The 71424-nt window shown below is 52.0% G+C and overlaps 3 protein-coding genes across 3 annotated transcripts; 1 reads left to right on the top strand and 2 right to left on the bottom strand.

The window, feature by feature from the left end:
* The first annotated feature begins 26561 nt into the window (after positions 1-26561).
* LOC120641557 lies at positions 26562-27258 on the top strand. Its single transcript, XM_039917722.1, is given in 2 exon segments — positions 26562-26914; positions 26917-27258. Coding segments are annotated over 2 exon segments (324 nt in total). The 5' UTR covers positions 26562-26790; the 3' UTR covers positions 27117-27258.
* A 12607-nt stretch (positions 27259-39865) lies between these two features.
* On the bottom strand, positions 39866-40699 carry LOC120643092 (heavy metal-associated isoprenylated plant protein 28-like). Its single transcript, XM_039919617.1, has 2 exons — positions 40414-40699; positions 39866-40329 (listed from the first exon to the last, which is right to left on the bottom strand). Exons 1-2 carry the CDS (start codon positions 40535-40537, stop codon positions 40082-40084), a joined length of 372 nt encoding a protein of 123 aa, XP_039775551.1. The 5' UTR covers positions 40538-40699; the 3' UTR covers positions 39866-40081.
* A 25466-nt stretch (positions 40700-66165) lies between these two features.
* Positions 66166-66999, bottom strand: LOC120643093 (heavy metal-associated isoprenylated plant protein 28-like). The gene is made up of 2 exons (XM_039919618.1): positions 66714-66999; positions 66166-66629 (listed from the first exon to the last, which is right to left on the bottom strand). Exons 1-2 carry the CDS (start codon positions 66835-66837, stop codon positions 66382-66384), a joined length of 372 nt encoding a protein of 123 aa, XP_039775552.1. The 5' UTR covers positions 66838-66999; the 3' UTR covers positions 66166-66381.
* Between the last annotated feature and the right edge of the window lie 4425 nt (positions 67000-71424).

The raw sequence follows: 71424 nt of genomic DNA on the forward strand, positions 1-71424 counted from the left end.
GGGACTTGAGAGCGAGCATGCCTGCCTGTTCGCCATGGACACGACAGGACGGTAGAACGCGCGCGCGGGGGCGATGCGCATGTACGCCACGCGCGCCGGCCGGCGGCCTAGCTCCGGTTCTCCGTCTGGTGCTCTCGCTCGGCGAGCTCTTTCTCCCCTGGCCCGGCCGGAGGATCGAGCTAGGACCACCGTACGACCCACGCATGCGCCTTTGTATTTGCTCGAAGCCGAGTAAGACACACGCACATGACATGGCCCGGCTGGCCTCTTGCTGCTGCGAGGCAGCAGCTACCGAGATAGGCGTGCTCTAGCTCTTTCTATCTCTTCGATCGGTCTCTCCTCATCTCGCCACCAGCTGCTGCTGCTGCTACAGATAGGTAGGCTGGAGGAGCCTGCACTGTGTCTATCTATCTGTTGGTGTCCCGACCCGGGGCCCGGATCCCAACTAGTAAATGCCGCGTGTTTTCTCGTCCCAGATGATGATGTAAGAGACAACACAGTAACGCACGATTTATCCTGGTTCCGGCCGCGGGGCCGTACGTCCAGCAAAGGGGGTGTGCGAGGGCACTGTATTATCTTGCACCCGATGTGCTTGTAGTAGGGGTACAAGCGAGGCGAGAGAGGGAGGGAAGCTCCCAGGTCTCTGCTAGAAGAGGAGTCGGGTATGGCGATGATCGTGAACGTAGGTGACCGCAGTAGCTGAGGCCCAGAAGCGTCTGAGCGTCCTCAGAGAGAGAGACCAGAGAGTCTAAAGGAAGCCCGCCTCCTCCTTTTATAGTCACAAGGAGGGGCGGTGCACATGAGTGGGGGCGTGGAAGTCGTCGTTTCCCCCCGAATCGCGGGGTACAGAGGCTGAATACTGTAGGAAGTACACTGTGGGGCATGGCGTCAGGCGTGGCAGTCGTTCTGGATATCGTCCTCGGTCTTGCGAAGATCGCGCCGGCGTCCCGCCAGCCCCTGCAGGCGGCGTGGTCGTCACTATAGGGTGTACGGGCCTCCAGATGTGGCATTCCCTAGGCCCCGCAGGTTAGGGTCCTGCGTGCCCCAGCGGTGGCGAGGCACGCGGCGGTCCCTGATCCCTCTGGACAAAGTACCGGTGTGCGCACTAAGGAGGTCCGGGGGCTGCGTGGAGGTCCCGGACCCCTCGAGGGGGGAGGTCCGGGACTTCAGCTGCGTGTGCTGAGCATCCCTCGAGGAGGGGTACGTGGCATCGCCGGGTCCTTTCCCAAGCAGGAGGCGGGTCCGGGGCCATGCGTATGATGAGGTGGAGTCTGGTCAACCGGAGTTGGCAGAATAGTAATGAGGACTGTGCTGAGCGTGTCTTGTCCCGCGTCGTAGGTTCCACAGTGCCGCCACAGCGTCCGTGATGGCGGAGCAATGTCCGAAGTCGACGGATGGGACTCCGGTCGCAGCCATCATTAGGAATAGCGGTCTGACACCGTCTGTCCTGGGCGCCGTGGAGGAGTGGTCGGCTTTTAATTCCCCCGTACGGCAAGCGGTTGAGCGGCGGGGCCGTTTGCCCTTTATGCCGAGGGGTGGCCTCGAGCGAGGCGGAGGTGGGTCGCATGCTCGAGGGTAGGTTAGCTACCCTCGAGCGAGGCGGAGATGCGTTGCTTGCTCGAGGGTAGTTCCGCTACCCTCGAGTGAGGCGGAGATGCGGGGCGCAGTCGAGGGGTCTCGATGGGAGCCCTCGAACGAGGCGGAGATCGTCCTGTGGGCCCAAGAGGGGTACGAATGGGCCATAAGCAGGGCTTCTTTGAGTCCTTTGCTTTCTTCCATGTTGGAAGGAGGCCGCGGGCCTTCGTGGGCTCGGTTGCCTTGACATGTGTTTTGCGTTGTAAAGCGATCTTAGTACCCCGATTAGGGTGTCCCTAATCGTGGTACCCGACACTATCTATCTATCTGTCTCCGGCCAGTGGGTGCGAGCCCCCCGCCGACCTACCAGTGGGAGGATGACGAGGGGACGCCGGCGGCGGCGGAAGAGACAAGGGCCGTGGCAGAGTCATCGGCGCGCCCGTCCCTCGAGGGTGCGGAGCGGGAGTCGTCCCCTCCGGTAGCCGGTGAGGAGACGCCCACGCCCCAGGTGCTGATCCGTGGCGACGAGGCTGCGGCGGTCGCGGAGTCGTCCGTGCTGGCAGCCTCGAGTCACCAGGCCGACACGAGGGGGGCGCCCTCGGGGCAGTCTTCGAGGGGCGGCACGGTGCCTCGGGCCCGAAGAAGAGCCACGAGGAAGCGGAGCATGAGTGCTCGATTCAGGTAAGTAAACTTGGGTTTCGTTTCTGTTGCGGTGCAGCTTGCCCCAGCTAAGGCCCTCAAGACCGGGGCACGCAGCACACCGCACACGGCGCCGCAGCCCTTGCCTGCTGTGGACCTCGTGGCGGAGGCCGCGAAGCTGCGGGAGGCCGTGGCTCGAGGGCCCAGGCGGCCCAGCAAGCTCGAGCACAGGAGGAGGAGGGCGACGCCGCCAGAGCGGTGCTGAAGCAGCCGCTCAGGCTGACGACGCCGAGGAGACCGGCCGGGGCGATATGGACGGCGCCGTCCGGGTAGTCATTGAAGTTGAGGCCGGCCAGGGCAACGCGGTTAGTGCCGCCCGGCCAGATACAGGAGGAGAAACTGGTGGGGGCGCAGGAGCGCCCCGCCAACCATGTGGAGGAGGAGGCCCTCGTCCTCGAGCCCCTGAGGGCTGAGGTCGAGAGCGTCGCAGAGGAGACGGCGCTAGGGGCGCCGGGGGTGGAAGGAGCCCCCGTCTCGGAGTCCACCGAGGCCCGGGACGAGGGTATCGTCGCAGTGGTGCCAGTGCCAACAGCGCAAGGGAGTGCGGTGGCGGCGGTGGAGCTGCCGGACAACAGCGAGGAGTACGGGGACTCGATGGACATCGACCCCACTGCTGCGGCTAGCGCCACCGCGCATATTGCCGAGTTCGCGTCGGCCAGTGCGGACGTGCTCGAGGCGGGGACGTCCGAGAGGCGTCATCTCGGGGCGATCGTCCCGTCCAGGCTCCCCTCGGAGTTCCTCCGCAAGGAGCAAGAGGAGGAGGAAGCCTGGAACACGTAGCTTGGCGTCGGCCGCGAGATCCTACAAGCTCTCGACCGCGCGTTCCAGCTCCATCAGGGAGCGGATTACCAGGTCAGCCAGGTAAATGCTTTCCCCTGAAAATTGCTCGGATTCGATTCGTCCTTAACATGTTTTTACCCACGCCCTCCCACCTACAGCGGCTGAGGGACATCTCGCGCGAAAAGAGCACCGAGATGACCCGGATGTACTCCCAGATGAGCCAGCTCGGGCATCACAACGCCGAGCTGGTGCTCAAGAACATCGAAGCCAACACGAGAATGGCGGTTCTGGGAGCGCGTCAGCAAATGCTGGAGGAGGATCTGGCGTGGGTTACCGGTGAGCGGGATGTCCAGAGGGCCGCGGCAGAGCAGAAGGCTTGGGAGGCCGAGGCGCAAGCTGCCGAGCTGCAGCGCCTCCGGACGGTGCTCGAGGAGAAGGTTCAGGAAGCCGAGGTGCAGAGCGCCGAGCTATGGCGCCTCGGGACATCGCTCGAGCAGCAAAAGACCGAGCTCCTCCACAAGGAGGTGGCAATGGTCGTGCTCACCGGGACCCTCCGGGAATTGGGCGAGGCCCTCGAGGAGAAGGAGGTGGCCCTCCAGAATGTGGGGACCGCCCTCAAAGAGAAGGAAGACTCCTTGTCCTCACTCGCAGAGGCCGCCCGAGCCCAGAGGGAGGAGGCGCAGAAAAGTATCACTGGTAAGTACCTTCGAGTTTTCGTTGGTTTGTTTCTTTTCGTAGCTGACGTTGATTTCCTTTGCTCAGAGCTGAGGCTGAAGGTGGCGGACGAGACCGCGGCGAAGGAAGCAGTTCACACCGCGCTCACGGCGGCACAGGCGGAATTTGCTGAGCTGGAGCAAACCGCCATGAGCGTGTGTCAAGGGCTCGAGGGAGAGGGTGGCGTCTCGGGCAGTTCGGTGATCAGCCGCCTGCGCGCGCTAGGCGGTCAGATTGCCGAACACGCCAAGAGCACCTTCCGCCTCGGTGTCCTGCGGGCTCTCGCCGTGGCCTCGATGCATTACCTCATGGATCTCCAGAGGGTGTCGTCGGGGTACGTCATTCCTGATGATGCTGATGCGGACGCCGCGTCGGCCATCATGGATGAAGCCGACGCAGCCGCGGAGGAGTTCGCCACAATCCTTGCTGAGAAGCTCGAAGCCGACATCCCTCCCATTGCTGAATTCGACGCCACTGAAGACCCGCAAGGGGGGATGGTAGCCTGTAGGAAATCTGGGCCTCGAAGCCCATGTAAATAGATTAGTGTTTATCGTAATCGCACTTTGTAATTGTATCTTATGAATATAAGAAATTTATTTTCGTTGAATCGACTGTGTGGCCCATCGAGGCCTCGTGCGTTCGAGCCTATATTTTCTTTACTTTATTTCCGTGTTCTCGTATACGACTTAGATGAACGTCTACGAGGAATTTCGCGTTCATAAGCAACGTAGGCGTGGGGTGGTGAGGGGGGTGCCGTATCCCGGAGGTGTAGGCGGCCCCGCGACTCGGCCGGCCCCGTACCGTAGTTGCTTACGCCTTGCATCCGTTTTTTCCAAGTATACGAGAAGCTTAGGGTCGAGACGGAAATATTTCGAAAAAACGTTGGCGATTTTTTGGGGATGTTCGGGGGGTTCCCCCCGTAGTAGCCCCCGAGGGAGGCATGGCTTTGCCGAGGGTAAAGCCAGGCGTACCTTAGCGTTCGTGCGCATCCGAGCCTTCGAGGGTCCGGAAGGTTCCCAAAAATAAACAAGTAATGTGTACTTCTTTATTATTTCGGGAAATTGAAAATGCGAGTACAAACAATGTACAAATAGCTCGAAATTCTAAGGATAGAAGCGACGTAGCTGTTGTATGTTCCAAGTGTTGGTGAGGACTTCGCCTTTGTCATTTGCCAGCTTGTACGTACCGGGTTTGAGCACCTCGGCGATTATGTACGGTCCTTCCCATGGCAGTGAGAGCTTGTGGCGGCCCCTGCTGTCCTGTCGAAGCCTTAGCACCAAGTCCCCTTCGTTGAGGTCTCGGCGCTGGACCCTCTGCGCTTGATACCTTCGTAGGGACTGCTGGTAGCGCGCGGAGTGTAGGAGTGCCACGTCTCGAGCCTCGTCCACTTGATCCAGGGAGTTTTCACGAGCTCGCTGGTTTTGTTGCTCTTGGTATGCCTTGAGCCTTGGCGACCCATACTCCAGGTCAGTGGGGAGTATGGCCTTGGCGCCATAGACGAGGAGGAACGGGGTAAAGCCCGTGGCTCTGCTTGGGGTCGTCCTCAAGCTCCAGATGACCGAGGGTAGCTCCGTGAGCCACCTCTGGCCAAATTTGTTCAGCTTGTTGAAGATTCTCGACTTCAGTCCTTGGAGGATCATGCCATTGGCACGCTCCACTTGCCCGTTCGTCTGTGGGTGTGCCACAGCCGACCAGTCCACACGTATGTGGAAACTATTGCAGAACGCCTAGAACTTCTTGCCTGTGAACTGGGTGCCGTTGTCGGTAATGATCGAGTTCGGGACCCCGAACCTGAAGACGATATCGGTGAAGAATAGAACTGCTTGCTCGGATTTGATCTTGCCGATGGGTCGAGCCTCGATCCACTTGAAGAATTTGTCGACTGCCACCAGCAAGTGGGTGAAGCCCCCGGGCGCCTTCTGCAGCGGACTGACGAGGTCCAGTCCCCACACGGCAAATGACCACGTGATGGGGATAGTCTGCAGAGCATGGGCCGGGAGGTGTATTTTTCGAGCGTAAAACTGGCAACCCTCGCAGGTCCGCACGACATCAGTGGCATCGGCGACCGCGGTGGGCTGATAGAAACCTTGCCGGAACGCGTTATCCACGAGGGTGCGCGGCGCAGCGTGATGGCCGCAGATGCCGGCGTGGATGTCGCGGATCAGCTCCTTGCCCTCGGGGACGGGGATGCATCGCTGCATGACGCTCGAGGGACTGCGCTTGTATAGCACATTGTCGATTAGAACGAAGGACTTGGCCCGCCTAGCGAGGCACCGCGGCTGGGCGCGGTTCGAAGGTAGGAGCCCTCGAATCATCCAGTCAAGGTACTGGACGCGCCAATCTTGCGAAGTGGGGGCCTCGTCAACTTCCATTGCCTCGGCCTCGTCCGTAGAGGTGGTCTCGAAGTCAATGTTCATGGGCTCGACCTCGTCCGCCGAGGGGTTCCCGCCGGGGGACCCAGTGGACGAGGGGCCCGGCTCCGCCGGATCCTTGAATTCGGCGGAGGGCTTGGTGATGTCGCGAGCGAAGATGTTCGGGGGGACGGTGGTCCGCCCCGACGTGATCTTGTCTAATTCGTCGGCATCCTCGTTGTACTTGCACGAGACATGATTAAGCTCTAGGCCGTCGAACTTGTCTTCAAGGCGGCGCACTGCATTGCAGTACGCCTCCATCTTCGGGTTGTGACAGCTAGACTCCTTCATTACTTGATCGACGACGAGATGAGAGTCACCGCGCACATCGAGGTGCTTGACAATGAGCTCGATGGCGAAGCGGAGGCCACTGAGGAGGGCCTCGTACTCCGCCATGTTGTTAGACGCGGGGAAATGCAAGCGTATCACGTACCGCATCTGTTCTCCGAGGGGTGAGATGAAGAAGAGGCCGGCACCGGCGCCGGTTTTCATCACCGACTTGTCGAAGTACATAGTCCAGCATTCGCCCTGGATTTGTGATGGGGGCAGCTGAATGTCCGTCCATTCAGCCACGAAGTCGGCCAAGATTTGGGACTTGATCGCTTTGCGGGGAGCGTAGGTAAGAGTTTCTCCCATCAGCTCCAAGGACCATTTGGCAATCCTACCCTCGGCTTCCCGGTTGCGGACTATCTCTCCCAAAGGGAAAGACGAGACCATGGTGACGGGATGGGCCTCGAAGTAGTGGTGCAGCTTGCGCCGAGCCAAAACCACTGCGTAGAGTAGCTTCTGAATCTGCAGATAGCGTGTCTTAGTTTCAGACAACACCTCGCTGATGTAGTACACCGGCCGTTGGACGGGCAGAGCATGGCCCTCCTCTTGTCTTTCGACCACGATCACCGCGCTGACCACTTGGGTCATCGCAGCTACGTACAGATAGAGGGGCTCGCCGTCCGTGGGTGGTGTGAGAATGGGGGCGCGAGTGAGCGACGCCTTCAGCCTTTCGAGGGCTTCTTGGGCTTCGGGGGTCCACGTGAAGCGCTAGGTTTTCCTCAAGAGTCGATATAGGGGTAAGCCTTTCTCGCCGAGACGCGAGATGAACCGGCTGAGGGACGCTAGGCATCCCATCCGAGTGATGGCCGAGACTTTTTCAGGGTTGGGCTCGATGCCCCGTTGGGAGACAATGAAACCCAAGAGCATGCCTCGAGGCACCCCGAACACGAACTTCTCGGGGTTGAGTTTTACCCCTTTGGCCCGTACGCAATCGAATGCGATCCGGAGATCGGTAACCAGGTCGTTCGCCTTCCTGGATTTTACAACGATATCGTCGACTTATGCCTCTACGCTGTGCCCGAGATGGTCTCCGAAAACGTGGAGCATACACCGCTGGTATGTGGCTCCAGCATTTCTGAGGCCAAAGGGCATCGTAGCATAGCAGTACATGCCGAAAGGTGTGATAAAAGAAGTCGCAAGCTGGTCGGACTCTTTCATCTTGATTTGGTGGTAATCGGAGTAAGCATCAAGAAAGGATAGAAGTTCGCATCCCGCAGTAGAATTTACAATCTGATCAATTCGTGGCAAAGGAAAGGGAACCTTCGGACATGTCTTATTTAAACTAATATAATCTATGCACATCCTTAAGTTTCCATTCTTTTTCTTCACTAATACGGGATTAGCTAGCCATTTGGGATGGAATACCTACTTGATGAATCCGGCCGCCAGAAGTTTCTGCAACTCCTCGCCGATCGCCCGGCGCTTGAGCTCGTTGAAGCATCGCAGGCGCTGCTTCTCCGGCTTGGAGTTGGGTCGGACATCAAGGGAGTACTCGGCGACCTCCCTCGGTATGCCAGGCATATCCGAGGGGCTCCACGCGAAGATGTCAGCGTTGGCGCGGAGAAAATCGACGAGCACCACTTCCTATTTGACGTCGAGGGTGGCGCTGATCTGCAACGCCTTGTCGTCGGGGTGGCTCGCGTCAAGGGGCACCTTCTTGATACCCTCGGCGGGTTCGAAGCTCCCGGCGTGTCGGTGCGTGGAGTCCAAGGCCTCGCTTGCTATTTTGTCGAGGGTGGCTGCGAGGGCCTCGTCCTCCGCTTGAGCCTCCGCGCGCTCAACGCACTCAACGTCGCCCTCGTAGGCGTGCTCGAACGAAGAGCCGATGGTGATGACGCCCTTTGGACCCGGCATCTTCAGCTTGAGATAGGTGTAGTTGGGGATGGCCATGAACTTGGCGTAGCAAGGACGTCCAAGGATGGCATGATAGGATCCTCGAAACCCCACCACCTCAAAAGTGAGTACCTCCTTGCGGAAGTTGGCTGCCGTACCGAAGCATACAGGCAGATCGATCTGGCCGAGGGGTTGGACACGCTTCCCCGGTGCAACGCCATGGAATGGCCACTTGCTGGGGTGAAGCTTGTCCAGTCCGATCCCCATGAGCTCCATGGTGTGGGCGTACATGATGTTGAGGCTGCTGCCTCCGTCCATGAGCACCTTGGAGAAGCGGGTGTTGCCGATGATAGGATCGACAACGAGAGGATACCGTCCCGAATGCGGGACGTAGTCGGGGTGGTCCTCGCGGCCAAAGGAGATGGTATCCTTCGACCAATCGAGGTAGGATGGCATGGCCCTGGTGACGGAGAAGACCTCCCGGCGCTCACGCTTGCGTTGCCGAGAAGTCATGTTCGTCGTTGCTCCTCCAAAGATGAAGAAGGCATTCTCCACTGGGGGGGAACTCGTCATCTCCACCTTTGTCGCCAGCATCCTTCTTCTTGTCTTTGTCACGACGCGCGACGTGATTGTAGTGTTTCTTGATCATTTCGCACTGCTCGAGAGTATGATTGACCGGGCCCTTGTGGTAAGGGCACGGCTTCTTAAGCATGTCGTCGAACTGGCCACCACCGCCTTGAGGGGGGCCTCGAGGTCCTTGGCGGTCCGGGGCGGCAGCGAAGGCCTCCTCGGAGTCCTCTGCCTACCCCGACCCGCGCTGGTTCGGTGGGACCGGCTTCTTTCCCTTCCTCCCCCGCTTCTGTTTCTTGGCGGGGGCGTTGGGCTTGACGTTGCTGCCCTCCGCGGGCGCATCGTCTTTGCGCTTGCTCGACTTGTCGTCGAAGATGGCACCAACAGCTTCCTCGCCGGCGGCGTAGTTGGTTGCGGCGTCGAACAACTCATTAGTGTTGACGGGTCGACTTCTCGCAAGCTCGTGCACCAGGTTCCTGCACGTCGTACCCTCGTGGAAAGCGTTGATGACCTCGACGTGGGTGACGCTAGGGAGCTCGGTGCATTGCTTGGAGAAGCGCCGCACGTAGTCGTGCAGGGACTCGTTGGGCTTCTGACAACACCCTTTGAGGTCCCAAGAGTTCCCAGGGCGCACGTATGTGCCCTGGAAATTGCCCACGAAGATCTGGACCAAGTCGGCCCAGTTGTGGATCTGATCCGCGGGCAAATGCTCAAGCCACGTTCGTGTGGCGTCAGCAAGGTGAAGAGGAAGGTTGCGGATGATGACTGCGTCCTCCGTCGCGCCGCCTAGCTGGCACGCTAGGCGGTAGTCGTTGAGCCAGACTGCAGGGTCGGTCTCGCCCGAGTGCTTGACGAGGGTGTTGGGTTGTCGAAAGCGCGGGGGAAAAGATGCAGTTCGGATTTCCCGGGTGCCCGGAGGCTCCGGCGACTCACCCCTATCGTGCTCGGGGTCGAAGTGTCCACCCCGTCGAGGGGTGTACCTCCTGCCGTCGATGATGTAGTGGGCGTCGCCGTCGCCGGCATGCCCGCGCGTGTCACGGATTCGCTCCCTTACGGGAACTCTCCCGATGCACTAGTGCACTGAGGGTGCCTTCGTACCGGGCGCTACGGCTGCCTTGCCCTTCCCTGCTGGTGGTGTGTGCACAGAAACCTCGCGGTCCTGGTGCGCAGTCCCACCAGGCTGCTCCGGGGCTTTCGAGCGCATACGAGACGCAGAACTCTCGGCCTGCTGCACGGCAGCTTGCTCGATGAGCTCCTGTGCCTCACGGCGCAGGTTGTGGCCCGAAGGTGTCGATGGCTCGGGCATAGCTTGGAGTAGATAGGCTGCAGCGACGAGTTTTTCGTCGGCCGTCTTCAGTTCCGGAGGTTTGTCGACGTTGTCGTCGGCCAGGATGCACTCCCGGGCAACACGTCTCGCCGCCTAGGCATGTGCACCACGCGCAGTACGCTGCTGCTCGAGTGCGGTGTGCAGCTCCTCGGTCTGCCGACGCTGCTCGTCGAGCTTGGCTTGAAGCTCCTTGAGCTGTGCCAGCTGTGTTTGCCGCGCCGCCGAGCTTGACGAAGAAGAGGGGGCTGCAGGCGGCACCTCCGGTTGGATCACCTGCGCGTCTGCCCCGCCATTCCCGTCATCACCCGGAGCGTTGTCGTCTTGCCCGTCCGCGAGCTGGACCATGAAGCACTCCTGGGCAGGATCGTAATCCCCCTCGCTGGAGTCTTCGGAGCAGGTGAGGCAGTAAGCCGTCGCCAGCTGGAACGAGCGGAGAGCGTCGGGGTCGCGGACCCCGGAGTAGTTCTCGGCCTCCTCGGCCATGAAGTTTTTTCATGAAGAAGTTGAAGTCGTCGGCGATTGAGCTCGCCGTCTCGGGGTAGGATTCGTCAGGAGACGACGAGATGAGGCTGCGGATCGACCGGAGATGATGACCCGGCAGGTCCTCATACTTGGTGAAGTTAGCGCTGGTTGACGACGCGTGGGTGGCAGCGTTGCGCATCCCGAAGGGGAAGGGCGACGGCGAGGTCGAGCCCCCCCTGGGAGACACTGGTGCTGCAGTAGGTGACGGTGCCGGCGCAGATGACGCCGAGGCACGTGATGACGAAGTGGTGGCCCCGTCGGCCATGATGCTGAGTTGCGACATGCCAGCCTCTACCCACGTGGGGGAGCTGTCGCGTGCTGCATGACGCGCACTCCGCGCGTGCTTGTCGCGAACGCTGACCCGAGCGCCTGTTGCGCCGGGCTGGTGAAGTCGGGGTGACGGGGTTGCGTCCGGGCGAGAGGAGTTGCATGAGGTAACCGTTGCCGATTGCTCTAAACTCGAGACTCCCGAACCGGATCATGTGTCCCGCTGGGAGCGGATCCGAAACACCCATAGGGTATGGGTTGGATCTGCCCGCCATCCCTGGAAATCAAATGGGAACAAGAGAGAAAAATGTCACGCAGCGGACCCCTACCTGGCGCGCCAACTGTCGGTGTCCCGACCCGGGGCCCCGGATCCCAACTAGTAAATGCCGCGTGTTTCCTCGTCCCAGATGATGATGCAAGAGACAACACAGTAACGCACGGTTTATCCTGGTTCCGGCCGCGGGGCCGTACGTCCAGCAAAGGGGATGTGCGAGGGCACTGTATTATCTTGCACCCGATGTGCTTGTAGCAGGGGGTACAAGCGAGGCGAGAGAGGGAGGGAAGCTCCCAGGTCTCTGCTAGAAGAGGAGTCGGGTATGGCGATGATCGTGAACGTAGGTGACCGCAGTAGCTGAGGCCAAGAAGCGTCTGAGCGTCCTCAGAGAGAGAGAGCCAGAGAGTCTAAAGGAAGCCCGCCTCCTCCTTTTATAGTCACAAGGAGGGGCGGTGCACATGAGTGGGGGCGTGGAAGTCGTCGTTTTCCCCCGAATCGCAGGGTACAGAGGCTGAATACTATAGGAAGTACACTGTGGGGCATGGCGTCAGGCGTGGCAGTCGTCCTGGATATCGTCCTCGGTCTTGCGAAGATCGCGCCGGCGTCCCGCCAGCCCCTGCCGGCTGCGTGGTCGTCACTGTAGGGTGTACGGGCCTCCAGATGTGGCATTCCCTGGGCCCCGCAGGTTAGGGTCCTGCTTGCCCCAGCGGTGGCGAGGCACGCGGCGGCCCCTGACCCCTCTGGACAAAGTACCGGTGTGCGCACTAAGGAGGACCGGGGGCTGCGTGGAGGTCCCGGACTCCTCGAGGGGGGAGGTCCGGGACTTCAGCTGCGTGTGCTGAGCATCCCTCGAGGAGGGGTACGTGGCATCGCCGGGTCCTTTCCCAAGCAGGAGGCGGGTCCGGGGCCATGCGTATGATGAGGTGGAGTCCGGTCAACCGGAGTTGGTAGAATAGTAACGGGGACTGTGCTGAGCGCGTCTTGTCCCGCGTCGCAGGTTCCACAGTGCCGCCACAGCGTCGGAGATGGCGGAGCAGTGTCCGAAGTCGGCGGATGGGACTCCGGTCGCAGCCATCATGAGGAATGGCGGTCTGACACCGTCTGTCCTGGGCGCCGTGAAGGAGTTGTCGGCTTTTAATTCCCCTGTATGGCAAGCGGTTGAGCGGCGGGGCCGGTTGTCCTTTATGCCGAGGGGTGACCTCGAGCGAGGCGGAGGTGGGTCGCATGCTCGAGGGTAGGTACGCTACCCTCGAGCGAAGCGGAGATGCATTGCTTGCTCGAGGGTAGTTTCGCTACCCTTGAGCGAGGCGGAGATGTGGGGTGCAGTCAAGGGGTCTCGACGGGAGCCCTCGAACGAGGTGGAGATCGTCCCGTGGGCCCAAGAGGGGTGCGAATGGGCCGTAAGCTGGGCTTCTTTGAGTCCTTTGCTTTCTTCCAGGTTGGAAGGAGGCCGCGGGCCTTCGTGGGCTCGGTTGCCTTGACGTGTGTTTTGCGTTGTAAAGCGATCTTAGTACCCCGATTAGGGTGTCCCTAATCGTGGTACCCGATACTATCTATCTATCTATCTCCGGCCAGGCCGCAGACCGGCCAGGTCAGGCCTGGTTGGTGTACTGGATCATGGTTCCAACAACTAACATCACCCATGATGATGAGGGGATATTTGGGACCGGCCGGACCTCTCATCCAGCCCACTATGCAAGCGGTGGTCCAGCCGCCGGCGTGCAGCCGCTCCGGCAGGCCGGCCGGCGCGCGCGCGGCCTTCTCGGCACACCGTGCCCCGCGTAGCCTCTACCCTATAGCTACTCCATCTTAGCTTGCTGCTCTATATATAGTCTCACCTTTAACTTTTCGAGAGATGCATATGCGTATGTAACTTTCTTGTCTGATCGTCCAAAAACTGGTGCCTACCATTATTGCACGCGACTATATATACCTCCAATATACTGAGTGCGTTCCTGTATGCCCAACAGACTTTTTGGTTGCTGGATGTGCAGGAGTGTATATATCAGGGGTATCTCGGCTAGACTCAGAATGAACCATTAAACTAGAGATATATAGTATTATTATTTGTCCAATCAGAGACGTTGCAATATGTTAATTGTCGTTAATGGTGGCCTCAAGGGTAGTAAGGCTGTCCGCACTCGTCATACTCTAAGTTCATTCTCCAAAAAAATATTCTGTTTTGGTCATCGATATTCTCTCATTTATATTCGGTCGGTGCTCCAAGTCTCGTACCCTATAATCGTACTACCATGCCTCATATGTACTATGCAGTACTACCTTAGCTTATAGCATAGTGCATGGTATATGTGGTTTGTGTTTAGTAAGAGTAATGCCTGTTGGACCAGAAACTCAAAAGTTGTAGATATCAAGCAATAATGGACAAGAGGTTAAATGACACTATTGCCGGCCGGGCTCATCATCATCCATCAAATTAAAAGGGGTACTACAGGACCACTAAATATCCATCGTCATCCTTAAGGACTTGCAATTGTACTGGTACTAGTCGTACATCTGTAAGCGTTGGAAAGAACACTCTTCCTTCCGTAGTACTCCTATAATAAAGTCACATTTAATCGATCGATACTAGCTAGCTGCATTTCAATGTGAGGCGCGATCTAATCTGATGTGGTTTGCAAAGATATATGTTTGACATTTACTAATTCATCACAAGGATCGCATTATTGTTAGACCTAGGCGCATATCAAATAATAAATCTTCCCTTATCTTGAACCTACACCCTTGTATTAAGAATGGAGTTTTTGGCGCTCACTTATATATATGGCATTGCTTATGGCCTTATATATAATCAATATCTCATATTAATATATATGAAAGTATTTTATTTTAAATATAAATCCAATCCTACTGAATTCACATGCCACGATCTACAAATTCTACGGACTACCTTTATTTTGCCAAAATAATAAGGTTTGAATGAATTATGAATGTTGTGTGCAGTTTACAATGCCATAGCTATATATACAGACGAACACTAACATATAGTAGTACCTATCGGTGTTTTATCGGCAAGTCTACCTAGGGATACCATGAGATAGTAGATATTGAAAACTGCTAATGCGAATGAGTAAACTACTAAGCTCATCAATATATAAAACCGGCATGGGCATGCATATCGCCGCTCCGATGCTAGGATTATTGGCCAGCAGCAGCTAGCGGGGGGCGTACTCCTGGTAGCAAACAGTGCAGCCCATGCGGGTGCGACCATGCCCACCACCTCCACCCGTGCTGCCGGCCGGCCTGCGGATTAATTGGTGCATGTGGGGATGGAAGCATCCAAGCACGTCCCACCAAAGCCGCATTAAGGCCCTGCTCAGCTCAGGCACTAGCTCAACTCGCATCAGATGACGATCAGAGAGGGTAGAGTAGAGAGAGGGTAAAGCAAAAGCTAGCTAGTGTGCGTATGCATGTGTAGCGAGAAGAGAGAGAGGAGCAGGAGATGGATAGATAGATGTGGCTTGTTCTGGCACATCTGGCTGGCGGCCTGTGTGTGGCATGCATGGCATGGCATCCGAGAGAGGTGGTGGAATCAGAAGAGAGCTACAGGCAGCAGCAGAGGCAGGGTGGAGGAGAAGGACGAGGGAGGCCGGCCGGGGGCCCCAGAAACAACAAGGCTGGGCACCACTGGGCGGTGCATGCATGCAGATGCAGCTGCAGGCTGCAGCCCGGGCTGGGAAAACCCAAATAATTCCTGCCCATTTCGGACACCCCAAGCGGGCCCCGGAACTCCCTCTATCCATCCGACCCTGATGAAACCGTTGAGCTCGCCCCCCGTTACGTCGCTTTCACGCTCGCACGCCATGCCATGACGCCACGCCCTCCGCTCCGCCGTGCCGTGACGGTGGCACGGGCCGGGGGGACCGCGCGCGATCGAGCGATTGGGCCATGCGCCGCGCTGGGCCCCCGCACTCCGCGGAGGGTGGTCCAGGCGGGCGGATCCACGCCGGCCGAGTGAATTGCCGCGCGACGGTGCGACGCGAGAGATCGACCGGCGGTTCGGTCCATGACGGAGCGCATCTACGGCGCATCATCGGAGCGACGGAGACGCCCCGCCCAACAGAAGCACTGTTCGGATTTCTCTGCTGACCGCTGCGGCGGAGGGGCGATGCGCGAAAGGCAGGCAGGCCCCCCGGCCGCGCAGTGTCCGGCGGCCATTGGCGTGCGCGGCGGGAGCGGGAATATCCTGTGGTTAGGACTTAGGACACCCCCGTACGGACGCGCGGGGCTCCAATTATTGGCGTAATCAATTCAAACCACGCCTCTCAGGCCCCAACACGTAGCACAAGGAATTCCTGCTCCTTTTTCAATCCCCCCGCAGGACGCAGGCCGGTGATTAAACTACTCGTGCGGACGAGCCGTTTGATTTGATTACTGGGCCTTTTGGGGGGCGAGAATTGAGAGGAGACAGTGCAGGGCCTGCTCCGGCTGGATCGAGATCGCGCTGCTCATGTTTTGAGATAAATGTTAGGAGTTGCTCGGGCTACTGATAGTTAAATCATCGCATAAGATCTAATAACTATTTTTTATTTTGAAATAATTTTTTTTGTTTTTTCGAATAATTTTTTTTATTGCTAGAACAATTAAAAAAATATTTCGAAACAAAATAAATTTATTCTAGAATAAATTTTGGGCTAGTTTATATCCAACAACAGATGTAATGGGTGTGCGTGACCCCCAGCAGGTCCCTGTTTTCTACTATATGCCTGCGTGGGACTGTTGGGGTTTGTGAGACCGTTCTTGTTTCGGGTTGTTTATTTGCGATCGTTAGACTGACTTCAACAGACAGTGCAAACATATTTTTGCCTCACCTCGGAGTACTGTGCATCATGAAATCGGCGTCCAACAGAGAAGGAATCGGCGCGACGCATTTTGCCTTCGAGGAGAGAGGAGATGTAAAAATACATCCCCTCTCTCCTCGAATGCATCCGGCGTGTCCTGGGCGACGGATGCGGGGCGGGCAGCGCGGGGCTCCTCGGCCCAAGGATCCGGCGGCAGGGCTCGCGCGAAGATCTTCGCGGCGGCGGGCCTCGCGCAGAGGTTTGCGCGCGGCAGCGAAGACCATGGAGGGGCGGTCGGAGCGGGCGGAATGGCCACTGCGAGCAGGAGCCCGCGTGCCATGGCGAAGGCGCCGTCCCAGCCCCTGCCCCTGCCCCCGGCGGCGGGGTAGCTCGGCCCGGGGCCGCCGCGGCCTTGGGCGGGCAAGCGACGCTGCGGATCGCGGGCGGGGAGCTCCGCGCTGCGCGGCCTTGGGCTGGCGGCGTCGGCCTCGGCGGGCCGGACTTGGAGCTCGGGGACGCCGCCCACTGGAGATCGGCGGCGGGCGGCGCGGAGGAGCTTCAATCGGCGCGGAGGAGCTTCAATCGGCGTGGAGGGCGACGCGGAGGAGCTTCAATCGGCGCGGAGGACAGGAGCGAGAGGCCGCCGCTGTGGGAGGTGACGAGCGTGCCCCCGCAGGCGGCGAGCGCCGGGACGCGGCCGCAGCTGTCGTCGAGGTAGCCGCGGCTGAAGCAGCCGGGCGCGGCCCAGGCGCGGACCCGGCCGCTATCGGAGGCCGTGAAGAGGAGGCCCCGGGCGATGGCCAGCGCGTGCACGTCGCCGTCGAGGCAGTGGTAGATGGCGACGCGGCGGCGCGCGGCGGCCACGACAGCCCCTCCCCTGTGCGGCCGTGGCCATGGGGGCGGCAAGCGGCGCGGAGGAGCAGAGGACCCGAATGGCCGGCGGGGAGCAGAGGAGCACGAGGAGCAGAGGACCCGAATGGCCGGCGGAAGCGTCGACTGCATTTGCCTCTCCAACTGTTGGAGAGACTAAAAAAAATGCACAGTTTTAACTACTATTCACGGAAGGCAATTCCCATTTGCCTCTCCGATTTGCAATTTTGCTGTTGAAGTCAGTCTTGCAGCCTCGCTGCTGCGTCAAGGCGCGGCCTCAATCCTCATGATTTTTCAATTTCGGGGTCAGGACTCAGGAGATTACTTATTTAAAAAATTCAGATAGGTTAGTTTAGTTTGCTGTGTGCGATCAAGTAGCAAGTGGTCCCACTTGGCAGCCGTTAAGTGAGGGACCGAAGACGGCGAACAGAGGGGGGGGGGAATGGGAGCCGATCAAAATTTCTTCCGAAATTCAAACCGTCGGCCTATATCCCGAAAATCACCCAAACCCTCAAGCGTTCTGACCAAAGTTTGGAATAGCTATGGAAAAGCTAAACCAACACAAAAGGCCTCGAATGTGCGAGCGAAAACTACGAAGCAAATCGGAAGCGAATCGGGAAAACAGCAGACCTCTCTGCCTGGACCGGTCTGACCGGTGCACTGGACCGGTCTGACCGGTCTTGTCTGTCCAAAGGCGAGCAGACCGGTCTGACTGGTCTTGCCTACCGGTCTGACCGGTGGCACCCAGAAAACCCCGAAAACTTGGATCCAAATGGTGAATCTCGACGAAACGACCACGGAATTCGATGAAACTTGGGGGATAGCTTCGCTCCTACCCTGTGAACATATCTCCAAGAGATCTCGTCCTAAAGATCATCATAACACGAGAATTTCGGGATGAGATCAAAAGGGATGGGGATTTCTCAAGAACTCAAGAAATCCAATTCGAAAGAGTTCTCGATTCCAGAGGGTTTGGGTTAGAGCTAGAAGCAAGGGAATCACAACAAAGAGCTCGTAGAACCATCACAATCGTGTGCACCAAAAATGAAACCAAAATCCATCACAAAATGGCACAAAAACGACGGGATTGGATTGATTCAAAAGCCCAGAGGGCACAAGGAGGATGTGGCCTCCTTTCCCAATCGAATCCAATACAAAGTCTCACAAATCCATAATCAAATCTTACTCTAAAGAGAAGAACGGGGGAGAGAGACACAGGGGCGGCGGCCTGGAGGAACAAGCAGTCCACGAACAGAATACAAAAGCCGCAACTAACCTAATACAAGTGAAGGAGTATTTATACCCGCGGAGACCGGTCAGACCGGTTCCATGGACCGGTCAGACCGGTTGGTTAGACCGGTGAGACCGGTGCCAGGGACCGGTCAGACCGGTTGGTCTGCAGATTCCCCCTGTACACGATCTCATCTGACGGCTGAGGTTCTTTCTTCGCAACGAAGTCTTCTCCACGATGCCGCCATCTTGATGAAGATCTGGTCCACGGTTTTGTAAGGTCTGTGAAACCTGGGTAGATGGCCGGTTTTGAGAAAACCGCCAAAACTCCTCGCGCGGGAAGATTCCCGCCTCCACGCCGTGGCCCTAGACGCCGTTCCCGCCTCGGCCTTCTGACAGACCTACACGCCGCCCGACGCCCGTCACCTCCTCGCCCGCAGCGAGGCCCTAGACGCCGTCGACGCCCGTCGCCTCCGTCAGTCCCGAGACCGACGCACGTGCCTCCACAACTTGGCGTCTTCAACCGCCGTCCGCCTGCTTGGTTTTGATGGCGCAAACCAAGAAACCTGCCTTCTGTCGCCGCTTGCGCCCTCGATCCACGAGTGGACGCCACAGCTGTCGCCCGGTCCGAGCTCCAGTCCCGGCTGCCCTTCACCGCCGTCCACCGCACGGTCCATCGGCCACAGCACCTCCACGGCAGCTCTCCGTCGACACATGACGCCCGTGTGCCTGCAACCAAAGACCAAGCACACGGCGCAATCTCCACAGAGTTGCGACTACACCACGGTTAGTCCACTCCACGTGTTGACCACCCGTCAACACCTAACGCTCCACACGGGCACTGAAAAAGGAAACACAAGAACATAAACAAAACGCACACACAGCGGTTAGCCTGACACAAACACAAGCCAAAATCAAGCTAACACGCCAAAACCTCCAAGTCATCACGACAATCACTCATCACAATATATGAGGTCAAGGTATTTGTCAACTTGACCTCTCAATCTCCTCCTTGATGAGTGCATTGTCGAAAAGATGACATGAAAGCAAGAACAACCCAAGCGAGTGCCCAAAAGCCAGATAAAGCCAGATAAAAGCCAAGAACAGAGCCACTCAACATGAGCAAGGATCTAGAAGACTCCATAGAAAAACTGCTTGGCTCCCAAAGAAAATTATCATAGCTCAACGCCGCCAAGGAGTCAAAGGACATCTTCGTAAGACCCGAGAAGCAAGGCTCTCAAACCAATTTCGACAAGTGTTGTCAATCACTCATCACCAAGCAAACCAAGGTAGTTATTGACTTGGTTTGGAACATTTCTCCCCTTTGATGAGTGACTTGACTTGAATCAAGCACAAAGAAATGGTTTGAAGTGCAAGAACCCGAAAATCTCATCCACATGATCAAAAGCCAACGAAAAGTCAAGAAGGATCACACGGAATGAGACAAACCAAAGCAAAAAATTGGTCCCCAAAGACATGGGCAACGGCTCTACGCAACCGATCAACAAAGCATGACCCCTCAAGAAAGAGGCAGGGCTCAACACAGTCATGCAATGCAAAGCACCGGTTCCTCCAGAAAGAGGCAAAGGCTCAACACAACCGATGCAAGAGCATGCAAAAGCTCAAACTCCCCCAAAATGCTTAACCTCTCACAATATTTACAACTCCCCATGAGTGCAGCACTCAAACTGTCAACTCCCCCTGGATAAATGCTCAACCTGAATGCCTACTCCCCCTCAAAGCATGCTATGCAATGAATGCTGTGCAGAGGGTGTACGTGAAACATTCAGGCATACAAAGATATGATCATCGAGTGACAGGCATGTGTGCTTCATAAACAGGAACTGAATCTAGCTCAACATGATATATCAATCAAGTCTAGAGCTAGCAAGTCCAGTTCAGCAAAATATAAAAGCATCACCCATGATCTAGCAACAGCAAGTAGGAGAAAGAATGCAGTGCTAGTCGAACTCATACAAGGTGATCCAAAGCAGCCATTATATTTTATCATGAATTAATTCTGCTTATCAAAACTTATCAAGCAAGTGATTTTGCCAGGGGTTGAAAGCTTGTCATGCTTTACTTAGCAACGAGGCCAAGCCTATGCCAAAGGCAGTCAGAAGCTTAAGGCACTCGCTTCAGTCATGCACAGCCTTGCCCGGGTTCGCACTAGTGCTATGTGAGCCATCCCGAAAGCTCGATCAGTGTGACAAGCAATCCCACCTGGATCTTTTCATTCCATTTCAGACATATTTTAAACAAATTTAGCTCATGTCAAAGATTACAAGCCACACTAGCATGAATAAGATAGCAAAGCACATCAATACATCCTATCATGCTAGTAGCCAAGACAGGGTGACCATGTTTTCATATTTTCAAATCAAAATAGCTTAACTCAGATGATTTGACATATACTGTGGAGCAAGCTATACATGATCAAGTCTAAGAAACTACACTGGCAAGCACTAGAAGATCACAACAGTGTATACAAGAATGCCAGTGCAGTGAAGCAATGCAAAATGCAAACATGTACAATGCATATGCACAATACAACTAACCAAGCTAAAACTAAGAGAAGGACAAAGACAAGCCAAAAGCTAAGCAAATGAAGCACTCAACAAGTACATAGGCTCAAAGACACACAGTACTAGACCAAAATGGATCCAACTGAGTACCATGAGAAGGTAACAATCACAAAACCACAAGTCTACCCTGGGAAGAAATCATACAAGTCAAACACTTACATACCTCGATGAAGATCCCGCTGGACCTAGAGCATAGCAAGCTCGAGGTCACCTCCCCTGCGTCCTCAGCCGGTCCACCTTCTGCTCAAACAGGTTCTTGTAGAGGTGAACGATCGAAGTGGAAGTAGTGGTACTGGATCGTCCTCCTGAGCTGAGGTAGTCGAAGCATAAGGGGCCAGAGCCTGCAGCCGGCGCAGTAACTCCGGATCACGGTCATCAACTTGGGATAGAGCTCCCCCTCAACAGACTGGGACCTAGCACAAGACAAAGCTAGACACCAACAAGAAGAAGCCAAGTACCAAGAGAAAACAAGCTCAAGCATATGGTTAGGCGTTAGTCAGGCTATCCAAGCATAGAGATACCAATAGAAAATCTAGGTGGATACCAAGACAAAAGATACCCCTAGAACAATCCTAGAGGGACCACATATGATATCAAAACAAATAAAGCAGAGCACAAGTCTAGAAAAAAGGGGAGGGGACTAGACAGGGCACATGCAAAATAAAACACAAAGAACAAGGGAGTAAAAGCTCATGTATATACAAATGATACAAAGATCCATAGGGTCACCAGCCGGCATGGAGAACCATCTTGTCTTGATCTACCTTGCAAAGGATCAAGAACTGTGGAGCACATGTTCTCCATCCGCGTCCTCTCGCCTACAAAAGAGAGGAAGAAGAAGCCCGAGTCTTGGATCCCGAAGGGTTAGCAAGCATGTACTTGGGAACCCAAGACTTGACCACATGATCACGAGAAGCATGGATAATAATGCGAGGATTAGCATGATGCAAATGCGGGTTCAAAATAGTTTTTGAAACATCCTTGGAGTTATGTCTCACGGGAGAAACTCGAGGAAAACGAGAGTCACCACTGGAAAAGAGACAATGACCATCCAAGGTCTTTTGAAACTTACCCACACACGTACCCTGGCTTACCTCACTAGAGCTAGCACACTGCTTCTCAGAAGGCTCACAAGTGTTCATGCCATGAGAAGGGCAATGAACATCCAACGGCCTAGAAGCCCGAGCACGGCGGATGCATTTGGCACGCCTATAGCAAAAGCTATCTTGATGCCCATCTCTCTCACAAAAAGTGCAATGGTACAAAGGCCTAGAGGGAGGCACACCATTCTCAGACAAGTGAGAGATCCCTTGGGACTTAGCACAAGGAGCACTAGCCTGAAACTTAGTGCCTGCACTAGGAATGCTCGTGCCATGGGAAAGGCCACGAGACTTCCTAAAAGCCTTAGCTTGAACTCTTCGCTCATGTTTGACACGACGGAAGCAGAAATCGAATGTATGTCCATCATTCTTGCAAAAAGTGCACTTGAATTTTGGTTTGGGAATCTGAGTCCGAATATGGAAGTAGCACCATTGCCATGTGAATTCCCTTGGACATCACCCGACTCAACACACAGCTTAGGACTAGCTATGGAAGAGCTATCCTTAGCCACACCACAAGTGCTCTTGTCCATGGATTCACTCTCAACATGAGTATCTAACTCTGGTGGCAAAGGGGAAGAAAAGCCAGCAACAGAGTGGAGAGAAGTGTGAGAACCAAGGAACTTAGCACAAAGACCCTTGCATGTTGTGACCAAAACCTCATTTTGATATTTGAGCCAATCACAAGTACCACACGGAGCATTTCTCAAGTTCTCCATTTCCTTTTCGATGCACTCGGCATAAGTGGTATGCAAGAGGTCAACTTCCTTCTCAAGGTTGGCACTCATATCCTTGTGCGCAACCAACTCAGCGCTCATATCATCGCGCAAGATCTCCAAAGCCATAACCTCAACTTTCAAATCAAAACACGATGTGCAAAAAATAACACCAGAAGAGGCATCAACATCATGCAAAGAATCTGAAGCACAAGAGGTCTGGCAAGCAACATCAGCAAAAGAGCAACAGCTGGGCCTACATCTCATCTCATCAATCTCAGCCCTAGCATGCTCAAGATCAGCTACACAAGTGTTGTGGACAAACTTAAGCTCATCAAACTTAGCATTCAAAGAATTGCAACAAACACATGGTAGAGAGGCAATAGAATGCACCAAAGAAACCTCATGTCTAGTAGCATCATGATTATCATGCAAGACATCAAGCAAAGCCTTAGCATTTTCAATAGTATCAAGGCTAGACAAGAAATTATTGTGCAAATGATCATGCTCAAAGTCACATGCAAGCAACATATCCAAATCATTCTTATCAAGCATGGCATGATCATCAACATCATCTGGCAAGGAAGCTACGGAATGCAACAAAGCAATCTCATCTCTAGCAACATCAAGATCAACATGTGAGGCAACAATCAAAGCCTTAGCATGTTCTAATTGGTCTAAGCTAGAGGTAAGGTTCTTCTCTAAAAGCTCATGTTCAAATCTAGCACAAGCAAGCAAGGAGCACAGTTCATCATTTTTCCTATGCAAGGCTACACAATCAAGGCATGGAGCTAAAGCACGAGATTTCCAATAAACAAGCCCACATCTAAGCGTAGAGCAAGAATCTCTTAACTTCCCAACTTTTCTATGTAAAGCATCACAAAGCTCATGAGACTCAACAAGATCGTCATACAAACATTCACAAGAGTCACATGAAGAAGATGCAATAGAATCCTCAAGTCTATCGATCTTTCTTATGAGCTCATCACTATGCTCATCATGCGCACAAAGACGAGTGAACATGCTAAGTATACCTTGAGCAAGATGGCTTCGGCTCATCTTGAGAAGCTTGTCCTTGAGTTCTTTTGGTTCTTGTTGCTTCTCAAACAAGAGCGTCAGCAAGGCCATCTCTTGCTCCTTCGCACTCAACTCCTCCTCAGTCTTCAGCTCCATTTCAAGCTCACTCCTCATCTTTTGGTCATCTCCCGAAGCCATCACTTCACCACTCAAACCTGAAGAGAAGGATGCACAAAGAGAAGAGCTTGGTGCAAACGTAAAGGCATGGTTAGGGTTAGCGCAACCAAGGCTCAAAACAAAAAACCCAAAGACAAAACTCCCACAAATGTCGCCAAGTGGTTTTCGAATCGGTTAAGGTACTGAAAACCTCAACCAGGCTCTGATACCAATTGAGGGACCGAAGCCGGCGACCAGAGGGGGGGTGAATGGGAGCCGATCAAAATTTCTTTCGAAATTCAAACCGTCGGCCTATATCCCGAAAATCACCCAAGCCCTCAAGCGTTCTGACCAAAGTTTGGAATAGCTATGGAAAAGCTAAACCAACACAAAAGGCCTCGAACGTGCGAGCGAAAACCACGAAGCAAATTGGAAGCGAATCAGGAAAACAGCAGACCTCTCTGCCTGGACCGGTCTGACCGGTGCACTGGACCGGTCTGACCGGTCTTGTCTGTCCAAAGGCGAGCAGACCGGTCTGACCGGTCTTGCCTACCGGTCTGACCGGTGGCACCCAGAAAACCCCGAAAACTTGGATACAAATGGTGAATCTTGACCAAACGACCACGAAATTCGATGAAACTTGGGGGATAGCTTCGCCCCTACCCCGTGAACATATCTCCAAGAGATCTCGTCCTAAAGATCATCATAACACGAGAATTTCGGGATGAGATCAAAAGGGATGGGGATTTCTCAAGAACTCAAGAAATCCAATTCGAAAGAGTTCTCGATTCCAGAGGGTTTGGGTTAGAGCTAGAAGCAAGGGAATCACAACAAAGAGCTCGTAGAACCATCACAATTGTGTGCACCAAAAATGAAACCAAAATCCATCACAAAAGGGCACAAAAACGACGGGATTGGATTGATTCAAAAGCCCAGAGGGCACAAGGAGGATGGGGCCTCCTTTCCCAATCGAATCCAATACAAAGTCTCACAAATCCATAATCAAATCTTACTCTAAAGAGAAGAACGGGGGGAGAGAGACACAGGGGCGGCGGCCTGGAGGAACAAGCAGTCCACGAACAGAATACAAAAGCCGCAACTAACCTAATACAAGTGAAGGGGTATTTATACCCGCGGAGACCGGTCAGACCGGTTCCATGGACCGTTTAGACCGGTTGGTTAGACCGGTCAGACCGGTGCCAGGGACCGGTCAGACCGGTTGGTCTGCAGATTCCCCCTGTACATGATCTCATCTGACGGCTGAGGTTCTTTCTTCACAACGAAGTCTTCTCCACGATGCCGCTATCTTGATGAAGATCTGGTCCACAGTTTTTGGAAGGTCCGTGAAACCCGGGTAGATGACCGGTTTTGAGAAAACCGCCAAAACTCCTCGCGCGGGAAGATTCCCGCCTCCACGCCGTGGCCCTAGACGCCGTTCCCGCTTCGGCCTTCTGACGGCCCTAGACGCCGCCTGACGCCCGTCACCTTCTCGCCCGCAGCGAGGCCCTAGACGCCGTTGACGCCCGTCGCCTCCGTCAGTCCCGAGACCGACGCCCGTGCCTCCACGACTTGGCGTCTTCAACTGCCGTCCGCCTGCTTGGTTTTGTGGTGCAAACCAAGAAACCTGCCTTCCGTCGCCGCTTGCGCCCTCGATCTAGGAGTGGACGCCACAGCTGCCGCCCGGTCCGAGCTCCGGTCCCGGCTGCCCTTCACCGCCGTCCACCGCACGGTCCATCGGCCATAGCACCTCCACGGCAACTCTCCGTCGACACTTGACGCCCGTGTACCTGCAACCAAAGACCAAGCATACGGCGCAATCTCCACAGAGTCGCAACTACACCATGGTTAGTCCACTCCACGTATTGACCACCCGTCAACACCTAACGCTCCACACGGACACTGAAAAAGAAAACACAAGAACATAAACAAAACGCACACACAGCGGTTAGCCTGACACAAACACAAACCAAAATCAAGCTAACACGCCAAAACCTCCAAGTAATCACGACAATCACTCATCACAATATATGAGGTTAAGGTATTTGTCAACTTGACCTCTCATTAAGCTATGACATTTTCCGCGCAAGTAGTAGCGCAGGAGAGAGCACGCGGTGCCGAGATAAAGTAAGTGCGGCCCAACGCATGTGCCCCTGGGCCGTGGAGACAATTAGAGATGGAATGAATGGACATCGCAGCACGTAGCCCTGTTTGCTCCAAACGACCCATAAGCCCAATTTCCCTCATGGGCCAAACGTGAAGGCATAAAAGATGGGTTCCATTTTTTTATTTCTTTTTTTCTCTGTCTGACATTCAGAGGTCCGCATCGCTAACCAATCAATTCCATTAAAAAAACAGCGGTAATCCGTTCAGACCTCGCCCCTCTTAGCGCAATATCTCTTTCAAAAGGAACTTCAAGATGCGCCTCGCCCCCAAAGGCCCCAATCTGCAGGCAAAGATGACCGAGTGAACGAATGAGCTTCGCCAATAGTTCAGCTGAACAAGAACAAAAGCGAACATTGGGGCCCCGCTCGCGCGAGCGCGACCCCAGCCCGAGCCCGCCGAGCCGGTCGATCGGATAAGTTCGCGGTGACGCACGCGCGCCCACGCCGCAACAGCAACACCCGGGTTAACCAAACCACGGGCCGGCGCGCGAAGGCCAGCCCAACCGTTTCCTTTCTTCCCTCGGCGGCTTCCAGTTCCAGCGGATACCAGCAGCGCGCCGCAACCGCCGCCACCGGGTCACATCCAAAACCAGCGCGCGGCTGCCCACCGGACGCGACGCGACACGCGCGGCGAGTCCACGCCACCGCGGCCAGGCGGCTCCACCCGACCTATCTCCCCTCTCGTCCCCACTTCTCCAGAGAGCACGAAACCCCCGACCCCTTTTAAAGCCTCGGTGGTCGCCGGTCGGACGAGGCAAGTCCACATCCAGAGCTCCGATCGAGTCCAACAGCGTCCCATCCGATCCCCAGCAGGCGACAGTCAGTGGAAGCAGGCTCCCTCCCGTGTGCGGCCATGATCCTGGTGGCGATCGTGGCGGAGCTGCTCGAGGAGTACACGGCGCTCGTGGCCCGGGTGCTGGAGCAGCTGCTCGCCGACGCGCCCTTCCCGCGCCGGATGCGCTTCCTCATGCTGCGGAGCCTCCCCTTCGTGCCGCCGCCGCTGCTCCCGCCGCCGCCGCAGCACGCCCTCCGCGTCACCACCCGCGTGGCCTGACCAGCTTCGACCCTGGCCGGCTGCGCTTCCACCAGCTGCAGCTGCCAGCCAGCAGCAATCACTTCAGAGCAGGCTTCCGCCCCGCCCGCCATGGCCAATCGCATGCCCGTGCCGGAGGCGGCTGATCGTCACGTAGGTTGATCCACGGTGTATTTCGTCCGTTTCTCGCTTCGTTTTGTCGATTCGATGAGCTCGCTAGCTAGCTCTCTTGGAATTTGGATACTAGTACACACGGTTACTGTAAATAACACTGTCTTGGAGGATTCATTTGTTCCTGTAAATGTTCTTTTTCTTGGTAATATGAACTGTGACGGAACCGCCAAATTAAAACTCTAATTAAGCGTAATGGCCGTCACTTGAACACATCAGGCTCATTAGCTTAACGGTTTAATTTGGCGATCCTTTCGCAACCCACGTCCCGATCGAAACATCACCGATAGTCCCACGCGAAGGTGGGCGCAGATGGTACAAGCACGACACATATTTGAATATACAACAAATATACATAGAACTTGACTTTAAGTTTTACAAACCAAGTTTGAATAAATACATAATTCACAAACTTTTCAATACTGAAATCCTGGTTCGTCTAGAGGAACGGGGCCTACAGCTACCAAAAGTGAGCCATAGAGAGATCCATAACTAAACGTCCGGCTCCACGACCACCCATCCCTCTGCATCCCGGCGGATGAACTTGGCGCAGCAGGGACAGAAGTCTGTGTCTGTGTTTCCTGAAATAATGTTGGCAACAAACCCTGAGTATTCTAATACTCAGCAAGGCTTACCCGACCAGTGGGTATAACTTAGCCCACATAGCTAGACATGCAAGGCTTTTGGCTGGTGGTTCTTTTGCATAAAACAGGCAACTAAAGTAATTCCTTACTTTCATTATTTTAGCCTCAGATTCTATATAAACTAACTCTTATCTAATATTTGCAAAGACCTACTATAGAAATCATGGTGATGCAAGCAAAATAAAACAATGGCTCCATATTTTATATAAACATACCTAACTCACATTTTACATTTTTGCTACGGTGTGACAAAGAGACCAAGGCCCTCATAACCGCGAGACACGGCGAATCGATCTGATTTAACCTTGCAAGGTGGACCTAACCAACACGGCACGTATTTGCCCCGTCGGACTATACATACCAACCATTCCCCTCCCCGCCTCGAACTACAGGAACCAGCCCAACGACATATGGTCAGCCGAGCTCAACGTGAGACCACCAAAAGTAAACACATGCATCCCAATTCTCCGCGACTACTCGACTCGCCCCAGGAGTTGGGTGCGGGTTCCTGTACTTTCGAAGCAAGGCAGTACTCGGCTTACCGGTTTCGACTACCTCCTACTCCCGGCATGCGGTTAGTACAGTTCAATCCCCGATCAGCACTGCCACATCCACCGGTCCTTAATCGACACAGACGGGGCTAAGACACCCAGGAACCCTGTCCTGCTGCCATACCTATCCATCATCCCCGCCCGGTCTCACATTTCCATGTTCGTTTCGAAACCAATCTCACATACTGAATTATATAAAGATAATAACGTATCTCGCGAGTAACCGGAAATTACTCGACTCCTAACATCCTACATCTCGCGAGTGCAGGAGACCACTCGTCTTCTACCGGTAACATTAAGCTTAGCACAACTATCGTCCTATACATGCTAGTATAACTCCGGGAATCCTATGAATCATGCAACTAGGGTTCCAAACAATTCCTGAACTCAATGCACAAGTAGTAGAAACATACATAGGTGTCTTAATTTAAAATACTAGGATGTGCACCGGGGCTTGCCTTGCGCCTGCTGCTCAACACTGGGGCCAGACGGGCCTTGGGCCGGGTGCTCACACCTCTCCTCTTGGGCTTGCGTCGTTTGCTCTTGTGGTGCCGCGATCACCTCAAAGACGGCTCCCTCAGATGCGGATGCTACACGTATGCATATGAATTAAATGAGTGCAGCCCAAGAATATAACTAGTTTACTTTAACTGAAATACCCTGCGGACTGTCCGCGCCCGAGTGGCGGACTGTCCGCCGCACTATCCTACCAACCCAGCAGAGGCAACAACGTCTCTGGAACTTTTTCCCATTTTACCTGCGGACTGTCCGGCCACCCCTGGCGGACCGTCCGCAGTTCAAGTACTCAACCCACCAGAGACGAAAACGTCTCTGGACAATTTCCTAGACTCTACTGCGGACCGTCCGCGCCCAAGTGGCGGACCGTCCGCAGTTCACCCTTGCGAACCCCCAGAGACGACATCGTCTCTGGAACAAATTCAAGCCTCAACGACGGACCGTCCGCTCCCCTATAGCGGACTGTCCGCAGTCAACCTTGCAAAAACAACCAGAGGCAACATCGTCTCTGGACAAAAACTAACCTGACCGGCGGACCGTCCGCGCCTCCCAGGCGGACCGTCCGCGATAACTAATTTCTGACCTTCGCCCTAGGCGGCAGCAAGGGCGGCGGCGACGGCGGAGGCCGTGCTCCGGCGCCGGCGACACGTCATGGAAGGGGAAAAAGGCTGTGAAGCATAAGGGACTCACCACGAATCCATTCCCGCGGTCGGTTCGAGTGGAGGACGACCGGAGAGGCGGATCGGCGGTGGAGCAAGCTTCAAGCACCCCCAATGGTGTCCGGCGGTGGTGGAAAGATTCCGGCCGGGGATAAGCCGGTTTAGGGGTTTGGGAAGGTGGAGGAGGTGACGAGGAAGGTTCCTGCGCGAGGAATCGAGGTCTGGTGGACGGAGGAGGGAGATCGAAGCAAGGGGCGACGATGGCGCGGGAGCTCGAGCTCCGCTCGGCTCTGCAAGAGAAGAGGAAGAAGAGAGGATTGACGAGTGGGTCCCAAGCCCATCCAGATAAATATCTGGGCGACGCCTCGCGGACTGTCCGCCGTCACCTCGCGGACTATCCGCGTGGTGGTTGTTACAATCCTACCCCCTAAAAGAAATCTCGCCCCGAGATTTAAGGAATAGCTAAAGGGAGAGTTATAAATTGGTGTGTACCTTGATAGACTTGTAGCAATTCCGGACATTTAGCCTGAACAAATTCCTCCGTCTCCCAAGTAGCTTCCCGCTCGGAGTGGTTGCTCCATTGCACTTTATAGAAAACACTGGTTTGATTCCGAGTGACCCTGGTTTTGTGATCAACGATTTTGATTGGGTATTCGGGATAGACAAGATCGGGTTCCACTTGTAGTTTCTCAATGTCAAGCACCTTCTCTGGAACACAGAGGCATTTCCTGAGCTGAGATACGTGGAATATATTATGAACCGCGGATAAGTGGGCAGGAAGCTCCAAACGGTATGCCAGTGGCCCACATTGCTCAACAATAAGAAAAGGCCCAACATAACGAGGTGCGAGCTTTCCTTTCACCCCGAACCGTTGAACCCCTTTCATTGGAGATACCCGCAGATAGACATGATCCCCCACTAGAAACAGGGTGGATTGACGCTTCTTGTCCGCATAACTCTTTTGTCGGGATTGGGCAATCTTCAAATTTTCCTGAATGACCCGAACCTGCTCTTCTGCTTCATTCACCATATCGGGCCCAAAGAAAGTTCTCCCCCCCCGCTTCTGACCAATTCAAAGGCGTTCTGCATTTCCGTCCATATAAGGCCGCAAATGGAGCCATCTTGATGCTTTCTTGATAACTGTTGTTATAAGCAAACTCGGCCAATGGCAAGCACTCATCCCATTTCTGACTGTAGGTGAGCACGCAAGCTCTAAGCATGTCCTCTAATATTTGGTTTATTCTCTCTGTCTGACCGTCAGTCTGGGGATGATAAGCCGAGCTGCGGAGGAGCCGAGTGCCGAGGGCGGCATGAAAGTGCTCCCAAAACCGGGCAATGAACTGAGCACCCCGGTCTGAAATGATTGTTTTTGGAATTCCATGAAGACTCACAATGCGATCTATATATAGCTGAGCGTATTGCTTCGCCGCATGTGTGGTCTTTACCGGTAGAAAATGGGCCGACTTGGTGAGACGATCTACAATAACCCATATCGAGTCATACCCCTTGGAAGTTTTGGGTAGACCGACGATGAAATCCATACTAATGTCTTCCCACTTCCAGGATGGAATACTCAATGGCTGCAAGGGGCCGGCTGATCTCAAGTGGCTAGCCTTAACCCTCCGACAGGTGTCACATTCTGACACATAACTTGCAATTTCCCGCTTCATCCTTGTCCACCAAAACCGCTGTTTCAGATCCTGATACATCTTGTTGCTGCCAGGATGGATAGAATACCTAGAGAGGTGAGCCTCATCAAGAATTTGTTTCCGGAGTTCTAAATCCTTAGGTACCACCAGCCGGTTCTTAAACCATAACACACCCTCGCCATCTAACTGAAAACATGCCACACGAGGGTCACCTTCCATGAGCCTCTGCCTAATCCTTTCCATGCCAATATTATCTCTTTGAGCGGCAATAATTTGATCCCGCAGTGTTGGAGTGAGGGTAATATGAGTAAGTGTACCCTCAGCTACTATAGCCAAATTCAACTTCTCCATCTCTTGGCATAGAGTTGCATGCATAGGGGTTACTGAGATACAGTTGCAACTTGCCTTTTTGCTCAATGCATCTGCTACCACATTAGCTTTGCCCGGGTGATAGTGGATTTCCAGATCATAATCCTTAATCAATTCCAACCACCGTCTCTGGCGCAAGTTTAGCTCATTCTGAGTAAAAATATACTTTAGACTCTTGTGGTCGGAGTATATATGCACAGGATTACCCAGAAGATAATGACGCCAAATCTTCAGCGCATGCACCACTGCTGCCAATTCCAAATCATGAGTGGCATAATTCTCTTCGTGTCGCCTAAGTGCTCTGGAAGCATAAGCTATCACCCGCTGATCTTGCATAAGGACGCAGCCAAGACCCGTACCTAATGCATCACATACAAACATCAAGGCCAGAATCATACCTGGCTAAGTCAAAGGCGGAAAGGAGAATGCGGCCAAAACTCATACCTGATGCATCACAATAAACATCAAATGGTCGAGTGATATCTGCCTGAGCCAGGACAGGAGCAGACGTCAGAAGTCTTCTCAAGGTCTGGAAAGCCTGCTCACAATTGTTGCCCCAACTAAATCTCACTCCTTTCTTGAGTAATTCGGTCATGGGCCTAGCAATTTTTGAGAACTCCGGTACAAACCGGCGATAATATCCTGCTAGCCCAAGAAAACTTCGAATCTCAGGAACAGAGGTAGGAGCCTGCCAATCCAGGACATCCTGAATCTTGCTAGGATCAACAGAAATCCCTTTGTCTGAGATGATGTGGCCCAAGAACTGGACTTCCTTGAGCCAAAAATCGCATTTGCTAAATTTGGCATACAGCTTGTGCTCCCGCAGGCGCTGAAGCACAATGCGGAGATGCTCTGCATGCTCTTCTTCATTCTTGGAAAATATAAGAATGTCGTCGATGAAAACAACGACAAACTTATCTAGCTCGGGCATGAATACCGAGTTCATGAGGTACATGAAATGAGCAGGGGCATTGGTTAGCCCGAAAGACATGACCAGATATTCAAAAAGTCCGTATCTGGTGGAAAAAGCTGTCTTGGGAATATCCTCAGCTCTAATCTTTATCTGATAATAGCCAGAGCGGAGATCAATCTTGGAAAATACTTTGGCCCCGAATAGCTGATCAAACAGAATATCAATCCGGGGAAGGGGATATTTATTCTTGATTGTGACAGCATTTAGAAGTCTGTAGTCCACACACAACCTGAGGCTTTCATCCTTCTTTTTCACAAAGAGTGCAGGACAGCCCCAGGGTGACTTGCTAGGACGGATGTAGCCCTTATCAAGCAATTCCTGCAATTGCTTCTTTAGCTCTGCTAGCTCATTGGGTGGCATCCGGTAAGGTCTCCTAGATATCGGTGCCGTACCCGGTTGCAATTCAATGGCAAATTCCACATCACGGTCCGGTGGCATTCCAGGCAAATCATCCGGAAAGACGTCCGGATATTCACACACCACTGGTATGTCCTCTAGCTTCTTGCCCTCAGCGTGGTGCACCGCATGAGTCAAAGACGCTGGATCCCTCAAATTCAAAGTCATACTACCATGAATAGAGGAGTTGATGTGCACGGATTGTGAGGTCGTGTCCAGAGTAACTCCCTGACCCTCCATCCAGTTCATACCCAATATAATATCTATCCTTTGGGTTGGTAACATTATCAGGGCCATAGGGAAAATTTTTCCTTGCAACTGTAGGGGTACTTGCTTAACAAACTGATTGGTGATTAACTTTCCCCCAGGCGAATGAATGTGGTATGGCTTGGGCATGCTTTCAATTTTTAATCCCAGTCTAACAATACACCCCTTGCTAATAAAGGTATGAGACGCCCCTGAATCAAATAATACTGTAACGGGTTGTTCATTTACTGAGAACGTACCCGCCATCACTGGAGCTCCCTCAGGAATACCCTCGAGGGTGGTGTAGTGCACTTGCCCCGGCTTGAAGTGGGCCACTTGCTGCTTCTGACCCTGCTGGCTCGACTGCTGGCCTTGCTTGGGTGGCATTGGGCAATTCCGTGCAAAGTGACCCGGCTGCCCGCAGTTGTAGCACGGAAACAGATTGGGGCGCACCCCCGGCTGCTGCACCCAGACCTTCTGCTCATTCTGCTGAGGAGCAGGAGGCCTGACCATCCCCTGTGGCTGAGTGTACTGAGGGGGCCTGTATCCCCACTGCTGCTGTGGCTGGTGCTGAAAGGGGGCTCGCTGCGGGCCCGACTGCACCAAGCGAAACCTCTGAGGGGCACTGCTTGAGGATCCCGCTGCCAGCGCCTTTCTCTTCTTTTCTGCCTTGTGAGCTAGGTGGGCGTCCTCCTGTATGATAGCCCCGTTGACTAGCTCACTGAAACTGTCGAACCTGACCATCGCCATGCGATCCTGGAGCTTGGTACTGAGCCCCTGCCTGAAACAGGCCTGCTTCTTCTCGTCAGTGTCCACATGGTACCCAGCATACTGTGAGAGAGTGTTGAATGCTTGGGAGTACTGTAGTACACTGTTATTGCCCTGCTTCAGGGCCAAGAACTCGGTGAGCTTCCTGCGAATAACCCCTGCAGGAATATGATGCGCTCTGAAGGCTTCCTTGAACTGTTCCCAAGTGAAACGAGTGTCCGCGGGGAACATTGTCACATGATTATCCCACCATGTGCGTGCTGGGCCCCTAAGCTGCTGAGCGGCAAATCCTGCCTTGTCCCCATCATTGTACTGGTGCAGGGTGAATTTGGACTCGATAGTCCGAAGCCAGCTGTCTGCCTCCAGCGGTTCATCCGCTTTATGGAAGAGCGGTGGTTGAGTAGCCAGAAACTCTGGATATCCAGGAGCAGGCGGTTGGTGGTGATGTCCAGGCTGCGGCGCTCTGCCCTGCGCCACGAGCTCACGGAGGAGTGCCGTCTGCTCATCGCGCCCAGTGAGCATGGCCGCAATGGCCTGGGCCAACTCAGGAGGGTTCGGTGGTTCTCCCATTCTGCATTCAACCATGACGAGGTTAGTTCCATCATCCATGGTAAATCAAGACAAAACCGATAGCAACTAATCCTTGCAAGTCATGGCACAATGCAGAATGTAGGGCTTCAAAACAATTCTGAAGGATACTAGCAGGCGGGGCCAGGCGATCGATCGGCGCCACCAATTGGTCTGACCGAGCTGCCCTGGTCCAGCCGAAATTAGTACGGCGGACCGTCCGCAGTACATGGGCGGACCGTCCGCTTCCCAAAATCCTAGTTGACCGGACTGTCCGCGGAGAGTCTGCGGACCGTCCGGCGTGCGCACTGTCAACCAGATTCAGTTCCACCCGGCTCTGGTAAATTTTTCTCAAGGTCCGGCGGACCGTCCGCGGGTCCTAACCGGACTGTCCGCTGAACATGCCTCGCGACAGTGCCTCCGGTCCGGCCGACGATACTCTCGCAACCTTTCACGCCCCCCTACCAACCCTCTCGATCCGTACGTCATCTACAAAGGTCCTTAGGATCGTAGACTCACACCCCCACCAATTCCCACGGAAAAACCCCAAAAACCTTACAAAAATGAGATGCATGCTCGCCCTACGCACAAAACCCATTTTTATATTTTTAGAAAAACTCGAAATTTAGTCACGCCTGTACCACCCTCGGTGTATTTCGGCTCTGATACCAGCTGTGACGGAACCGCCAAATTAAAACTCTAATTAAGCGTAATGGCCGTCACTTGAACACATCAGGCTCATTAGCTTAACGGCTTAATTTGGCGATCCTTTCGCAACCCACGTCCCGATCGAAACATCACCGATAGTCCCACGCGAAGGTGGGCGCAGATGGTACAAGCACGACACATATTTGAATATACAACAAATATACATAGAACTTGACCTTAAGTTTTACAAACCAAGTTTGAATAAATACATAATTCACAAACTTTTCAATACTGAAATCCTGGTTCGTCTAGAGGAACGGGGCCTACAGCTACCAAAAGTGAGCCCTAGAGAGATCCCTAACTAAACGTCCGGCTCCACGACCACCCATCCCTCTGCATCCCGGCGGATGAACTTGGCGCAGCAGGGACAGAAGTCTGTGTCTGCGTTTCCTGAAATAATGTTGGCAACAAACCCTGAGTATTCTAATACTCAGCAAGGTTTACCCGACCAGTGGGTATAACTTAGCCCACATAGCTAGACATGCAAGGCTTTTGGCTGGTGGTTCTTTTGCAGAAAACAGGCAACTAAAGTAATTCCTTACTTTCATTATTTTAGCCTCAGATTCTATATAAACTAACTCTTATCTAATATTTGCAAAGACCTACTATAGAAATCATGGTGATGCAAGCAAAATAAAACAATGGCTCCATATTTTATATAAACATACCTAACTCACATTCTACATTTTTGCTACGGTGTGACAAAGAGACCAAGGCCCTCATAATCGCGAGACACGGCGAATCGATCCGATTTAACCTTGCAAGGTGGACCTAACCAACACGGCACGTATTTGCCCCGTCGGACTATACATACCAACCATTCCCATTCCCGCCTCGAACTACAGGAACCAGCCCAACGACATATGGTCAGCCGAGCTCAACGTGAGACCACCAAAAGTAAACACATGCATCCCAATTCTCCGCGACTACTCGACTCGCCCCAGGAGTTGGGTGCGGGTTCCTGTACTTTCGAAGCAAGGCAGTACTCGGCTTACCAGTTTCGACTACCTCCTACTCCCGGCATGCGGTTAGTACAGTTCAATCCCCGATCAGCACTGCCACATCCACCGGTCCTTAATCGACACAGACGGGGCTAAGACACCCAGGAACCCTGTCCTGCTGCCATACCTATCCATCATCCCCGCCCGGTCTCACATTTCCATGTTCGTTTCGAAACCAATCTCACATACTGAATTATATAAAGATAATAACGTATCTCGCGAGTAACCGGAAATTACTCGACTCCTAACATCCTACATCTCGCGAGTGCAGGAGACCACTCGTCTTCTACCGGTAACATTAAGCTTAGCACAACTATCGTCCTATACATGCTAGTATAACTCCGGGAATCCTATGAATCATGCAACTAGGGTTCCAAACAATTCCTGAACTCAATGCACAAGTAGTAGAAACATACATAGGTGTCTTAATTTAAAATACTAGGATGTGCACCGGGGCTTGCCTTGCGCCTGCTGCTCAACACTGGGGCCAGACGGGCCTTGGGCCGGGTGCTCACACCTCTCCTCTTGGGCTTGCGTCGTTTGCTCTTGTGGTGCCGCGATCACCTCAAAGACGGCTCCCTCAGATGCGGATGCTACACGTATGCATATGAATTAAATGAGTGCAGCCCAAGAATGTAACTAGTTTACTTTAACTGAAATACCCTGCGGACTGTCCGCGCCCGAGTGGCGGACTGTCCGCCGCACTATCCTACCAACCCAGCAGAGGCAACAACGTCTCTGGAACTTTTTCCCATTTTACCTGCGGACTGTCCGGCCACCCCTGGCGGACCGTCCGCAGTTCAAGTACTCAACCCACCAGAGACGAAAACGTCTCTGGACAATTTCCTAGACTCTACTGCGGACTGTCCGCGCCCAAGTGGCGGACCGTCCGCAGTTCACCCTTGCGAACCCCCAGAGACGACATCGTCTCTGGAACAAATTCAAGCCTCAACGGCGGACCGTCCGCTCCCCTATAGCGGACTGTCCGCAGTCAACCTTGCAAAAACAACCAGAGGCAACATCGTCTCTGGACAAAAACTAACCTGACCGGCGGACCGTCCGCGCCTCCCTGGCGGACCGTCCGCGATAACTAATTTCTGACCTTCGCCCTAGGCGGCAGCAAGGGCGGCGGCGACGGCGGAGGCCGTGCTCCGGCGCCGGCGACACGTCATGGAAGGGGAAAAAGGCTGTGAAGCATAAGGGACTCACCACGAATCCATTCCCGCGGTCGGTTCGAGTGGAGGACGACCGGAGAGGCGGATCGGCGGTGGAGCAAGCTTCAAGCACCCCCAATGGTGTCCGGCGGTGGTGGAAAGATTCCGGCCGGGGATAAGCCGGTTTAGGGGTTTGGGAAGGTGGAGGAGGTGACGAGGAAGGTTCCTGCGCGAGGAATCGAGGTCTGGTGGACGGAGGAGGGAGATCGAAGCAAGGGGCGACGATGGCGCGGGAGCTCGAGCTCCGCTCGGCTCTGCAAGAGAAGAGGAAGAAGAGAGGATTGACGAGTGGGTCCCAAGCCCATCCAGATAAATATCTGGGCGACGCCTCGCGGACTGTCCGCCGTCACCTCGCGGACTGTCCGCGTGGTGGTTGTTACATGAACCATGGAGAGACTTGTTTTTGACCAAAAATTGATGTGAAGAGACATTTTTATTTTAGCTCCAGGCCTTCGGATAAGGTGCGGTACGAGTTGTGCTGTACCTAGGCGATACGATGTGTCACTTTCAGCGCTTCATCACCGGCTTAGCTGGCTGAGAAACATCTGGACACTTCTGGACATATTTTAGGTAGCTACTGATGTCATCATCACTGCATTGATAGATTAAGGATTACCCAGCAATGCCTACAGCCAAGGTTCAGGCAACAGAAACAATAATGCAGTGAATTTAGGCTTTCAGTGAATCGAACCCAAAGTCCAGACCTAGGTGCACATTACAAAACAAAAGGAGGCACCTCCCTCGGTATCGAAATGACGAGCCTGATTATTTGGTGCTAAAATTTGTCTTACCAAAATTTTGCATAAATTTTGGCACTCATTTGGTTAGAATTCAAAAATGCAATCCACCTCACAAGTCACAAAGTACTTGTCACCTTGTTCGGCTGCACTTGTCCAGGTTGCGCTTTAGCTACTGCTGCAGCACTAGGAATAAGAGAGGAGCAGAAAGGAGGAAAGGGCGGCGAGCAGCCGAATTTGTAGCGGGCCAGCCGAACGGCTGGAGCTTATCTGATCAACCGGGAGCAGCTTAGCTCCAAACTACGTAATTTTGGCAAAAAATTTCTTAGCAATGTTTTGCTCTGCTCTAGTCTTGGCAAGACAAATTTTAGCACCAGCACTACTACAGAAAATTTTACCAAGGCGGGCAAAATGGCTTTATCGAGGCGGGCAGCCCAACCGTCTCGGAGCCAAGGTCACGATAATGTGGCCTTTTTCCGAGACGGTTGGTTGCCCGCCTCGGTAAATAAAAAATAAATAATAAACAAGAAGAAGCCCGCTGAGCCCATCTAGGGCCCGCCAAGCCCATCGCCACCGCCTAGGCCAGCGCTCCCCCCCCCCCCCCCCCGCCGCGCTGTCGCGTCGCTGCAGGATCCAGCCGTGCGCGGCCGTGAGGGACCGCCGTCGCTGCTCGCGTGCGTGTTGCGAGGGTTCGGCGCACGCCATCCGCCGTCGCCACTCAGGTCCGCCGCCGCCGCACCATCGCCGCTCGGGGCCGCTGTGGCTGCTCGCCTGCTGCGGCCTCGAGCTCCGGCCGGTGCAGGTGGTCTGGGAGAGGAGAGGAGAGGGGGCAGCGGCAGCGGCGACTGTGGAGAGGGAGAGTGAGAGAAATGTGGACTCCAAACCCTAAGAGCTATATATACTCGCAACTAGGCCTTTTGGACTAGTGGACTAGGTTTATTTTATCAAGGCGGTTGAGTTACACTGCTCATCGGTTAACTATTAACCGATGCGGTTAAGTTAGTACGATCGTCTCGATTAATGACTATTAATCGAGACAGTCATATTAATAGTGCCCGTCTCGGTTAATCAACTTTGCGAAGCGGGGCTTTCTGTAGGCATTAACTGAGACGGTTAAAAATTGTGCCCGCCTCCGAAGTCAATTTTAAAGGTTGTGGTTAATGTTTTTTTGTTGTAGTGCAAACCAATTAGTCTCGACATGTCTCTCAGTATCGAATGAAGACTCATATGCCTATCATTCTCGATTGAACACTTAGAACGTGTTAAATAATACTCTACAGCATATTACAGTTCTATCTTGAATCGCCATGGCTGCTTACTTGAGGTTTCACAAACTTGTGATGGTTGGCAAGCCCAGATTCGAACCTCTCACTTCATATGTACTTAGAAAAGTGTTCATGACTAAAGATTTTATCAACTTCGTTCGTAAGTACATATGGCACTATTTACTTTTTTTCATTCGTTGTTTGTACAAGTGTTGATGAAATTAGATAAATATACAGGCTAAATCAATAACTAATGTAAAAGTAGTTATGAGAATTTTTTATAAGTATTGATGCAAGTAGATAAATATACAAGTCAAACCAATAACTAATGCAAAATTCGCTAGAAATATGTTACAGTATTAGGATAGATTCAGCATATGTGTTAGTTTGTTAGAAAAGAACAGCTTTGCCACCACCTTTGTTTCTGTCCACCCCGATGCAACAACTATAATCGAACTGCATTGATCCGTGCAAACGGTATATCATTGTGATTCGCCCGTCTCTAAGATTGTTACGCAGCAGATTTGTTCGATATCAACACGCACGCGCTACCAACCCATTTGCTATTCCTTGCGATCAATTCGCACGCGGAATACGTCTCCACTTGTCAGGAAAGCTAAGCTCATGGGAGTTCACAAAAAAAAAAACAACAACAACAACTAAGCTCACGGCCAGATTTACAGCCGGATCAGCGGGAACAGCTTCTTCCACGACTTCCTCAACCTGTACGCGGTGAACGCCGCCAGGTACTGCTTGGGAGCGTCTCCGGGAGCCGGCACCTGCTGGCCGGGACCCAGCACGTCGCCGTCCCAGAACCGCGCCGCTGTCCGCTTCTTCCGGACGGCGGCGAGCACGTCCTCGCGGTTGCAGATCCCCCACACCGTCACCTTCTGCTGGTGGTAGTCCACCTGCACCGAATGTATCCCTGCAACATGGCCACTGACACGGTCAGCGATCACCTTGCTGCGCTTTCTGTTCCCAATGCAGAGCAAGGTAATGAAGAAATTACCTTTTAGATGCAAGAGTGCCTTCTTGATCTTCTTCTCGCACCCGTAGGAGTAGAGCGGCACCTTCATCTCCACGTACTGCGCCTCGATCTTCCTCCCGGACAGGACGATCTGCATGTCCGCCATCGGACCTTAGCAAGCTACCTCCGATCCTGGAACGCTAACTCAGAGCTCGGTGTGCAGATAGCCCGCAGGAACCGCAGGGGAGCGTTTATATACAGCCGCCAAAAGGCGACGCCATGAGAGTGGATCATGGGATCATCCTTTGCATATCCATCCTGGGCATGGACGCATGTGCGCATCATCTCCGTCGCTTTTGAGTTCCGAATCCGTCGCCGTGCGCACTTTTCGCCGATGAGTGATCGGAGAGCACGAGAGCCTGTACCTGGTTCACGGCTCGGAGCCTCAGACGCCACAGGTCGCCGATTAGAAAAGAGGCCGGTAGTGGAGGAGTTACGTGTAGTCAGTGGCGGCCTGTCGCGGCGGAGCGCCCGGCTGACGAGGCGAGGCGTCCGCGCCCATGTGAGGCGCCGTGGAAAGCTGGTAGCTGGAGCTCGGAGGGTGTGGAGGGTGGAGGCGAGTAGCGACGGCGTCGTGCGGGGAGGGTACGTGGCGCGCGGCGCGGCCGCGCGGCGGCATCTTGGCTTTTGGGACCGAGGTCGAAAGGAGGATCCAACCGACGGGCAAGGGGAATAAAGCGTCGAAAGTGCATCGTTTGGATTGGATTTGGATTTGTTTTTGGATCGTTTCTTGGCAACAAAAGAGGGATTTGATCAGGTCTCCCGGTTCTGCCGGCGAGCGTCGGCCTGGAGCACATTGGATCGATCGTGACCCACGGATAGTTGCTGCTGATCCATTTTTTGAATACAGCTGCTCAATAAGACAATATGTTCAGGACACACCATGGACACACCATCTTGATTGGGAACTCCGCTCCGGCGGCCGGGGGCTCTGAATTGTAAAGCAGCCCTCACGGCCTCACGTACACTACCGGAAAGCTCAACAATGCCGAGTGCTAACTCTTTTGCCTAGTGCCATATATCGGACACTCGGCAAAGACACCATTTGCCGAGTGCCAGCCCTAAAACACTCGGCAAAGAGTCGAAACTCGGCAAAGATGGCTTTGCCGAGTGCCAGACACTCGGCAAAGACATGATACTCGGCAAAGAATCACCTTTGCTGAGTGTCTCTTCCTGGCACTCGACAAATTATTAATTTTTTTCTCTTTTGAACCTCAAATTTTTTTTGATCTACACATACAACATGTAGTTCCCCATAGTCAAGTTTGGTGTATTTTTGAGTTCATTTGCTATATTTAACTAATTAATTTAATTTTTGGTAATATTTTTGAATCAAGTCAAATTTGAACAGCTAGTCATTAAAATATTTAAAAAAATGAGTAGAAACTTGATATTCATGGTATTGAATCCACATATAGGCCATAGTTATGAAATCAAAAGAAATTTCGATCATCTTGTTCAGGAAACACGACCTCCACCGCGTGCCTAAGCGGTTTTTAAATTCTATAAAAAGCAAAGGAAGTCCAAAAATTATGAAATTTGAAAATATGTCATGATATCGTATGTGGAGGTTGTGGTAAAAAATTGAGAAGATTTCGCATAGGTTGTCACATACGTTGCTCACAACCCGAACATCTCTAAAGAAGTTTCATGATTATTGAGAATGATCGGGTATGATTTGGAGTGAAAGTGACAGTCGAGCTGTGGTTTGACTCCCAAAATTTTTGTATAGCCAATAGACATCGAAGATCGTGTCATGTTAAATTTTGGTACTTTTTCGAATCCATTTGATAATTTTTATTTTTTTAACTACATTTCTATAAATGAAATTTGAGCCAAAACTATATGAAATAATGATCAATTTTTCGCTAAAGCATCAAATATGTATCGACAAATGAATGTGATAAGGTATTTTTGAAAATATGATGAAAAAAAGAGAGAGCAAATAAAATATTTTTAGCACTCTGCAAAAAAAGAAAGAAAGAGAAGTTCGGGCAAACAACTTTTCTCTTAGTTAATATACTATACCAAATAAAAAAATTCTTTCACTGTCCTCCAAATTTTTGTAAAACACATTTGGTAAATGAATGGAAAGAAAAAAAAGAAAATTTGCTGAGTGGTGTGATCTAGCACTCGGCAAAGCTATTGTTTGCCGAGTGCTAGATCACAGCACTCGGCAAACTTTCTTCCTCCTGTCTTAAGCGCTGCTCACGCCACCCATGCCCCCACACAACACACGCACACCACAGAAGCTTCACGGCGTGCGCTGCCTCCACGCCGCTGCCGGCCCGCCACCTCCACGCCGCGTGCCGCCCTGCCGTCGCCGCGACGCCTCCATCCACGCCGCCTGCGCTCGGTACCGCCGCCCACCATGGCCAGCGCGTGAACTCCCTGCCTCCTTCCTCTCTCCCTCCAGCGCCCTCTCCGTCGCCGAGAGATGGCAGCGCTAGCAGCTCTGCGGCCTCGGCACTCACCAGTACCAGGTGCCCTCCGATGGCTGCGGCGCGCAGGGCCCGGCCCTCTTCCTCTGGGGGGGGGGGGCGCCGCTCGGGGACCGGTCCCCTTCCTCGGCGGTGGCGGCGCGCGGGGCCCGGCCCCCTTCCTCCAGCGGCTAGCTGCGGCGCGCGGGGCCTGGCCCCCTTCCTCCGACGGCGGAAGAGAGCGGAGCCCGGCCTCCTTCCTCCGGCAGCGGCAGCGCTCGGGGCCTGGCCCCCTTCCTCGGAGGCGGCGGCGCGCGGGGCCCGGCCCCCTTCCTCCAGCGGCTAGCTGCGGCGCGCGGGGCCTGGCCCCCTTCCTCCGGCGGTGGAGGCACGCGGAGCCCGGCCTCCTTTCTCTGGTGGCGGCGGCATGCGGGCCCCGGCCCTCTTCCTCCGGTGGCGGCGGCGGCGCAAGGCACACGGAGCTCCTCTCCCTGCCGTCTCTCCGGTGGTCCGGTAGCACACGGAGCTCCTGCGCAGCGGCCACGGCGAGGGGGCACATCAGACGCTGCAGGGGGCGCGCAGCCGGCCTGCACAGCAGCCGCGGCGAGAAGTGTGGCGGCGGCGGTCAAGGGAAGGGGCTGGCGGCGGCGGTTGCGTGGTGGTGGCGGCAACGGCGGTGACGTGGTGGTGCCCCGAGAGCATCGTGCTTTTTTTTATTTTTTTTTGAAAATCTTCACCGAGTGTTAGATATAGCACTCGGCAAAGTTTTCGCCGAGTGTGCGATAAAAAACACTCGGCAAAGATGTCTTTGCCGAGGCTTTGTTTGCCGAGTGCGCTTCGCCGAGTGCTACACTCGGCAATGCCTTCGCCGGGTGTTTTTGGGGCTTTGCCGAGTGTACCTGGCACTCGGCAAAGCTGCTGATTCCGGTAGTGGTACATGGGAGCTCGGCCTACAAATTCTGGCCTTCCGGGTGACGACGGCGAACAAACTTCTCCGGCCGTGTACAGTTAGTTATTGCACTCCGCTTCCACTACTGCAATCCTATGGCGGCAACTTGCAGCGTTACTTCCGCGGCAGTGGCCGTTGCCATCGTGGCGGTGGCCATGGCGATGATGGGCTCGACGGACGCCGCGATCAGCAAGACCTACCTCACGTCGTACAGCGGGCCAGGTGGGTGCTTCGGGCAGACGGCGACCGTGGGGTCCTGCGGCTGCAGCGACCTCGAGTTCTACGACGGGCAGGACTTCGAGGGCGACACCGCCACGTTCTACACCGAGACCGGCTGCGCCGGCACGCCGTACCAGGTGAACGGAGGAGGCATCCAGTTTTGCGGCGACTATGGCTGGCGCAGCATATACATCGGCTGCTGACTGCTGAGCAATGGAAAATCGTTCGCCGTATAACCCTGATGATCTATCCAACTATGGTTCCTGTACTTCTATATAGTCCGACGCCATTTTCCTAAAGTAATCTGGTTCGCCTTATATAGTCCGAATGTACGGATGTACCAGTCAGGCAGTCAGTTTGGTCAGTGTCATGGTCGCTTGTAGTACAAGACGAAAATGTGCTGGGGCACGTTCTATATTTTCCCCAGCCAAATCTCTTTTGCAAAAGCCAAGAAATTTATAAGTGGAAATCATATCTTGTATCATTGCTGTTTTTTCTTCTTCTTACGAAATACAACATATAAGAAAATGCTTACAAACACGTACACTTAGTATTGTAAATGTGCGTAAATGCGCAACCGCAACGTATCATCCCTGTATGCTCTCCAAGAGGAGGGCACAATCAATGAAATTAGCATAGACATCTCGCTGTTAGGCACATCGCCTTGAACTTAGACGCGTATATTCCATCTAACTGATATGTACTGGGTCAATCCTTTATCTAAAATACCCGCAAAAAATCCTTTATCTAAAAAAACTCAATTTGCATCATCACCAATTATTAACAGCACCAATCCGTCAAAAATAGATAGCCAAGAAAATTCAATTATCTTGGATGCCGACCGCCAATGATCATTTTTAGCGGTTTGGCCGCAAAGTGAAGTAGATAGCATGATATTTGCCTACATAAATAGAATGATCCCATCAAAACCCTCAAGTGAGTGGAATTAAATTTCAAAAACGAAGTACGAGGGAGCATCCTATAAATCCTCCAACCGAAGCCAAAGTTTGATGCCCTGCAATATACTACCTTATAAGAGAAAGCCAAGCATTTTCATTATATTCAATGCGCTAGTACAATCAATTACACGGCCATTTAGCCCATTTAAATACCGCATACACGCTATACAATGGCTAACTGTATCTGTTTAATAAGCTGGTTACCCTGTTAGTGGCCGTGTAAAAGCATATCCAAAAGCCTCTGTAAATCTTAGATATGGGATAGATAAAAATTAAAAAAATTCCTTAAAACCAGGATCCTCGCCTCGGTATCCTGCTCGGCATCCTACCCTCTACGCTAGCCGCTCCCGGTCACCATCCTTCTGCTCCCGCCCTCCCACGCCGTTCCCGCCGCCGCGCTCGCTCGACCTCGCAGGGTTACCTGACCGCGCCGCGTGATGTCCCTATCAGTTGCCCCTAGGGCTGCGCTCGCCGTGAGCCACCAGGCCGGGGCTCCCGCCAGCAGTGCCTTGTACCTGCTCGCGTTGGGGCTCCCACCGACTGCTGTGGAGAGGTGGAGGCGTTGAAGGAGGCGATGGATCTGCTGCTGCCACTGCCATGGATGTGGAGCAGAAGGAGGAGGGGGAGTAGATAACAATGTGAGGCCCACGCGTCAGTGAGTTGGACATAGGAGAGGAGAGCAAAGAGTTGGATACGAAGAGTGAGATTTGACTAGTCTGTTGGATGTTGGAGTACAACCAAAATGTTAAATATGAAGAGAGAAACTTAGATAAATGGATAGTTAAATGGGAATATAAAGAATGAGATTTAGTTAAATTTTTGGAGATGCTCTAATTTGCCTGTGCCATATATAGGGGCGAGAGCCTTCACAGTTCAAATGAGCAAAAATAGGCTCACACTTGAGAGAAAGAACTTCAGATTGAGAGTGAGAATGACAAGCATGCGTAGTGCGTCTGAAAATATTTATTAGCTGCGTTTCACCATATGACTATATGAGTGGAACATTTTACAACGGTACGGTACTCTACTCTAAAAAAATAATTGGAATACCTCGCAAAGAAAATGGGAACAAAGCATCGCAAGTGCATCGTTTGGATTGGATTTGGATTCGTCTTGGATCCTTTTTCATGTGGATCGTCTGTTTCCTGGCACCAAAAGATAAAGATTGATCTGGTCTCTCGATCATTTCTGCCGGCGATCGTCGGCCAGGGAGAACATTCGATGGTGATGCGCCGATCCACTGACACTTTGTATTCGGTCCATTTTCAGTAATTCGATGAGACAAATAATGTTCAGAATACCATCTCGGGAACTCCGCTCTGACCAATTACAGCCGGCGTCACTGAACTACTTGCCACGTCCACGTACATGGGTGCTCGGCCTATAAATCCTGGCCGATGACGACGCCTGATGCCTTGCAAACACCAATCAAGAGCTAGCCCTGGCCGCGAACAAAGTTCTCATCAGTAGCTACTCCACTTCCACTACACTCCTATAGTCCTATGGCGGCGAAGTGCGGCGTAACTTCCGCGGCGGCGGCCGTCGCCATCCTGATGGCGGTGGCCATGGCGATTGGCTCGACGGACGCCACGAGCTCCCTCACGTCGTGGTCCGGGCCCGGGTGCTCGGGGCAGACGGCGACCGCGGGGTCCTGCGGGTGCAGCGACCTCCAGTTCTACGGCGGGCAGGAGTTCAGCTACCAGGGCCAGACGGCCACGCTCTACACCGAGACCGGCTGCGCCGGCACGCCGTACCTGGTGTTCGAAGACACCCAAGCCTGCGGCGACTTTGGGTGGCGCAGCATCAACATCGACTGCTGATTCCCGATACTATATATATGGTTTATGATCTACTTCTACATGCACAATTTTTAATTCGTCAAGCAATTGTTCGCCTCATAGTCCGAATGTAGCAGTCAGTTTTGTCACGCGCCAGCTAGTACTGTAGCTGTGTCATGGTCTCTTTGTATCGGTGTAAGGGGAAAACGTGCCCAGGCACGTTCTCTGTTTTGCTTTTCGGTCAAATCTCTTTTTTTCTTGCAAAAGCTAAGAAATTTATAGGTTGAAACAGCGTCTTATTGTTGGTATCATCGTTGATTGTTAACGTCACCGTCTGGGGAAGTCCAGAGTCCGTCCAGACGAACGAAATTGTCGGTAAACAGTATGATCCCATCACAGTACAACCCTCAACAAAGAGCCACGAAATTTTCAGAAAAGAAGGGGGTATTGGTCTTAAATCGCTAACAGCGATAGCGGGTGTTGGAAATCGGACGAGCCGAAACCAAACAAAAATGGTAAAGATAGGGTCAAAGCTCAATAGTATAACTTTAGAGAGGCAAAGTGAGGAGAACAAGTTAAACAAGCAAGAGAGCAAATGGTCAAAAGTCCACACCTCCACTCCATAGGATGCTATTTCTAGGAAGGAGGAGGAGGTTGTTTCTATTTATTCAATTGGTGGAGTCGAAAGTTATAAGAAGATCCCTGAAATTTACAAACAGATCCCTCGATGCTGCAACTAAGTTCCTAAACCTCATAAATAGGCGCTTAGATTCTCTAACTTAGACTCTTTTACACAAAGGGGTCCTAGGCAGCCTAAGGCGCAACCGCAAAAGTCGGCGTTTAATTTAAAGCAAAACGCAACAGCTTATCATTCAGGGCATTAGTTCGATCCAAAACTACGCCTGTTATTAAATATTTTCATAATATATAATTTGCATGTCGTTAAACTATTCCAATTGTTATTAGAGCACCTCTAGTAGACCCTCTCTAAATACGGTCCTATCTCAAATTTAGGGGATTATAAAGATGTACTCCAGCAGGCCCCTACTAGGTCCTCTATTTCAGGGGAGGCCTGCAAATCCTCTCCTTCACCCTCCATTTTTAGGGGGGGCTTTAGGGCTATTATAAATAAGATTTTGAGAGTTATTGCTGGAGTTGAAGCAAATTTGTAAGTTCCTAAAAAATAATAAAAAAGTAACTCCATTCAACATTTTGAAGGTCTGATTTAGGGGCTATATATGGAGTTGCTCTTACGGGTTCATAGTCAAAAACAAAAGTCTAATTTAGGACAAAACTAAAACAACAACTACCATGGAACGGAGTGTTACAGAAGCACGTATGTGAGCAGGGGCGTAGACAGGGGGGCGGGCAGGGGCCTGCCCCCCTATGGCTCCCAAATTTACATTGAAAATATGAATTTTGATTAAATTTTTATATAAATTAGCATGATTGGCCTCCCTAATAATGAAAAAAATAAATTCCTGGCTCCGCCTCTGTATGTGAGTGCTGACCTCAACAGGGTCAGCTCGATACCCACAATGGAAAATCCCCTAGACATCCGTTAAGTACGACGTCGGAATCGACCACCTTCCTTGGCCTATAAATCCCCGCGCCGTAGCATTCCATGCCGAGGGAGCACACAACCCCCCACTCGACTGAAATGGCTTCGAGGCACGGCGCCGGAGCGATACTCGCCGCGACCGCGGTGGCCACCGCCGTAGCACTAGCCATCCTCGCCGTGCCAGCGACGGGCGTGGCGACCTCGGACGGGTCGGGGCCGAGGAGCTACCTGACGTCGTGGGGCGGGTCGGGGTGCACGTCGTCGGGGTCGCATGGGCGCATGGCGAGCGTGGGCTCGTGCGGGTGCAACCGCGTCCGGTTCCACGGCGGGCACGAGTTCAACTTCCGGGGCGAGACGGCCACGCTCTACTCCAAGCCCGGCTGCGCCGGCACGCCGTACCAGGTGTTCGAGGACACCAGGGCGTGCGGCGACTTCGGCTGGCACAGCATCCACATCGACTGCTGAGAGTGAGAACACGGGCGCGCCCGCCGGACCGTACCTGTTGATGACGTGGTACATGCATGTGTGTAATGAATAACGGTTTTGTTCACTGGGAAAAAAAGAGAAAAAAATAACGGCATTGTTGTATCCAAAAATTTCGTAACATAAATGAGCCGCATGGAAACAGGGTTGTCCCGCAAGCTTCATTGGGCAATGCCGGTAAATGTTTGATGATGCTGATGGAAGTGCTCATTGCAGTCATCTGGTTCTGAATCTGACACTAGTGCTACTGAGTGGTAAAGGAGAGCTGTGACAGTGCTTGATGAACTGCCTTTCTTTGTTGCAAGACCAACATCAAGTGTGATGGAGAATTTTGGTGGGAGATCCCTGTTATGCCCTTTTGCCGCCGGCGATCGCCGACAATGTGGGTAAGTACAACAAGAAACTAATCAAATTAGGGTAACTTGGGGAGGACGATGAACTCCGCCGTTTTCTCGGAATGTATTTCATTCAGACAAAATTTGTTCACTTAATGAACTCTACTGTCCCCTGGCCTGATGCTGACCCGCACTCCCGCAGGGCCCACCCAGCACACGCTTAACTCACGTGCTCTCAACACGACCCTTCATTCTCTGTCAGTGATGTCTTTCACCGTTTCCGTCTTCTTCACTGTCTTCCCCTTCAGCTCTTCTGGTAACTTGGGTATATTCTGTCTTTGTAGTTCAACCTTAGCTGGACCATACCATCATCAAACTCAATGGGCTGAAAAATTGCATTTGGCAAATCTCTGTCATCGTTGACACAGAAAAAACAACCTCGATCCCACGTGTCCATGATAATCTTCTGCCAAACAGAATTGCTGTTGGACAAAGTGGCTCCATTCCCCACTATCCATAAGCAATGCCTGCAAGAAAATAAAAGAATAAATTACATATTTGTTCATCGTGAATGCACGCAATAGTAGAAAGGCGGACCATACAGAAGATTGGGAAGTACTTGAAATGTAAATGCTAGGAGTGGAACTTACTTGGCCCTCGTCAGAGCCTTGTCCTCTGTAAATTTGAGAGGAACCCAACTGAACCATCTTGCTCCTGACTGTTGATATGATAATGATATCTTCCTCCACGCCTTGGAAACCATCCACAGATTTTACTTTCAGTGAGAAACCATCACACCTACTATAAGCTTTCCCAAACTTTTCCTGGATAGCTCTAACTTGAGCATTGTATGGGGACACAACACCAACAGAGGGCTTGCTTCCTATAGAAACTCTCTGCAATAGATAAAAAGGAAAAAGGAAAACATTGTAACCCGGCTAAACAGAGAGCGTGGGGGTACACATTGGCTATGATTAATTGCCATAGCAGAACAAAGCAATTATAGACCAAGGGAATAATTACACATTGGCTATGAATGCACCTTTGTATGGCAATTGGATCCTTGCAAACAGCAAGATTACTAGTTTTCATGCAGTTTGTGTGGGGAAAAAGAGAGAATTTATGAGATAACTTATGTTTGGTACTTCTGTGAAATGGAATCAAGGGATCCCTAGAATCAATAAGTTTTTCTGACACCAACATACCATCTGACTGAACTTCAAACAAAAAAGTTTGTGGTCAATCCTACTAATGAGCCATCGTAACAGGAGTACTGCTACGATGGAGGGCAGTAGAAGCAGTCACTGGCTTGTAGCTCGCCCCCCGAACAAGAACGGGAAACCGCGGCGCCGCTGCCTCCGTACTCCATCGGGGTTGCATAAACGCACACCATCTCGTGGTCTCGTGGACCGATCGAACGCGAAGGGTGAGGACATTGGACAACGGATGCCACGAGATGGGATGGACCTGGCTCTTCTAGGTTAGCTGGGCCACAAATCATAAACAGAGTTTGCCATGGTTCATTATTTACTAACTTCTGTATTGCCAGTTTCTCTAATCCCCCTCCTCTGTTTATTACAGGGAGGGGTTCTTGGACTTTGATCCTAGAGAAGTCAATGTTCCTCTCTCCGGGGCCATGCTGGAGTTACAGTACGATATTACCACTCCTTTCACAGTTTTGGAGTAATTTGAAGTCGTACTAAATTATTGACTTTAAATCAGTCTGGAAATAGTAGGGGATCAATTTCAATTTTCACTATAACTTTATAATCACAGTAGAAATAAGATTGCACCACCCAGGATGGTACTCCACTACAGAATATGTATTTACATAAAGAAGTGCAAGTATTGGTCGCTATCAGCCTATCACCATCACATCACACAGCATACACGTCGACCTACGAACAGGGGTGGATGCAGAAATTGGAGGTAGCGAGCCTCATCTCCCTTCTTCTTCCTCCAGCCCCTCCACCTTTCCCTTTTCATCTTTCTTTTTTCTGTTCCTCTCCCTCCTTCCTCCCTCTAATTTCCATGGAGTTATTGGGGTAGGGGGGCTTGAGCCCCCCAACCCCGGATGTGCTGTGCACCTCATGTGCAGGCTTCGACATACAATGCTCCAGCTGCTTTGGTTACATTTCGATCATCCATGTGGTTGGTCACGGAAACTCTAATCATTGAATCAAATTAATCTTAATGAATAACTAATTATTTCTCTTCTTTTAACCCTCTTTTCTGCCATTAATAACAAAATGGATTATTCCAATATATAAAATATTAATTTCAATAGCTTTTGCTACTATAACCTTCCCAACCACAATTTTTATTTTATTATCTTCACTTATTGAGTATAGATATAACAAAATATTAAAAAAACAGCGGGTTATGTTGACCAGAACTCTGACGTAGGACACCTTGGCCACAGTCTTGATGCTTTGCACTTGATCTCCAAGAAGGTAAGGGCTTAAAACTTGCATGAGAATAGACAAGTATATCGTAATATCGATCACCTGAAGGGATATCTAGGAAGAATCAAGTGCATACCTCGTCGGCGTAATAAATGGCAACAAGCACAGAGAAGGCGAACAACACAGTTTTACTGAAATCCACCGGCAGTTTGCGCATGGAGCCCTTCAAGCTGTATGGCACTAGCACCGTGATCACGGAAATCGGAGGGCCACGTGATCTAATATGCACATGCGAAGGGTAATTATTTTATACTGTACACGCATGCATGCATCATAGAAAGGGCAGGTACTAGGACTCACCGAGCAATGCGGTAGAGAATACAAATGATGATATGTTGTTAGCCACGAAGCAAACAAAAGGAAGTGTGGTTTTCACCCAAGGTTTCGAAGACTGGACGCATCTGGTACCCATGCTTATTGATACCGTAACGATTAACATGGAAATTTTCCAGTTACAATCTATATATCTATCTATTATATTATTAAGGGAGTGTTAAAAGAAATAACCATGTTCGCTGAGAGGGTCTAAAAATTTCCACTTAATCTAAAAAAATAAAAATTTAAACCGTTGGATTTTATGAAGATCTAACAGTCTAAACTAAGTCAAGAGTCCATATCAAATATTATTACTAAATAGCTAATTTCGAAGTTAAAAAATAAAGAAAATTAGGACTAAACTCTTACTAAAGAGCTAATTTAGGAATTTCAAAATAGCAAAACTTGGATATTACTAAAGAGTCCATACCAAATATGATTAGTATGATTAAACCTAAGAACAGAGGTAGATGCAGGAATTTGAGCTAGGGGGGGCTCATCTCCCTTCTTCTTCCTCTAACCCCCCTCCCTCCCTTTTCATCTCTCTTTTTTCTCTTCCTCTCCCTCCTTCCTCCCTCTAATTTTCATGGAATTCTTGGGGGTAGGGGGGCTTGAGCCCCCCAACCTGTCGGTGTTTTACTGTCACGTCTATCTAGGGATACTCTTAGGTAGATAGATGATCGTGGGAAGACGCCGAGATCAAGAACACGATGGTGCAAGCAATAGAAGGGTTTAGATTGGTTCGGGCCACACGGATGCGTAATACCTACGTCCTATTGGGTGGTTTGTATTGCCTTGAATGTAGATGGGTGTGTATGCGCTAGGTTATGACGTATGCGTTAGGTTCTACCCCTGAAGGGGTCCTTGCCCGCCCTTATATAGGCTGGGGGAGCTGGGTTACAAAGAAATCATAGATCAGTATGAGCCTAAGAGTCTGCACCGAGTACTACTCAAGTAGTTTTTTTCTATACCTACTAGTTCTAAGTCTATCCAACTAGTTACATGCTGAATGGGTATGAGACATGCTTCATCCCATATCTGGTACTGAACTGTAGGTATCTCGTGGCCCCGGATCTGAGAAACCCCCCCACTGGCTCCGCTGCTGCCTACGAAGAATACTCTAATCCAACTTCAACAGGCGGTCAAGCACGTCGCAGATGGCCGCCATCTCCACTTCAGCCTCAACCCGCTCTGGCAGAAGGGAGATGTACCAGGGGAGGCGCCCAGATGCGCCGCACTGCACTTGCAGAGAGGGAACTGCCATGGCGAGTTAGAATGGGTAGCCCTTGATGTGCGGGGAGCAAAGGGACATGCGGCATTGCGACGGCCTGAGCCTCGACGGCGGCGGCGAGGAAGATGAAGCGGAGGGAGCCGGGGACATGGCCAAAATAAAAATCAAACCACCAAGAATACCTTTAGCAGTATTTTTCGAAGTGGTTCCTAGCCTACATCTTAAGTTCTTCATAATAGATTCTTCTCATTTTTAAAATTCCCAATCACTATAAAATTTCTGATAAAGAAAGGTTAGGAAATATTCCATCCGTTCCAAAATATAGGTCGTTTTGACTTTTCTGCATTCATATATTTTATTATGTATCTGGACATATGTTATATCTAGGTGCATAGTAAATATTATAAATCTAAAAAAGCCAAAACAACTTACATTTTGAAACGAAGGGAGTACCGCCGAATGATCAAATATGGTGCGAGCAAGGAACTTACTTGGTCCTTGTCAAAGCCACATCTGTTCCCTGTAAGTTTGTTCTATGTAAGGAGCACACAACACTGTCTCCCACTCGGCGGCCTCAGACGGGTCGGGGCCGAGGAGCTACCTGACGTCGTGGGGCTACAAGCACGACACATATTTGAATATACAACAAATATACATAGAACTTGACTTTAAGTTTTACAAACCAAGTTTGAATAAATACATAATTCACAAACTTTTCAATACTGAAATCCTGGTTCGTCTAGAGGAACGGGGCCTACAGCTACCAAAAGTGAGCCATAGAGAGATCCATAACTAAACGTCCGGCTCCACGACCACCCATCCCTCTGCATCCCGGCGGATGAACTTGGCGCAGCAGGGACAGAAGTCTGTGTCTGTGTTTCCTGAAATAATGTTGGCAACAAACCCTGAGTATTCTAATACTCAGCAAGGCTTACCCGACCAGTGGGTATAACTTAGCCCACATAGCTAGACATGCAAGGCTTTTGGCTGGTGGTTCTTTTGCATAAAACAGGCAACTAAAGTAATTCCTTACTTTCATTATTTTAGCCTCAGATTCTATATAAACTAACTCTTATCTAATATTTGCAAAGACCTACTATAGAAATCATGGTGATGCAAGCAAAATAAAACAATGGCTCCATATTTTATATAAACATACCTAACTCACATTTTACATTTTTGCTACGGTGTGACAAAGAGACCAAGGCCCTCATAACCGCGAGACACGGCGAATCGATCTGATTTAACCTTGCAAGGTGGACCTAACCAACACGGCACGTATTTGCCCCGTCGGACTATACATACCAACCATTCCCCTCCCCGCCTCGAACTACAGGAACCAGCCCAACGACATATGGTCAGCCGAGCTCAACGTGAGACCACCAAAAGTAAACACATGCATCCCAATTCTCCGCGACTACTCGACTCGCCCCAGGAGTTGGGTGCGGGTTCCTGTACTTTCGAAGCAAGGCAGTACTCGGCTTACCGGTTTCGACTACCTCCTACTCCCGGCATGCGGTTAGTACAGTTCAATCCCCGATCAGCACTGCCACATCCACCGGTCCTTAATCGACACAGACGGGGCTAAGACACCCAGGAACCCTGTCCTGCTGCCATACCTATCCATCATCCCCGCCCGGTCTCACATTTCCATGTTCGTTTCGAAACCAATCTCACATACTGAATTATATAAAGATAATAACGTATCTCGCGAGTAACCGGAAATTACTCGACTCCTAACATCCTACATCTCGCGAGTGCAGGAGACCACTCGTCTTCTACCGGTAACATTAAGCTTAGCACAACTATCGTCCTATACATGCTAGTATAACTCCGGGAATCCTATGAATCATGCAACTAGGGTTCCAAACAATTCCTGAACTCAATGCACAAGTAGTAGAAACATACATAGGTGTCTTAATTTAAAATACTAGGATGTGCACCGGGGCTTGCCTTGCGCCTGCTGCTCAACACTGGGGCCAGACGGGCCTTGGGCCGGGTGCTCACACCTCTCCTCTTGGGCTTGCGTCGTTTGCTCTTGTGGTGCCGCGATCACCTCAAAGACGGCTCCCTCAGATGCGGATGCTACACGTATGCATATGAATTAAATGAGTGCAGCCCAAGAATATAACTAGTTTACTTTAACTGAAATACCCTGCGGACTGTCCGCGCCCGAGTGGCGGACTGTCCGCCGCACTATCCTACCAACCCAGCAGAGGCAACAACGTCTCTGGAACTTTTTCCCATTTTACCTGCGGACTGTCCGGCCACCCCTGGCGGACCGTCCGCAGTTCAAGTACTCAACCCACCAGAGACGAAAACGTCTCTGGACAATTTCCTAGACTCTACTGCGGACCGTCCGCGCCCAAGTGGCGGACCGTCCGCAGTTCACCCTTGCGAACCCCCAGAGACGACATCGTCTCTGGAACAAATTCAAGCCTCAACGACGGACCGTCCGCTCCCCTATAGCGGACTGTCCGCAGTCAACCTTGCAAAAACAACCAGAGGCAACATCGTCTCTGGACAAAAACTAACCTGACCGGCGGACCGTCCGCGCCTCCCAGGCGGACCGTCCGCGATAACTAATTTCTGACCTTCGCCCTAGGCGGCAGCAAGGGCGGCGGCGACGGCGGAGGCCGTGCTCCGGCGCCGGCGACACGTCATGGAAGGGGAAAAAGGCTGTGAAGCATAAGGGACTCACCACGAATCCATTCCCGCGGTCGGTTCGAGTGGAGGACGACCGGAGAGGCGGATCGGCGGTGGAGCAAGCTTCAAGCACCCCCAATGGTGTCCGGCGGTGGTGGAAAGATTCCGGCCGGGGATAAGCCGGTTTAGGGGTTTGGGAAGGTGGAGGAGGTGACGAGGAAGGTTCCTGCGCGAGGAATCGAGGTCTGGTGGACGGAGGAGGGAGATCGAAGCAAGGGGCGACGATGGCGCGGGAGCTCGAGCTCCGCTCGGCTCTGCAAGAGAAGAGGAAGAAGAGAGGATTGACGAGTGGGTCCCAAGCCCATCCAGATAAATATCTGGGCGACGCCTCGCGGACTGTCCGCCGTCACCTCGCGGACTATCCGCGTGGTGGTTGTTACAATCCTACCCCCTAAAAGAAATCTCGCCCCGAGATTTAAGGAATAGCTAAAGGGAGAGTTATAAATTGGTGTGTACCTTGATAGACTTGTAGCAATTCCGGACATTTAGCCTGAACAAATTCCTCCGTCTCCCAAGTAGCTTCCCGCTCGGAGTGGTTGCTCCATTGCACTTTATAGAAAACACTGGTTTGATTCCGAGTGACCCTGGTTTTGTGATCAACGATTTTGATTGGGTATTCGGGATAGACAAGATCGGGTTCCACTTGTAGTTTCTCAATGTCAAGCACCTTCTCTGGAACACAGAGGCATTTCCTGAGCTGAGATACGTGGAATATATTATGAACCGCGGATAAGTGGGCAGGAAGCTCCAAACGGTATGCCAGTGGCCCACATTGCTCAACAATAAGAAAAGGCCCAACATAACGAGGTGCGAGCTTTCCTTTCACCCCGAACCGTTGAACCCCTTTCATTGGAGATACCCGCAGATAGACATGATCCCCCACTAGAAACAGGGTGGATTGACGCTTCTTGTCCGCATAACTCTTTTGTCGGGATTGGGCAATCTTCAAATTTTCCTGAATGACCCGAACCTGCTCTTCTGCTTCATTCACCATATCGGGCCCAAAGAAAGTTCTCCCCCCCGCTTCTGACCAATTCAAAGGCGTTCTGCATTTCCGTCCATATAAGGCCGCAAATGGAGCCATCTTGATGCTTTCTTGATAACTGTTGTTATAAGCAAACTCGGCCAATGGCAAGCACTCATCCCATTTCTGACTGTAGGTGAGCACGCAAGCTCTAAGCATGTCCTCTAATATTTGGTTTATTCTCTCTGTCTGACCGTCAGTCTGGGGATGATAAGCCGAGCTGCGGAGGAGCCGAGTGCCGAGGGCGGCATGAAAGTGCTCCCAAAACCGGGCAATGAACTGAGCACCCCGGTCTGAAATGATTGTTTTTGGAATTCCATGAAGACTCACAATGCGATCTATATATAGCTGAGCGTATTGCTTCGCCGCATGTGTGGTCTTTACCGGTAGAAAATGGGCCGACTTGGTGAGACGATCTACAATAACCCATATCGAGTCATACCCCTTGGAAGTTTTGGGTAGACCGACGATGAAATCCATACTAATGTCTTCCCACTTCCAGGATGGAATACTCAATGGCTGCAAGGGGCCGGCTGATCTCAAGTGGCTAGCCTTAACCCTCCGACAGGTGTCACATTCTGACACATAACTTGCAATTTCCCGCTTCATCCTTGTCCACCAAAACCGCTGTTTCAGATCCTGATACATCTTGTTGCTGCCAGGATGGATAGAATACCTAGAGAGGTGAGCCTCATCAAGAATTTGTTTCCGGAGTTCTAAATCCTTAGGTACCACCAGCCGGTTCTTAAACCATAACACACCCTCGCCATCTAACTGAAAACATGCCACACGAGGGTCACCTTCCATGAGCCTCTGCCTAATCCTTTCCATGCCAATATTATCTCTTTGAGCGGCAATAATTTGATCCCGCAGTGTTGGAGTGAGGGTAATATGAGTAAGTGTACCCTCAGCTACTATAGCCAAATTCAACTTCTCCATCTCTTGGCATAGAGTTGCATGCATAGGGGTTACTGAGATACAGTTGCAACTTGCCTTTTTGCTCAATGCATCTGCTACCACATTAGCTTTGCCCGGGTGATAGTGGATTTCCAGATCATAATCCTTAATCAATTCCAACCACCGTCTCTGGCGCAAGTTTAGCTCATTCTGAGTAAAAATATACTTTAGACTCTTGTGGTCGGAGTATATATGCACAGGATTACCCAGAAGATAATGACGCCAAATCTTCAGCGCATGCACCACTGCTGCCAATTCCAAATCATGAGTGGCATAATTCTCTTCGTGTCGCCTAAGTGCTCTGGAAGCATAAGCTATCACCCGCTGATCTTGCATAAGGACGCAGCCAAGACCCGTACCTAATGCATCACATACAAACATCAAGGCCAGAATCATACCTGGCTAAGTCAAAGGCGGAAAGGAGAATGCGGCCAAAACTCATACCTGATGCATCACAATAAACATCAAATGGTCGAGTGATATCTGCCTGAGCCAGGACAGGAGCAGACGTCAGAAGTCTTCTCAAGGTCTGGAAAGCCTGCTCACAATTGTTGCCCCAACTAAATCTCACTCCTTTCTTGAGTAATTCGGTCATGGGCCTAGCAATTTTTGAGAACTCCGGTACAAACCGGCGATAATATCCTGCTAGCCCAAGAAAACTTCGAATCTCAGGAACAGAGGTAGGAGCCTGCCAATCCAGGACATCCTGAATCTTGCTAGGATCAACAGAAATCCCTTTGTCTGAGATGATGTGGCCCAAGAACTGGACTTCCTTGAGCCAAAAATCGCATTTGCTAAATTTGGCATACAGCTTGTGCTCCCGCAGGCGCTGAAGCACAATGCGGAGATGCTCTGCATGCTCTTCTTCATTCTTGGAAAATATAAGAATGTCGTCGATGAAAACAACGACAAACTTATCTAGCTCGGGCATGAATACCGAGTTCATGAGGTACATGAAATGAGCAGGGGCATTGGTTAGCCCGAAAGACATGACCAGATATTCAAAAAGTCCGTATCTGGTGGAAAAAGCTGTCTTGGGAATATCCTCAGCTCTAATCTTTATCTGATAATAGCCAGAGCGGAGATCAATCTTGGAAAATACTTTGGCCCCGAATAGCTGATCAAACAGAATATCAATCCGGGGAAGGGGATATTTATTCTTGATTGTGACAGCATTTAGAAGTCTGTAGTCCACACACAACCTGAGGCTTTCATCCTTCTTTTTCACAAAGAGTGCAGGACAGCCCCAGGGTGACTTGCTAGGACGGATGTAGCCCTTATCAAGCAATTCCTGCAATTGCTTCTTTAGCTCTGCTAGCTCATTGGGTGGCATCCGGTAAGGTCTCCTAGATATCGGTGCCGTACCCGGTTGCAATTCAATGGCAAATTCCACATCACGGTCCGGTGGCATTCCAGGCAAATCATCCGGAAAGACGTCCGGATATTCACACACCACTGGTATGTCCTCTAGCTTCTTGCCCTCAGCGTGGTGCACCGCATGAGTCAAAGACGCTGGATCCCTCAAATTCAAAGTCATACTACCATGAATAGAGGAGTTGATGTGCACGGATTGTGAGGTCGTGTCCAGAGTAACTCCCTGACCCTCCATCCAGTTCATACCCAATATAATATCTATCCTTTGGGTTGGTAACATTATCAGGGCCATAGGGAAAATTTTTCCTTGCAACTGTAGGGGTACTTGCTTAACAAACTGATTGGTGATTAACTTTCCCCCAGGCGAATGAATGTGGTATGGCTTGGGCATGCTTTCAATTTTTAATCCCAGTCTAACAATACACCCCTTGCTAATAAAGGTATGAGACGCCCCTGAATCAAATAATACTGTAACGGGTTGTTCATTTACTGAGAACGTACCCGCCATCACTGGAGCTCCCTCAGGAATACCCTCGAGGGTGGTGTAGTGCACTTGCCCCGGCTTGAAGTGGGCCACTTGCTGCTTCTGACCCTGCTGGCTCGACTGCTGGCCTTGCTTGGGTGGCATTGGGCAATTCCGTGCAAAGTGACCCGGCTGCCCGCAGTTGTAGCACGGAAACAGATTGGGGCGCACCCCCGGCTGCTGCACCCAGACCTTCTGCTCATTCTGCTGAGGAGCAGGAGGCCTGACCATCCCCTGTGGCTGAGTGTACTGAGGGGGCCTGTATCCCCACTGCTGCTGTGGCTGGTGCTGAAAGGGGGCTCGCTGCGGGCCCGACTGCACCAAGCGAAACCTCTGAGGGGCACTGCTTGAGGATCCCGCTGCCAGCGCCTTTCTCTTCTTTTCTGCCTTGTGAGCTAGGTGGGCGTCCTCCTGTATGATAGCCCCGTTGACTAGCTCACTGAAACTGTCGAACCTGACCATCGCCATGCGATCCTGGAGCTTGGTACTGAGCCCCTGCCTGAAACAGGCCTGCTTCTTCTCGTCAGTGTCCACATGGTACCCAGCATACTGTGAGAGAGTGTTGAATGCTTGGGAGTACTGTAGTACACTGTTATTGCCCTGCTTCAGGGCCAAGAACTCGGTGAGCTTCCTGCGAATAACCCCTGCAGGAATATGATGCGCTCTGAAGGCTTCCTTGAACTGTTCCCAAGTGAAACGAGTGTCCGCGGGGAACATTGTCACATGATTATCCCACCATGTGCGTGCTGGGCCCCTAAGCTGCTGAGCGGCAAATCCTGCCTTGTCCCCATCATTGTACTGGTGCAGGGTGAATTTGGACTCGATAGTCCGAAGCCAGCTGTCTGCCTCCAGCGGTTCATCCGCTTTATGGAAGAGCGGTGGTTGAGTAGCCAGAAACTCTGGATATCCAGGAGCAGGCGGTTGGTGGTGATGTCCAGGCTGCGGCGCTCTGCCCTGCGCCACGAGCTCACGGAGGAGTGCCGTCTGCTCATCGCGCCCAGTGAGCATGGCCGCAATGGCCTGGGCCAACTCAGGAGGGTTCGGTGGTTCTCCCATTCTGCATTCAACCATGACGAGGTTAGTTCCATCATCCATGGTAAATCAAGACAAAACCGATAGCAACTAATCCTTGCAAGTCATGGCACAATGCAGAATGTAGGGCTTCAAAACAATTCTGAAGGATACTAGCAGGCGGGGCCAGGCGATCGATCGGCGCCACCAATTGGTCTGACCGAGCTGCCCTGGTCCAGCCGAAATTAGTACGGCGGACCGTCCGCAGTACATGGGCGGACCGTCCGCTTCCCAAAATCCTAGTTGACCGGACTGTCCGCGGAGAGTCTGCGGACCGTCCGGCGTGCGCACTGTCAACCAGATTCAGTTCCACCCGGCTCTGGTAAATTTTTCTCAAGGTCCGGCGGACCGTCCGCGGGTCCTAACCGGACTGTCCGCTGAACATGCCTCGCGACAGTGCCTCCGGTCCGGCCGACGATACTCTCGCAACCTTTCACGCCCCCCTACCAACCCTCTCGATCCGTACGTCATCTACAAAGGTCCTTAGGATCGTAGACTCACACCCCCACCAATTCCCACGGAAAAACCCCAAAAACCTTACAAAAATGAGATGCATGCTCGCCCTACGCACAAAACCCATTTTTATATTTTTAGAAAAACTCGAAATTTAGTCACGCCTGTACCACCCTCGGTGTATTTCGGCTCTGATACCAGCTGTGACGGAACCGCCAAATTAAAACTCTAATTAAGCGTAATGGCCGTCACTTGAACACATCAGGCTCATTAGCTTAACGGCTTAATTTGGCGATCCTTTCGCAACCCACGTCCCGATCGAAACATCACCGATAGTCCCACGCGAAGGTGGGCGCAGATGGTACAAGCACGACACATATTTGAATATACAACAAATATACATAGAACTTGACCTTAAGTTTTACAAACCAAGTTTGAATAAATACATAATTCACAAACTTTTCAATACTGAAATCCTGGTTCGTCTAGAGGAACGGGGCCTACAGCTACCAAAAGTGAGCCCTAGAGAGATCCCTAACTAAACGTCCGGCTCCACGACCACCCATCCCTCTGCATCCCGGCGGATGAACTTGGCGCAGCAGGGACAGAAGTCTGTGTCTGCGTTTCCTGAAATAATGTTGGCAACAAACCCTGAGTATTCTAATACTCAGCAAGGTTTACCCGACCAGTGGGTATAACTTAGCCCACATAGCTAGACATGCAAGGCTTTTGGCTGGTGGTTCTTTTGCAGAAAACAGGCAACTAAAGTAATTCCTTACTTTCATTATTTTAGCCTCAGATTCTATATAAACTAACTCTTATCTAATATTTGCAAAGACCTACTATAGAAATCATGGTGATGCAAGCAAAATAAAACAATGGCTCCATATTTTATATAAACATACCTAACTCACATTCTACATTTTTGCTACGGTGTGACAAAGAGACCAAGGCCCTCATAATCGCGAGACACGGCGAATCGATCCGATTTAACCTTGCAAGGTGGACCTAACCAACACGGCACGTATTTGCCCCGTCGGACTATACATACCAACCATTCCCATTCCCGCCTCGAACTACAGGAACCAGCCCAACGACATATGGTCAGCCGAGCTCAACGTGAGACCACCAAAAGTAAACACATGCATCCCAATTCTCCGCGACTACTCGACTCGCCCCAGGAGTTGGGTGCGGGTTCCTGTACTTTCGAAGCAAGGCAGTACTCGGCTTACCAGTTTCGACTACCTCCTACTCCCGGCATGCGGTTAGTACAGTTCAATCCCCGATCAGCACTGCCACATCCACCGGTCCTTAATCGACACAGACGGGGCTAAGACACCCAGGAACCCTGTCCTGCTGCCATACCTATCCATCATCCCCGCCCGGTCTCACATTTCCATGTTCGTTTCGAAACCAATCTCACATACTGAATTATATAAAGATAATAACGTATCTCGCGAGTAACCGGAAATTACTCGACTCCTAACATCCTACATCTCGCGAGTGCAGGAGACCACTCGTCTTCTACCGGTAACATTAAGCTTAGCACAACTATCGTCCTATACATGCTAGTATAACTCCGGGAATCCTATGAATCATGCAACTAGGGTTCCAAACAATTCCTGAACTCAATGCACAAGTAGTAGAAACATACATAGGTGTCTTAATTTAAAATACTAGGATGTGCACCGGGGCTTGCCTTGCGCCTGCTGCTCAACACTGGGGCCAGACGGGCCTTGGGCCGGGTGCTCACACCTCTCCTCTTGGGCTTGCGTCGTTTGCTCTTGTGGTGCCGCGATCACCTCAAAGACGGCTCCCTCAGATGCGGATGCTACACGTATGCATATGAATTAAATGAGTGCAGCCCAAGAATGTAACTAGTTTACTTTAACTGAAATACCCTGCGGACTGTCCGCGCCCGAGTGGCGGACTGTCCGCCGCACTATCCTACCAACCCAGCAGAGGCAACAACGTCTCTGGAACTTTTTCCCATTTTACCTGCGGACTGTCCGGCCACCCCTGGCGGACCGTCCGCAGTTCAAGTACTCAACCCACCAGAGACGAAAACGTCTCTGGACAATTTCCTAGACTCTACTGCGGACTGTCCGCGCCCAAGTGGCGGACCGTCCGCAGTTCACCCTTGCGAACCCCCAGAGACGACATCGTCTCTGGAACAAATTCAAGCCTCAACGGCGGACCGTCCGCTCCCCTATAGCGGACTGTCCGCAGTCAACCTTGCAAAAACAACCAGAGGCAACATCGTCTCTGGACAAAAACTAACCTGACCGGCGGACCGTCCGCGCCTCCCTGGCGGACCGTCCGCGATAACTAATTTCTGACCTTCGCCCTAGGCGGCAGCAAGGGCGGCGGCGACGGCGGAGGCCGTGCTCCGGCGCCGGCGACACGTCATGGAAGGGGAAAAAGGCTGTGAAGCATAAGGGACTCACCACGAATCCATTCCCGCGGTCGGTTCGAGTGGAGGACGACCGGAGAGGCGGATCGGCGGTGGAGCAAGCTTCAAGCACCCCCAATGGTGTCCGGCGGTGGTGGAAAGATTCCGGCCGGGGATAAGCCGGTTTAGGGGTTTGGGAAGGTGGAGGAGGTGACGAGGAAGGTTCCTGCGCGAGGAATCGAGGTCTGGTGGACGGAGGAGGGAGATCGAAGCAAGGGGCGACGATGGCGCGGGAGCTCGAGCTCCGCTCGGCTCTGCAAGAGAAGAGGAAGAAGAGAGGATTGACGAGTGGGTCCCAAGCCCATCCAGATAAATATCTGGGCGACGCCTCGCGGACTGTCCGCCGTCACCTCGCGGACTGTCCGCGTGGTGGTTGTTACATGAACCATGGAGAGACTTGTTTTTGACCAAAAATTGATGTGAAGAGACATTTTTATTTTAGCTCCAGGCCTTCGGATAAGGTGCGGTACGAGTTGTGCTGTACCTAGGCGATACGATGTGTCACTTTCAGCGCTTCATCACCGGCTTAGCTGGCTGAGAAACATCTGGACACTTCTGGACATATTTTAGGTAGCTACTGATGTCATCATCACTGCATTGATAGATTAAGGATTACCCAGCAATGCCTACAGCCAAGGTTCAGGCAACAGAAACAATAATGCAGTGAATTTAGGCTTTCAGTGAATCGAACCCAAAGTCCAGACCTAGGTGCACATTACAAAACAAAAGGAGGCACCTCCCTCGGTATCGAAATGACGAGCCTGATTATTTGGTGCTAAAATTTGTCTTACCAAAATTTTGCATAAATTTTGGCACTCATTTGGTTAGAATTCAAAAATGCAATCCACCTCACAAGTCACAAAGTACTTGTCACCTTGTTCGGCTGCACTTGTCCAGGTTGCGCTTTAGCTACTGCTGCAGCACTAGGAATAAGAGAGGAGCAGAAAGGAGGAAAGGGCGGCGAGCAGCCGAATTTGTAGCGGGCCAGCCGAACGGCTGGAGCTTATCTGATCAACCGGGAGCAGCTTAGCTCCAAACTACGTAATTTTGGCAAAAAATTTCTTAGCAATGTTTTGCTCTGCTCTAGTCTTGGCAAGACAAATTTTAGCACCAGCACTACTACAGAAAATTTTACCAAGGCGGGCAAAATGGCTTTATCGAGGCGGGCAGCCCAACCGTCTCGGAGCCAAGGTCACGATAATGTGGCCTTTTTCCGAGACGGTTGGTTGCCCGCCTCGGTAAATAAAAAATAAATAATAAACAAGAAGAAGCCCGCTGAGCCCATCTAGGGCCCGCCAAGCCCATCGCCACCGCCTAGGCCAGCGCTCCCCCCCCCCCCCGCCGCGCTGTCGCGTCGCTGCAGGATCCAGCCGTGCGCGGCCGTGAGGGACCGCCGTCGCTGCTCGCGTGCGTGTTGCGAGGGTTCGGCGCACGCCATCCGCCGTCGCCACTCAGGTCCGCCGCCGCCGCACCATCGCCGCTCGGGGCCGCTGTGGCTGCTCGCCTGCTGCGGCCTCGAGCTCCGGCCGGTGCAGGTGGTCTGGGAGAGGAGAGGAGAGGGGGCAGCGGCAGCGGCGACTGTGGAGAGGGAGAGTGAGAGAAATGTGGACTCCAAACCCTAAGAGCTATATATACTCGCAACTAGGCCTTTTGGACTAGTGGACTAGGTTTATTTTATCAAGGCGGTTGAGTTACACTGCTCATCGGTTAACTATTAACCGATGCGGTTAAGTTAGTACGATCGTCTCGATTAATGACTATTAATCGAGACAGTCATATTAATAGTGCCCGTCTCGGTTAATCAACTTTGCGAAGCGGGGCTTTCTGTAGGCATTAACTGAGACGGTTAAAAATTGTGCCCGCCTCCGAAGTCAATTTTAAAGGTTGTGGTTAATGTTTTTTTGTTGTAGTGCAAACCAATTAGTCTCGACATGTCTCTCAGTATCGAATGAAGACTCATATGCCTATCATTCTCGATTGAACACTTAGAACGTGTTAAATAATACTCTACAGCATATTACAGTTCTATCTTGAATCGCCATGGCTGCTTACTTGAGGTTTCACAAACTTGTGATGGTTGGCAAGCCCAGATTCGAACCTCTCACTTCATATGTACTTAGAAAAGTGTTCATGACTAAAGATTTTATCAACTTCGTTCGTAAGTACATATGGCACTATTTACTTTTTTTCATTCGTTGTTTGTACAAGTGTTGATGAAATTAGATAAATATACAGGCTAAATCAATAACTAATGTAAAAGTAGTTATGAGAATTTTTTATAAGTATTGATGCAAGTAGATAAATATACAAGTCAAACCAATAACTAATGCAAAATTCGCTAGAAATATGTTACAGTATTAGGATAGATTCAGCATATGTGTTAGTTTGTTAGAAAAGAACAGCTTTGCCACCACCTTTGTTTCTGTCCACCCCGATGCAACAACTATAATCGAACTGCATTGATCCGTGCAAACGGTATATCATTGTGATTCGCCCGTCTCTAAGATTGTTACGCAGCAGATTTGTTCGATATCAACACGCACGCGCTACCAACCCATTTGCTATTCCTTGCGATCAATTCGCACGCGGAATACGTCTCCACTTGTCAGGAAAGCTAAGCTCATGGGAGTTCACAAAAAAAAAAACAACAACAACAACTAAGCTCACGGCCAGATTTACAGCCGGATCAGCGGGAACAGCTTCTTCCACGACTTCCTCAACCTGTACGCGGTGAACGCCGCCAGGTACTGCTTGGGAGCGTCTCCGGGAGCCGGCACCTGCTGGCCGGGACCCAGCACGTCGCCGTCCCAGAACCGCGCCGCTGTCCGCTTCTTCCGGACGGCGGCGAGCACGTCCTCGCGGTTGCAGATCCCCCACACCGTCACCTTCTGCTGGTGGTAGTCCACCTGCACCGAATGTATCCCTGCAACATGGCCACTGACACGGTCAGCGATCACCTTGCTGCGCTTTCTGTTCCCAATGCAGAGCAAGGTAATGAAGAAATTACCTTTTAGATGCAAGAGTGCCTTCTTGATCTTCTTCTCGCACCCGTAGGAGTAGAGCGGCACCTTCATCTCCACGTACTGCGCCTCGATCTTCCTCCCGGACAGGACGATCTGCATGTCCGCCATCGGACCTTAGCAAGCTACCTCCGATCCTGGAACGCTAACTCAGAGCTCGGTGTGCAGATAGCCCGCAGGAACCGCAGGGGAGCGTTTATATACAGCCGCCAAAAGGCGACGCCATGAGAGTGGATCATGGGATCATCCTTTGCATATCCATCCTGGGCATGGACGCATGTGCGCATCATCTCCGTCGCTTTTGAGTTCCGAATCCGTCGCCGTGCGCACTTTTCGCCGATGAGTGATCGGAGAGCACGAGAGCCTGTACCTGGTTCACGGCTCGGAGCCTCAGACGCCACAGGTCGCCGATTAGAAAAGAGGCCGGTAGTGGAGGAGTTACGTGTAGTCAGTGGCGGCCTGTCGCGGCGGAGCGCCCGGCTGACGAGGCGAGGCGTCCGCGCCCATGTGAGGCGCCGTGGAAAGCTGGTAGCTGGAGCTCGGAGGGTGTGGAGGGTGGAGGCGAGTAGCGACGGCGTCGTGCGGGGAGGGTACGTGGCGCGCGGCGCGGCCGCGCGGCGGCATCTTGGCTTTTGGGACCGAGGTCGAAAGGAGGATCCAACCGACGGGCAAGGGGAATAAAGCGTCGAAAGTGCATCGTTTGGATTGGATTTGGATTTGTTTTTGGATCGTTTCTTGGCAACAAAAGAGGGATTTGATCAGGTCTCCCGGTTCTGCCGGCGAGCGTCGGCCTGGAGCACATTGGATCGATCGTGACCCACGGATAGTTGCTGCTGATCCATTTTTTGAATACAGCTGCTCAATAAGACAATATGTTCAGGACACACCATGGACACACCATCTTGATTGGGAACTCCGCTCCGGCGGCCGGGGGCTCTGAATTGTAAAGCAGCCCTCACGGCCTCACGTACACTACCGGAAAGCTCAACAATGCCGAGTGCTAACTCTTTTGCCTAGTGCCATATATCGGACACTCGGCAAAGACACCATTTGCCGAGTGCCAGCCCTAAAACACTCGGCAAAGAGTCGAAACTCGGCAAAGATGGCTTTGCCGAGTGCCAGACACTCGGCAAAGACATGATACTCGGCAAAGAATCACCTTTGCTGAGTGTCTCTTCCTGGCACTCGACAAATTATTAATTTTTTTCTCTTTTGAACCTCAAATTTTTTTTGATCTACACATACAACATGTAGTTCCCCATAGTCAAGTTTGGTGTATTTTTGAGTTCATTTGCTATATTTAACTAATTAATTTAATTTTTGGTAATATTTTTGAATCAAGTCAAATTTGAACAGCTAGTCATTAAAATATTTAAAAAAATGAGTAGAAACTTGATATTCATGGTATTGAATCCACATATAGGCCATAGTTATGAAATCAAAAGAAATTTCGATCATCTTGTTCAGGAAACACGACCTCCACCGCGTGCCTAAGCGGTTTTTAAATTCTATAAAAAGCAAAGGAAGTCCAAAAATTATGAAATTTGAAAATATGTCATGATATCGTATGTGGAGGTTGTGGTAAAAAATTGAGAAGATTTCGCATAGGTTGTCACATACGTTGCTCACAACCCGAACATCTCTAAAGAAGTTTCATGATTATTGAGAATGATCGGGTATGATTTGGAGTGAAAGTGACAGTCGAGCTGTGGTTTGACTCCCAAAATTTTTGTATAGCCAATAGACATCGAAGATCGTGTCATGTTAAATTTTGGTACTTTTTCGAATCCATTTGATAATTTTTATTTTTTTAACTACATTTCTATAAATGAAATTTGAGCCAAAACTATATGAAATAATGATCAATTTTTCGCTAAAGCATCAAATATGTATCGACAAATGAATGTGATAAGGTATTTTTGAAAATATGATGAAAAAAAGAGAGAGCAAATAAAATATTTTTAGCACTCTGCAAAAAAAGAAAGAAAGAGAAGTTCGGGCAAACAACTTTTCTCTTAGTTAATATACTATACCAAATAAAAAAATTCTTTCACTGTCCTCCAAATTTTTGTAAAACACATTTGGTAAATGAATGGAAAGAAAAAAAAGAAAATTTGCTGAGTGGTGTGATCTAGCACTCGGCAAAGCTATTGTTTGCCGAGTGCTAGATCACAGCACTCGGCAAACTTTCTTCCTCCTGTCTTAAGCGCTGCTCACGCCACCCATGCCCCCACACAACACACGCACACCACAGAAGCTTCACGGCGTGCGCTGCCTCCACGCCGCTGCCGGCCCGCCACCTCCACGCCGCGTGCCGCCCTGCCGTCGCCGCGACGCCTCCATCCACGCCGCCTGCGCTCGGTACCGCCGCCCACCATGGCCAGCGCGTGAACTCCCTGCCTCCTTCCTCTCTCCCTCCAGCGCCCTCTCCGTCGCCGAGAGATGGCAGCGCTAGCAGCTCTGCGGCCTCGGCACTCACCAGTACCAGGTGCCCTCCGATGGCTGCGGCGCGCAGGGCCCGGCCCTCTTCCTCTGGGGGGGGGGGGCGCCGCTCGGGGACCGGTCCCCTTCCTCGGCGGTGGCGGCGCGCGGGGCCCGGCCCCCTTCCTCCAGCGGCTAGCTGCGGCGCGCGGGGCCTGGCCCCCTTCCTCCGACGGCGGAAGAGAGCGGAGCCCGGCCTCCTTCCTCCGGCAGCGGCAGCGCTCGGGGCCTGGCCCCCTTCCTCGGAGGCGGCGGCGCGCGGGGCCCGGCCCCCTTCCTCCAGCGGCTAGCTGCGGCGCGCGGGGCCTGGCCCCCTTCCTCCGGCGGTGGAGGCACGCGGAGCCCGGCCTCCTTTCTCTGGTGGCGGCGGCATGCGGGCCCCGGCCCTCTTCCTCCGGTGGCGGCGGCGGCGCAAGGCACACGGAGCTCCTCTCCCTGCCGTCTCTCCGGTGGTCCGGTAGCACACGGAGCTCCTGCGCAGCGGCCACGGCGAGGGGGCACATCAGACGCTGCAGGGGGCGCGCAGCCGGCCTGCACAGCAGCCGCGGCGAGAAGTGTGGCGGCGGCGGTCAAGGGAAGGGGCTGGCGGCGGCGGTTGCGTGGTGGTGGCGGCAACGGCGGTGACGTGGTGGTGCCCCGAGAGCATCGTGCTTTTTTTTATTTTTTTTTGAAAATCTTCACCGAGTGTTAGATATAGCACTCGGCAAAGTTTTCGCCGAGTGTGCGATAAAAAACACTCGGCAAAGATGTCTTTGCCGAGGCTTTGTTTGCCGAGTGCGCTTCGCCGAGTGCTACACTCGGCAATGCCTTCGCCGGGTGTTTTTGGGGCTTTGCCGAGTGTACCTGGCACTCGGCAAAGCTGCTGATTCCGGTAGTGGTACATGGGAGCTCGGCCTACAAATTCTGGCCTTCCGGGTGACGACGGCGAACAAACTTCTCCGGCCGTGTACAGTTAGTTATTGCACTCCGCTTCCACTACTGCAATCCTATGGCGGCAACTTGCAGCGTTACTTCCGCGGCAGTGGCCGTTGCCATCGTGGCGGTGGCCATGGCGATGATGGGCTCGACGGACGCCGCGATCAGCAAGACCTACCTCACGTCGTACAGCGGGCCAGGTGGGTGCTTCGGGCAGACGGCGACCGTGGGGTCCTGCGGCTGCAGCGACCTCGAGTTCTACGACGGGCAGGACTTCGAGGGCGACACCGCCACGTTCTACACCGAGACCGGCTGCGCCGGCACGCCGTACCAGGTGAACGGAGGAGGCATCCAGTTTTGCGGCGACTATGGCTGGCGCAGCATATACATCGGCTGCTGACTGCTGAGCAATGGAAAATCGTTCGCCGTATAACCCTGATGATCTATCCAACTATGGTTCCTGTACTTCTATATAGTCCGACGCCATTTTCCTAAAGTAATCTGGTTCGCCTTATATAGTCCGAATGTACGGATGTACCAGTCAGGCAGTCAGTTTGGTCAGTGTCATGGTCGCTTGTAGTACAAGACGAAAATGTGCTGGGGCACGTTCTATATTTTCCCCAGCCAAATCTCTTTTGCAAAAGCCAAGAAATTTATAAGTGGAAATCATATCTTGTATCATTGCTGTTTTTTCTTCTTCTTACGAAATACAACATATAAGAAAATGCTTACAAACACGTACACTTAGTATTGTAAATGTGCGTAAATGCGCAACCGCAACGTATCATCCCTGTATGCTCTCCAAGAGGAGGGCACAATCAATGAAATTAGCATAGACATCTCGCTGTTAGGCACATCGCCTTGAACTTAGACGCGTATATTCCATCTAACTGATATGTACTGGGTCAATCCTTTATCTAAAATACCCGCAAAAAATCCTTTATCTAAAAAAACTCAATTTGCATCATCACCAATTATTAACAGCACCAATCCGTCAAAAATAGATAGCCAAGAAAATTCAATTATCTTGGATGCCGACCGCCAATGATCATTTTTAGCGGTTTGGCCGCAAAGTGAAGTAGATAGCATGATATTTGCCTACATAAATAGAATGATCCCATCAAAACCCTCAAGTGAGTGGAATTAAATTTCAAAAACGAAGTACGAGGGAGCATCCTATAAATCCTCCAACCGAAGCCAAAGTTTGATGCCCTGCAATATACTACCTTATAAGAGAAAGCCAAGCATTTTCATTATATTCAATGCGCTAGTACAATCAATTACACGGCCATTTAGCCCATT

Source organism: Panicum virgatum, chromosome 7K, assembly GCF_016808335.1.
Source record: "Panicum virgatum strain AP13 chromosome 7K, P.virgatum_v5, whole genome shotgun sequence".
Lineage (NCBI taxonomy): Eukaryota > Viridiplantae > Streptophyta > Magnoliopsida > Poales > Poaceae > Panicum > Panicum virgatum.

Bases quoted from the DNA above. Each gene is read 5' to 3' on its own strand.
- LOC120643092 (XM_039919617.1), bottom strand. From the start codon at position 40,537: ATGGCGGACATGCAGATCGTCCTGTCCGGGAGGAAGATCGAGGCGCAG. The intron at 40,330-40,413 runs GTAATTTCTTCA...GCCATGTTGCAG, and splicing joins GGCACTCTTGCATCTAAAAG to GGATACATTCGGTGCAGGTG.
- LOC120643093 (XM_039919618.1), bottom strand. From the start codon at position 66,837: ATGGCGGACATGCAGATCGTCCTGTCCGGGAGGAAGATCGAGGCGCAG. The intron at 66,630-66,713 runs GTAATTTCTTCA...GCCATGTTGCAG, and splicing joins GGCACTCTTGCATCTAAAAG to GGATACATTCGGTGCAGGTG.